A 72089-nucleotide genomic window follows, 5' to 3' on the forward strand; every position below is an offset into this window, starting at 1 on the left:
ATATCTAAAATATCATCGCAATTTAATATTGGCAGCTTTTCAATATACAATATATAGTTTTTCAAAACATCAAGCCAAAATTTATTTTTCAAGTGTAAACATATTTTTTCGGCATACATTTTACCAGTATTGAATAATATTTTAAAATCTATTAACGATTTAGCCAGTGAATAACAATTTCCTTCGCCTGACACTATTCTTTTAAGCCATGTTATTTTCATGTAATTTTCAAAAGAACATATATCTACCATATTTAATCCACCTTCGTTATAATCCTTAACAATTACTGTTTTTTTAATTTTGCTCGGTCCTGCCCAAATGAAGTCATAAAAGTATTGATTTATTGTTTTCATGGTGTCTACGCTTGGTGTTGGTAGTGATACAAATAAATGAGTAAGTAAAGGTAGGAACAATGATTTAACAATGGTTATCTTTCCTAGAGGAGTAATATTTCTGCGATTCCAATGACTTATTGTTCTTTTAATACTTTCGATTTTGTTTTCAAAATTTGTCATTACCATTTTGTCTAAATTAATATCAAACATTATCCCAAGAACTTTAAAGGTAGTAGCTCCCCATGTCAGTTTGTATTTAGTTTTTATTGATCTAGTACTATATTTCATAGAGCCTATCCAAATTAAATTAGTTTTTTCATAGTTTATGTTAAGTCCAGAGTATATTGAAAATTCATGAAGCATATCTAATGTAGAATTAAGAGATGATTCTGATCCGTCCAGAAATAAAGATGTATCATCCGCAAATTGTGATATTTTATATTGTAGGTCATTTATAGTTATACCTTTAATTTCTTTGCTTTCCCTTATTTTAATAGCAAGAATTTCTGCACAAATAATAAAAATGTAAGCACTGATTGGGTCTCCTTGACGACATCCCCTTTCTATACAAAAAGTATCTGACAAGAATCCATTTATTTGTATGGAGGCCATGGTATTATACAAGAACATAAATATCCATTTTTGAAACATTGGTCCGAAATTAAAAAAACTAATAGTTGTTTCTATAAACTGGAAGGACAAAGTATCGAACGCTTTTTCAAAGTCGATTGTCATAAGTAACCCAGGTAAATTATTATCTTCAGCATACTTTAATATATCGTAAAGTAATCTGGTGTTTTCACCAATAAATCGACCTTTAATGAAACCTGTCTGATCTTTGGAGATTAAAATATCGAGTACTGTCTTTAATCTATTTGAAATGGAACCCGATGCTAGTTTGTAAACTACATTTAATAATGTCAATGGGCGTAAGTTTTTCAGGTAACATCTCGGTTTGTTTTCTTTCGGAATACAAGTAATAATTCCATGTTTTTGTGTTATGGACAAGGAATTTGTAATAAAAGCATAATTTAGACTTCTCACTATGAAGTGGCCCAACTTACTCCAAAAAACCTTAAAGAATTCCGCAGTGAATCCATCAGAACCTGGACTTTTATCATGTTTCATATTTTTAAGTGTTATTGATACTTCTTCAATATTCAGCAGTCCTTCTAATGAGTCAGATTGCACTTTATTCAATTTAGGTATATTAATATTACATAGATCAGCATTAATATCGTATTTTATTTCGTTGTCATTTTTATTGTATAATGTTTTATAAAATAAAACAGCTTCTTTTAAAATATCGTTTTGCTCTGTTAACTTAGCCCCGTTTTCTAATTCAATAAAAGGTATAGACTTATTTGTATAATGATTAGATTCGAGCGAGCAAAAGTATTTTGTGGGTTTTTCTCCATCTTCCATCCATTTAGCTCTAGAACGAATAAGAGACCCTTTAAGTTTACTTTCCCTCACATTTTCTAATTCATTTTGTAGCTCACGGAGTTGGTCAGAATTAGTTTCAGTTAATGATTTTTGAAGTATATCAATTTTCTTAATTAAATTTGATTCATGGTTTTTGTTCTGTTTAGCTTTATATGAGGAAAATGAAATAGTTTTCCCTCTTATTTCCATAAGTAATGTTTCAAGAAATAGTTAGTCGTTGATAACAAACTGTATAGTGCTATTGTGAATATGTTCTATGTTTGCTATGTTGTAGATAGGTATACAGTACTGTAGTTTTATATTTTCGATCAAAGAATTAATGCAGTTTAAATAGTCAATGTCCTTTAAGAGTGAATTGTTAAATTTCCATAGCCCTTTTCCATGTGCTACATCCTCAAAAACTATTTCTAGGTCGATGATGGAATGATCTGACTTATAAAATGCATCAATAGTAGATTTTCTAATTTTGGATGACAGATTATTTGAAGTTAGGAAAAAATCAAGTCTAGCCTGTTGTAATGGTGTTAACCGCCTCCATGTATATTGTTGGATAGTGCCATTTAGATATCTGAAAGTATCGATTACATTGTTATCTCTTATAATAGATTGCAGTGTTTTTCTTGCATTTTTATTATTGTTATTGGATGTATAATTTTGATAATCCAAGTTGACATCTAATACACAATTAAAGTCTCCACATATTATATATTTATCATTATTAAAATCTGTTATTTTTTTAAAGAGATCTGTGAAAAAAGTGGGTGTATCTTTATTGGGCCCGTATAATGTACATAAGGTAAAACTGTTTGTCATATATGTCAAATCTAAAAGTAAGTAGTTTCCAAGAGAGTCATTTTCAATTTTATTTACTGTGATGGGTAAGTTTTTTTTTAACAAAACGCAAATACCTCTTGAATTTGATTGCCCAAAACTAAAATAACAGTCTCCATCCCATTCTGAATATATTCTATATTTCATATCAGGGGTAAAATGACAGTCTTGGAGACAATAAATGTGTGCTTGTTTTGTTTTTAAAAAATCAAAGACATCTCTACGTTTTTTAGTGTTATTTAGGCCCCTACAGTTGTATGAGATTAATTTAAGATTATCCATTTTTATACAGATGACAAAAGTGTTTTAACATATGAATCATAAAACAGGTATCTTGGTATAATATATAAAATACAATAATCATAACCTTTAACTTCTGCATCTTAAAACACAAACAATTCAGCAAATTCAACACAAACATACAATATATAAACAAAAGAACAAAATGTACAAAAGGAGACCTAATGTATAACGAATGATTGTGGTTACAATCAAACATATGGACTTATTTACATCAAAATACATAATTTTACAACATATGTAGATTTTTTAACATTTTATTGTTTTGGTGGTGTATCCCTTGTGGTGAACATAATAAGGAAATAGTGACAAAAAAAAATCTTCAGGATTCACACACAACAAAAACACCAGAATGCAACAGAATTTGATGGTCAATTAATTCTGCATGCTTTTCAAAAGTTTATTATTTTAAAATTTAATACATTATGCAATAATTTTTTTAAATGAAAGCTCAATTTATCTTTATATTTTTTTTTTAAATCTACATCTACACATACTCATTACAACAAAAATATATGTGTTTAACATATGATTAGAACATGGTACAAAAACATTCCTGATAAAATAAGAATTTTCATTAACGTTCATATTTAATCGATTACTAAAACGTTTTTGACAAGGAAAGTTTAATTTATCTAAACATTTTTTTTTACAAAATCTAGACATGCTAATTACAAACAAAAAACATAATAATTATGTGTTTAACATATAATTAAAGCTAGGTACAAAAACATCCCTGATAAATAAAGGATTGTCATCAACATACATGTGTTGCAGATATCAATTATATAGTTATATTCATTTATATATAGATGTAACTAAATTACAAAAGCGTTTTTAAGCAGGCTAATGTTCGCGCATATTCAGAAGACATTCATGTACAAGAACAATATGCAAATAATTTTTTACAATAAAAATTGTATCGCTGTGATTTATTTTCGATAATAAAAGATACTGAAAGCGTGACAGCAAAAATGTAGATTGCAACCATAGTGGGCAATAAGATAAATTTTGCAAGAACACTAGCGTCCTATTTATTGACCTACATAGGTCTATACTGGAAAATCAATTATTTAGTCTATATGAACTGAGTTGTAGAATAGCAATACACTGGGTATAGGTGTATTATACTACTGTGTTGATTTTAAGATATATTTCAAACAGTAACCGATTAACTGTTATTACATTATGTGATAGATTATTTAAATGGTCAAATATTGAAGCCTCTTTAGTGATGATAATGTAATTCATATAAACATTCATGCAACTGAAAACTTGTCAAGCATATATATAGGGCATATACAAATGTTTTGAGTTGATAAATTGTTAGAATAAAAGTTTTGTCAATATTATTTTTTTTCCAATACTGCAATGACAGTTGCACGATAATGTATATACATGTACCACATATTATGCAACAACAGTTTATTTCCAACAGTTGACCTATTATGTACCTGTAGGAAAAAACCAAATATTCATCCGGAATATACGATAGTTCATTCATAGTAATTCATATAAACAGTCATGCAGCTTAACAACTTGTCAAGCATATATAGAGGGCATATACAAATGTTTTGAGTTTATAAATTATTAGAATAATAGTATTGTCAATATTTGTTTTCAATACTGCAATGACAGCTGCATGATAATGTATCTTAATGTACCACACATAATGCAACAACAAATTCCTTGAGTAACTGCATACTATCTTGGTGAAATGTTCTACAAACTTTTAATGCATATAGACAGTACACACAATGTATTCACAAAACTATTTGTTTACACTGTTAATCTGTAAATTAAGTTTGTCAGTATATAGTTATCTAAGTCAATAATTTCAAATTGTATAGATTGCTTGATTGATAAAGACTATATACTTGTTTATATTTGGGGTATCCATTCGAATATTTGTACAGACTATAATCACAGCTACAAGTAGGTCAATTACCGGAAAGAGTGTATAGTCTGTTTCATAAATTTATATACATGCATACATGTGATGATTCCATATAGTTCCCTTCATTTATTGTGATTTTTAAAGGTCAATTACATATTAAAGAACAGTGGATAAACTTGATTGGTGCTCCCCATTGTTTGTAAATTATATTCTTGAAAATAATGTTTACATGTTTACATTAGTTAGATTTGGGAATTGTTTTAGTAAGTAAACAAATGGTGAAAATGTTTTAAGACGTTCTTATATATTAAATTCTCAAAAGCAAACTTTTATAAAAAATTGAATAATATAATACCACAAAAACAACAACATAAGACTAGTTATGAATGTCCATGTAATCTGTAGATAGTCTAACTGTTATTTCTCCATAGTAAACAACATACCATGACTGTTTGTAATGTTTTAGTGTCTTCTAGCGACTTTGCATGCCATTACGTCTGTACTGCCTGAATTCTTCTAATACTCCAGTCACATTGTCATAGATGTCAAATTTAATTCGTTCATCCTTGACAGTTTGCCCGTACACCGCACCATTAAAATACCAGGCACTTTGGATATCTGGATGTAAGTGGAGCCTGCTGATAAGCCCCTGGTTGGGCTTAGTGACGTCATCAACAAGTTTGTATCCGCCATTCTTCATTGGTGCCCGTTTCTTCATTATTGTAGATTTAATTGAGTTATTTCTCAGTTTGATGAGCACTGGGCGGGTCTGTCCCTGTTTTGTGGGAATACGATGCATAGCTACTATATCAATAGGCTGCAAGTCTACCTCGGCATGAGTTTTCAGGATCCCGGTTACCGTTTTGGTCAGTGATTCCTCATTTTCATCTGTGTTCTCTGGTATATTTTGTATTTTTATGTTGTTCTTCCTGGAAAATTGTTCATTATAGTTGGCTTTCTTACTGGCCATTCTGCTAATTTCATCTGTCCTGTCTATTTGTTCCTGAAGTGACTTAAGATTACTTTTGTTATTGTTTTCCAATTTCTGCAATGTGTCTTTCAGACCTTTATTCTCAAAGTCTAAGGAATCTATTCGTTCTTGCATTTCTTTGCATTTTTCATTAACTATTTTATCGATGTTTTTATTCATATTTTGTTCCATCTTATGTATTAAGCTAGTGACTGCGTTGGTGATCAGTTGTTCGATTTCATCTTTACGAAGCATACTCTTGAGATCTTCCCTCAAGCTTGATATGCCATCAGTCATTGCTTGAAGTTGCACATGTATTGAATTGAGCTCATCCATGCTCGAATTGCTATTGTCACTAGTATCTGGCCTATATTTTTTGACAGCCGGCTTTGTTTGCGGTTTTGTTCCTGTAAAGTTAAGCTTAGGCTGGTTTTTTGTTGTATTACTGCTCATTGTGTTTATGAACAACTACAGTTATTTTTCCAGTGTTCTTAAGACAACACATCTAATATTTAATATCTAATATTTAACACTCAGAGCTGTCACAGTTATAATCTCTTTAATCCGCATGGAAAGTTCGTGCACAGGGGTTTTCTCAAAAGCATGTGTTTTACAAGTCAAAACACATATCACACACAAATTGTAAAATCCTTTGTGAAATCCTTTGTTATAATCACTTCCAAACTGCTTTTTATCACACTACAATTTCCTGGATGTAACTTTGTCACAGCATTCAAAGCACAATTATGAACATGTTGTACTATAATTCCTCATTTTTTTGTCACTATAAACATGTATTTTAATGTAAATTTTGGAGAACAAAATTTATGCACACATCATCTCCAGTGATGACCTTGACCTTCTGATATACTTTTAACCCAATGAACTTTATTGCATAAATTTTTATAAATGACAGCCCGGATTCACAGTTTTTCGTCTGTTGTAGAGATAATGCACTAAACGTTTTTAAGATGACAATTCTGATCATGTTGTATTAAGATTGAGTCATCAATGTGGCGTTTAAAAGCGCCCGTTGTGCTCCTGCGGCTCTTTGCATGTCTCTATTGGCAACGATTGCATCCACTTTGACCTTGACAGCAACAGGAAAGACCCGTCTTAGCACCAGTTCACCCACGGAATATAAGATAAGCTTCATTTTGTCTTAATAAAAACAACATACTTGAAACAAGAGTTCTATACATTAGTAGAACGCACTATTAATATCAGGGTTCTTTCCCACTCACTTTTAGATCTGGACAGATACCTGACACATATTACCATATCCCCAACGGTAATTTAGGTAAAGGTTTATGAATAAAAACGATTGACCTAAATGTTGAGTAGACGTTTAATTAAAAAAACAACATAATCCCTTATTTGTAACGGAGGTTGTGTTATGGCCTTAAATGAAACAATATGTATGTCTGTGGTATCTTTAAGAATCCTTCCCTCCCAATAGCGATTCCATTACTATAGCATTGACATGCGCTTCCGAAGAATGCAATTATTGGGAAAAACACACTTGGTTGACAAGGGTCAAAGTATAACTCCACACAAATGCCAATTATTCCAATTTAAATTCAGTGCACGTTTAACGAAGTTTACTTTTTCTGATTAAATTTTCTTGACTTCGCTGTGAGTATGTTTCTTATGTTCAAATCTTTATCAACTTCATTTTCTTTTGAAAGGGGAATTTAGACGGTGTTGTCCTTTTAAACACAAACATGTATCGCTCAGTGACGATGTTATAGTGATGAAATCATTGAGAACCAACCATGCCTATTTTTCAAACGTGCTTTCAGTCGCCTTGAACTCACACCTGCAAAACATGCTTCTGCTCTACAGTCCATCTCTTGATAGAACGCATTTGAATTGAGACGTGTGCCTTATCTCTTCCTTGACTACTGTGATTTTGTTGAACCCATTTAAAGGGACTTGCTCACGGATGTTGGCATGATTTGAAGTTTGTCATTAACATTGATAAATGTAAACATCGGAACTAAAAAGCTCCAGTATAAAACAATAATAAAATTTCAAAAAGAAAGAAAAGTAATCCACATCGGTTCTTTAATCACCGACCCCCGGAGTAAAAGTGTAACGATTAAACCACTCGGCCATCTGTGCTGAGTGGGTGTATATCAGAAGTTTCTTTAAATGTCGTCGCTGAGTCTTCACGACTACTTTATGTACAGGGAAGTCCCTTTAAGGTTCGTGCCACATTTAACTATCGTTCATATATTGACATATGTAAATCTGTCTTACTTTGTATACGTCAACTGATTCAACATTTGACGTTAATAAAACGTTAAAATAAGTAAATAAATATAAATGTAAAAATCAGTATCTGCTTGCGGTTGGTGGGTTGCCTTGACACGAAAACGTCCTTAAGTAATGAGTGATAAACATTTCTAAAACTCATGCAGAGTTTCAAAGTTTATTGTCTAATCCATATCATGTGCAATAAAATACATAAAATAACACAATTTACAAACATGCATTGCCAATCTTATAGATTTGTAATAGATATTTTAAATGTGTGATATTACGATTAAAACTATTGCCTTTTTTACAGGTACATGTTTAATTGACGTACATCATTAAAACCAGATTGCCCCTGTTAACCTTTTGTTAAACACCTGTAATAAAATATTGAAGTTGATTAAACACTGGTGATTGTAAAACAGGGCACTAACGCGCAAAGTGAAAAATGAAATAAAAGAGTGACTACCAGATAGGATCAGATCATTAGTGGACTGGTTAACAGTGGCCTTCTGTAATTCAATATAACAGTGATTTCAAATGATAAAATAATAGGAGACATTTGAATAATTAACAACTTATTTCATTAAAACCTAAAGAACTATAGTTCAGCGTTACACAAATGTATCACCTTTAATCCTATATAATAGAATTACATGTATATGTACATGTAATTCAGAATGTTCTGGATTTGAGTTTAGCCTACCTCAAGATCACTAGCCACTCGTCTGCAACTGTGTCCTTTACCTAACAAACTAATGACCTTAACGCGTTCTTCCAACGTCAAGAACTTACGCTTGGAAGCCATGATGATTAACTTGAACTGACAATTTACTTATCTATAATCTATGCACGTCTTATCACGGAGAAATTTAAGAAGGGAATGACTATCATAATGTTTGTATTTAAGGCATCGTAATTGATATGAAACCGTTAATTTCCTTAATGAGTTGATGAAAGCCCCAAACTTGTCTTTAATATTTTCGGCAATTAGTACATTAATCGCGAGTCACTTAAATACAAAGGCAAATTTTTACACTTTTGACAAACTGTCAAATGCATAAAAGAAGCAGGCAACTTCCAATTAGCAATGCGTGTTAAATAAACACGACTGCTATCGAGTGCAATAAATTGTCACTTGCCAATATCTCCATAGCGACCGACGAGTTCACTGGTAAGATGTGTATCAGGTGTCTACACAGCGTCATGGCGGCCATTTTGTTTTTTGAAAGTTGCGAAATCGTTGATTTTTATGATTGCAGTGGTCGTTGTAAACTATCAAAATGGACTTTTGAGAATGTAAAAAGGCGGTCTTAGGTCTTTGTTCGCAGGTGGGCTTTATTCGCAGGTTCAATATATAGTGAAATCGTTCGGGAGGAAATCGGTGTGGTCGTTATTGACATTTGGTCGCTATTAACAGGCGGTCGCTCGGGCAGGTTGGACTGTAGATTCTATACACAAAGACACTCAATACACTATCAACTTATGACTAGAATTTCTTACTATACACAAGTACATTATATATCAAAGATAATAAATATACTATCGCTGCTATTTACATAAAACATGCAACACTACTATTTATTTACATATGTAAAACTTTCTTCTTTGTAAAATTAAAAAGCAGGTTTTGGCTAAGATTCTTGTTAATCCTTCATTGATAAAAAGGGATTTCAGCTTATCGCTATTCGACATGTTAATAAAATTTGGATTAGAAATCAACAGCTTTTTCAACAAGATTATATCTTATATCATTATACATGCTACATTCTAATAATACATGACATTCATTTTCAATTGTATTATCTCTACAAAATGGACAAAATCGTCTGTCAGCAGGCAGACCTTCATACCTTCCTGTCTCAAGACGAATCGGAGCAACGCCACACCTAAATTTACACAGGACCGATCTATGACTCTTAGGGATTATTAATTTGCAATATTTCTCAACACCAAAGTTCTGCTTAAATGTACAGTAGCTTCTAAGCTTATTACCACCTCTAACTGATACACCATTTCTAGAGTTAATTTTATGTAGCCAATCTACTTTATATTCATTAAACATTAACTGTTCAATGTCCTTAACAATAACACCTTTGGAAATAGGTCTAGAAACATCGTAATAATGTCTAAGATTGCAGTTAGATAGATGCTTTCGCACAAAGAAAAACCAATTTTTACATCTTTCTGATTTGGTGCTAGCCCAGAGTGCTATGCGCTTTTTTAATATAGAGGAATTGAACATGTCAACATCAGTGGGAATGAGCAGGCCGACAGGGGGCGAAGGAGGGCCTCTTCAGGGGGCCGTAGATGCTGGGAATCCCCTGGCACCTACTGAGATCTACTCCCTGACTAAGAAATTTGTCGTGGATCAGTGGAATCTCCGGACCGACAATTTGGCTTCCCGTCAACATACTTTTACCAGACCCGTGAAAATCCTCAGGCCGCCTGACAGATACTCAGCAAGCATTGTGCATGACAGAGCCATCACGCGCCTGAGGTGGCGCGGGAAAGAATGTCCTCGGTGTATACCCTGCATGTCATAGGTGCCAGGAACCCCTCACTGCGCCCCACATGCTACTGCACTGCCAAAACCATAAGGCGCAGAGAGACCACCTCGAAGCTGCATTGCACTCCCATGGACTAGTTTTAAACCTTTCCAACGTGCTAGACCCCAAGGGAGCAACTAGGGGCCCGGTCTTTTCTGCCCTCGCCAAATATTTTCTAGACTGTCAGATAACTGACAAGATCTAGGTCATTGGGGGAGGGAGAGCAGCCAACAACCACCCAATTATTCAGTCATGTGACTGATTTGTTTTTAAACCGTGTATTTTACACAAATCTGACGTAGTCATTGTAATTGTGTTGGATTTGTGTCATTTCGACACAACTTTGTTTTAGTTTTTAGCGGGACTATTGTTCCACCTTGCCCTTTCTAAATCAGGCCAATGGTGTTGATCTGGTATTCCTTATTTTAAAACATTTCTTATAAGAGTATGACGTTAGTCCACCATTTACATTCTTCAGTTTCTTAATAAATTCATATTTTATAATAGTTTTTATTTAAAAGAAAGGACGAGGCTGTCCAGTAACCTGCATTGCACCCCCTCCCTTCCCCTCTGACACCCCCTTCTCCTTCAAAGTCGAAGAGCCATGTCAAACAGGAGTGCACGGTGCAGGGTCCTACACCTTGCAAAACCCATTTTAGCCCTTTCAAGGGCATTACCAACTCTTTGGTATTAAAATTATTTTTATTTTTAAATTGCTATATTAAGTGTTATAGTATATAATGTACACATGTACATTTATTTGTTTGTTTGTTTTCCTTAACTGCTATTAAAATTGTTACTTTGCGTATATAGCAAATGAGGTACTTTTGTACCATTTTTACCCTGTTTCATCCCCTATATATTTAGTATTATAGGTTAGGTTAAGGCATCTTGTGGGTTTTTTCCTACATCTTATTATGACTTGGTAGCTCTTCAACCAATTCCTTTTTACTTGATTATTTCAGTATAACAACATCATATTGTCTTAAATTTTTATCCATCATTCTGCATTTGTAATTTCCATTTACCGTGCACTCCCTCTGGTCTAGGGGACACAACCATCAAAAACTTCACCTCCACAATTACCTCCCTTGTACCCATCCCAGTAGTACTACCCCTGCTGGCTCCCCCCATCCACACCAGCCTACACTTCCAAAACTCTCCTTCCTTTAAACCCCTCAGGGTGGCATCATGTATTTTACATATTAATAAATGCTTCCTGCTTTGTACATAATGTACATACATGTAATCTACTTTTATACAGAAACTTCTTTGTTTTGTTTAAGTTTTAACTGTAAAATACATTGTTTTACCTTATAATTCTTACTTGGCCCTATAGAGGTAACCGTTTTTGGCGACAAGTAAGTAATTAACTGTAATATATAAATATAACTATTGACTTTTTTTTTAAATATTGTCTTAACGCCAATTTGGGGGACGTTTCTTCTTCATAGCCCAATATTCCTTAAGTTCCATACAGACAGGGTCTTATGTTGGAGCATTACGGCTGTATTCCCTGTCTGCAAGTGTTCAACATTGTGCCACATATACGATTACATACCAATTACAATACAAACTATAATTAAAAACTAAATTACAATTACCAAATACAATTTTGTGTTATATTTCCATATAATTGCATGTTACATGCAAATCCCCTTTTCTTATTAGTTGCAATAATTCAACTCTCAGCTTTATAGCTTAATGGGCTGCTGAGAGTTGCAATGCGCTCTCTCTTGTCCATGGGTGCAAAATGTTATCAACAATGCAAGGGTTAAGCAACACTGAAACTGCAAGAACTTATTAAAGTTTACCTGTCTAAACCACAAACTCATCAAAATGGTACCATTACAGCAAGAAATAATTGTTTTTTATTGACTTAGTTTTTCTTTCGTACGCTGTTTCCGCCATATTGGAAAATTGACCCAATATTGGTTAGGTCGCAGTACACCAATATTTAGCACGTCGGGTTATGTGTTGGAGCCTATTAAAGTCGATAACGATGTGGTATTCGATACAGAATACACTGATTCAAATTTAAACATAAACATGTCAGCGAGAAAAGTGTGTTGAAACATCGTCGTGTTTTTATAGGGTGCATGCAAAGGATAACATCCGTAGGTTGCTATTCGGGTAAATTTAACATGTTTATGAAGTTTATTCATTATTTTCCTCAATTTGTCTCGAACGACGTCTGTTTAGTTATGCGCACGAAATTTGTGCGCAGATTTGCTCTTGTCTTTATGAACGAGTGAATATGGACTCCCAGAGCCGCCATAGCAAAATTTTCAAAGGCTCTTGGAGTCCGTTTATATGGACTATTTTCTTATTTGAGCTATTAAATCAGGCTCTTCCTTCCCTATTAATTAATGTTTATAAATCTTTATATCTTCCCATCGCTAAGAGTTCTTTGTAGAACATATAACTCTAACAACAAATTCCCATCTATCCATAGATTTAAAACATAGTGGCAATGTGAAACCACTTTGTGATCTGTAAAATCCTAAAATATTAATAATGTTTGCTTATTTCAAATATATTACACTTCCATGTATTTCTTTTCTTTCATAGAAACATAAAATTAAAGTAATCCTATATTAATTTTAATATTTCAAACACAGATCACAAACTCTATAGACTCCAACAAACCCATTGCAGTATATACTGAACAGTGGGTCTAGTAATGATGATGCCACATACAACAGTATGTGTTTTCACCATCTTTACTTATAAACATTGGGCTATTCTCTCTCTTTCTCTTTCCTTTTAAAACATCCAACAACAATATCTTAATAATAATAATCAGAATAAGAATAACAATATAACATCAACATAGCAATGTATAAATATAAAACAATTCATGTATTTAATTAAAATTAAAGTTCTTTTGGATGTAATTATCCTTTTTTCTTTCATTTCATATATTTCCTGCACAGAAATTCTTATTGTTTACATTCTGTAAAGTGAACTCAATGTCAAGCTCGTCCGCTGGGCAATTTTTCTATTTTAAAACGGATTGACCTACTTGTAATTTTTAATAAGAAATTTCGGCCAATCATCGCCATTGTTATATAAGCCTATTAACCAATAGAAACACCGCTTTTTAACAGCATTAGGCTCAGTCACTATGTTGTTTATATTGAGTATATGTTAATGGATTTTTAACCGAAGTCTCGAGGGTAAACAACCCTATTAGTTAGTTAGACATTCAGTTAATACTGGCAGCTGGTCGAGTTGTCAGATATCGACACCTTTGTCATACTTTATTCCCACTAAAATATTGCTTCGAATGTCGTTCTATGTTCTTATCGAGACCTTGTACCATGCCAAGTACTTGATCGTTAAGGACGGCAACTATCCGGCTCATATGACGTCATGACCCATGGATGATGCGGACAAAGAGTGATTAATATTATATTCCTAGTGTTGTTATGTAACGAAAGTCTTAATATAAATTAGTTATATATAAAACAAAACTCGTGATACGTATCCTTAACTGTTTACTAATTACACGATTTATGTATAAACACATTGTGGTATTACCAAAACGTACACAAAATCAATTGTATTGATGAATTACCGTCATATTTTTTAATTATGAATCTTTCCTGTTTGAATATATCACGTCAACATTCGTGACGCATTCGTTACCTCAATCAGTTTCACGAGCGTTGATAATGTTGTTGACGAAGTATACAAGAATACACCTAGAGACAAATAAATCAATTTATGACTGATTAAAAAAACGCACAGCGCCTAAGAGATTTGTTTACCAGGGTATTACCATGCAACAAAATCTGGATATTTATTTTCGTTATATTTTCAGCTGATATTTGATTGGTCGTCGTTTTATTTGAATATTGTTCCTATTATGCACGTGATGATTAATTAATATTTTATGTGTATCCTTGAAGCCAACGTACATTTCGACAATCATGGAAAAAAATACAAATCTAAAAATAAAAGAAAGATATTCACGTACTACAAATCATCGCCATGACACAATACCTACGCTAATGCAAGTCTCTCCTTCTCAGTTTTATATCAATTTCAGTTTTTAAGATGAATTAATAAACGGTGCATTTAATTAGCTTTAATTGAAAACGCATCGACGTATAAGAATTATATTGTGTAATCAAAAACTAAAGCCCAGATCCACCAAGCAACATCAAGAGTTAGCTGTACGTTCCACATAATACGTATGATATGAACAATGGATACATTAGCAACACATTCATAAAGGTATGATCTTTTCAGATTTCAGTTGCATTCCAATTCTGCTTCCAGATTAATTCCAAATGATTGCAAATATGATGGTTGTTCGCAGGTGTTCAAACCGTAGTTCTGTATCACCCAATGAGTTTAATCAATAACCCCAACGTAATAAACCATATACTCATCTCCGCTTAATGAATCAAAGAGGTAGATTTTACTTTAAAAAATATTTCATTGTGCAAAGTAGTAGAATTGTTTGCAACATCTATAAATACTTGACCAATCTCGACATACAAATATAGACACACTTTCAGGATTTGAATAATAATAATAATGTATTTACATAAATGCTGACAAATACATAGGTCGACAATAAAACGTTATATACGTATATGCTAGTGTATGCATTCATCCTTTATGTAATTATTTCATGACATATAAATAAGCAACAGATGCAGTGTTGAATTTTTTTTGGGGAAAAAGTTGTTTAAAATATTTTTCAACTCGTTTCCCTAAATGTTGTTGAAAATTTTACCTTTTTAAATATTATTATCACCTGTATTAGAAACTTTAATATGGTGACGAATGTAGGGGAAAGAAGCATCTTTTTATTATTAGTATCGAATTAGCTTAACTACTCACCACACAATACCAATGTCAAAGACAACATAATCAATGAATTCTTAATTATCTTTTATATTTTTTACAAAGGATATTTGTTCCAGCTTCTTTTTTGCAAACATACAAAAATATTCATTTCCTGGGTAGATGTAAATAAAAAGAAACACACACCAGCATAAGAAACCAAGAACTTCATGTATTTATATGCAATAAAAATTCTCCTTACAGCATATATATTTCACTTATGACAGAGAAATCAATTTACCAATAAATAATACGCTCCTCGCTGTCGGACCTTCGGAACAAGAAATTTGTTACTTTCTTTCTCCCACTGGGCGCACAAAAGACTGTTAACATGTCTGTAAAATGTAATTTACCGTAGGACGGAGCAATAATTAATATTGCTAGAACTGCGATACCCTCACTTGTGCAAGTTTCTTAACGGCGTATTGTTTTTGCACCTCGTGCCACATAATATAATTGGATGATCCCGACTGCAGTCGTTTCGAATAGTATCGTATTCCATCGGCGCTAATAATTCAATTATTTAACAAATGGCTCTGTTGCAATAAGTTACTGTAATAAACATTTGGATACTTGTATATAAATGCATCAACGGACAAGTATTTGGCAACACATTGTTTTTCCATTGTTGCTGACATTTAAAGTTTGTGCCATGCACGGAATTTTAAAGAACAAGAATGTTTAAATTTAGTTGTTATTTACATTCCTTTTACAGATATAAAAGCCATATAAGAATTCTTTAAACTGATTTCGATAAGTTTTTATGAGTTGTAAATATCAACTTAGTTTTATATGTCCTACTGCTGAATGAAAGTTATTTATATAAATTTAATATCAGCTACTATAACATAACAATTATATTAACGGAATAATATGAATTTCGGATGTTTTTTTAACAATCGTCAATGGCGACTTATATGTGGTTTTATAAGTCCATAAATAAAATAGCCTGTTTAATACATGCTCGTACATATACTAATATAATTTCTTTTGAAAACGCTAAAAAACGAAATTTGACGCTAAAGAAAGAGGTTTATTTCTATATTATTGTTAAAAAAATATTGTTACTTCACAAACAAAAAACGATTGTGTATGAAAAATACACCTTTGCCTCTGCTATTGTCACACGGATTTTATTTTTGGTATTACACATTACCACAATACATGTGAATAAACAGTTTAATTCGTTAATTAAAACACAGCACATTGTTTATTAAACTAAAAACACCTGGCATATTAATTTACTTACACTTCTAGTGGAAGTCGACTGTATTCCGCCATGTAAAGACTTATCTCGGAAGAACTACACTGGTGACATGATATATATATATATATATATATATATATATATTTCTGTTTTTATTCGCTCACTGTATATGCCTGAGTACGGATCAAGTACTAGTACATTCCATTGAGCAACAATCCATACGTCAAAGCTACCAGACAGTTTATACGTCTTCAATAACACATTAAATTCAACCTTTCACGATCTGTGTAGACCATTCACAATCAACGTTGTATTTAAAAGCAAAAATAAAATATATGCAGGCATACACTTTTACTATATGTACACAAATGACTGTTGTTTAGTATCAAACTGCTCTTGTACAGCGCAATATGAATCTGATAATTACATAATTCTAGTAAAATAACGAAGAAAGCTTCTTCGAGTTTAAACAATACAAAGGCTGTGGACGAAAGATTTTCCAGATGGTGTATTCTTCATTCTTGCATATGATTTCAAATGACTTCAAATCTCGGGTTTCCGATACAATTTCTCATTTATTCATTAATGCACGGCTTCTCTTGAGAATGAAAACACTTAATTTCAATGAAAATTTAGATACATCTTGATTTATTCCAAAATAATCCCTTCTTTCCACTTTCTGATTCAATACATCCACTATGAAGACCTAAATGTCAATAATAATAAAACAGAACTATTTTATAAAATGTTTTGTTGTATTCTCCAAATAAGACTGCAATTATGTTTGTTACCAATGGAATGTTTCAGCAGCTTTTTCTCTCATTCTCTTCAAGCCTTGGGAGACGCTGTAAAAAGATGATTTCCAAATTATTTTTCCAATATCGCAACCTTTCTACGAACAGTAGGGAAACTTCTGTTAAAACAATCGCCAAACGTTCTGCCTAATTAAATAGCTTTTCGTTCATAACCAATTAAATAGCTATACACTTCTGCTTTATGCATCGCATACGGTTAGGTAATACTTGCACGAAACTGAAACTATGGCTGTTTGTATTTGCAGTAATTGCAAGATGTAAAGCATTTAAGTTGTTTGTTTATTGTTTCAAATTATAATTTTTTAATATAAACTCTGTGCAAAAATATTCTTTTTATCGTCGATTTAATGCATAAGGACATACATCTACTTAAGGTGTCGCTTGAATAACAATTTTCAAAAGTGAAATTGTTTTTCATTTACGACGTCCCCTACATGATATTATAAGCAAAACGTTTACGTTTATATTTAAACGCCTAAAATTAAAAAAAAAGTTCGAACGTGTTGTTTCATATATTTGAAATGATGCTTAAAAACAAGAGCTGTCTCCAGAGGATGACATATGCCCCCGAAAACGCTTTGAAAGAATTTATGAGCATTTTTCGAAACCTTAACGCACATTTCGAAACCTAAACGCGGACCCTACGTTCAAGGTCAAGGTCACAGAGGTCAAACTTTGTGTGCGTATGGAAAGGCCTTGTCCATGTATACATGCACACAAAATATTAAGGTTACATCTGAAGTTATGAGCATTTTTCGAAACCTACACGCAAAGTGTGACGAAAAGACAGACGGACAGACAGACGGACAGACATACGGACAGACAGACGGACAGTGCGATCACTATATGTCCTCCTTTGGGGACATAACAATCCAGAGATTAATCATTAACGAATTGAGATTTAAAAAAAAAGTTTAATAACTGCGGAATTAATCGAATAAGACCAATACAGATTATTGGTTCAGGTTTGTTTTAATTACATGTATGTTATACAGGTGAGTTTATCTTGTTTTGAGCAAAGAGCTCATGGGCGGGATGTGTTTAGCATACCTCATTCAATGTTAATTAAAGGTGACACGGGCACATTTTTTAAGATGTTAATCGGAAGATTTGAAAAAAACATTTATTATAATGCGCTACATTCATTGTTTTTATTGTGCATTTGAAAAGTTATATATTGCCTCTGATTCATTAAAACATCATGTCCACACAACGAAGTTGTTATTCGCGTGTCAACTTAATATAAAATACGCGCCGTTCCTAAGATGTAACATTGCTCAATAATTGCGTCATGGCATGCGATACTTGTCTCTCTAACGATTCCTTTGATAATCGAGATAATTAAGCGATTTCGCAGGAACGTTGTTACGCTTACGCAGTAGATAAATGTATCCATGTGTATCCTCCAAAGACAATGGTGTTGCTATTGATTGGAGAAAAGGTTACATTCTCTAAACATTTAAAAAAAATATTATCCTTACAATGCAATGGTATACAAACTTTATATTATTGTGCGTATTTTATTTTTTTTTGCTTAATGTTTCCCGACCTATCCTAAGGAGTGTCAGATAATTTTGGTACAGTGTTCAATACTTATTTTTGGTTTACATAAGTTGTATGGTTTGATATCGTTCACACCTCGACATTTTTTGATTATTTTTTTTATTTAAATAATTAGTCATATTTTAAAGCTGGCTAATTATTGAATTACTATTTAAACTTTGCTACCAATCATGGTTTATTTTGCTGTTAAAAAGACATTATCATTTTTAACGCAAGCTGCAGTTTTACTCATATATCATTCCATTCTAATCGTCGTCCGACCAATTTGGGAAGTGTGTATACAAAACAATATAGACCGCGGAAGAGCGGTATCATGAAATGATTTCTAAACAAGAATAATGTCTTGTCTATACAAACCAATGGTATAACATGATGACGTTTCCTTTGTTTTACAAAATTACAAACACTGTGTGTATGCATGAATGTGCAATAAAAATGCGTATTCTTGCGATGTAATACCGCATCTACTTTCACGATCGTATACGTACACACATACAAGTCGATACAGTTGATATTAAAACATATGTTTATTTATCAAATGCGATGAATAAGCGTGCTAAATTTCATGTTAAAGATGCACACATGGAGTGCATGCAAATAGGCCTACTGACAATATGTTTGCGGTTGCAAACCGTGAGTGAAAAAGGCTCATGCACATTATGTCGGAACACAGTAATGCCTCGGTCACACTGCAACGAATCAGAGCTACGAATGAGCTACGATTCAATCGGCTACGAATGACTACGAAATTGTCAAAAGTCGTAGGCCGCTACGATTTCAGTACTGAGCATAACGAATCTACCATCAAAATGTTGGAAAACGAACAAGGAAAGGTACGGACTGCTACTGATCGACGCGATATAGTACGGAGCGCCACGAATCGGTACGATCAAACTACGAATCCGCAACGGTTTGGTACGATTAAGAACGATGCTATGCGAATCAGTATGTTCTTACTACGGATCCGCTACGGTCTAGTACAGGTAAGTACGTACTAGAACGGTCCGCTTCGAAGCAGAGTGAATTGCGACGAACTGGTACAGACAGGTAGGAACGAACTATGATTGAACATTGTGCCCACAGCCTCTTGTATTGTCATACATAGAATGCCTCCCAAAAAGACAACATGCAAGCGTCAGGAACAGCGCGTAACATAAATAATCGAATGAGCCGTGTCTGGGGAAGAGTCTATTTCTCCATTCAAAACCAAGAACCGGGTCGTCTTATAAGCCAATCTCCTATCCACCACCTCCTTTTTATTCTGATCTGATAAAGTATGTAATAGTTGATGTACAATATAGAATATGCTTAGGAAAGTATGATTAATTTTGTATTTTATTATGTCGGCTATTAATTTAACAATTATTAAATCACGTAAAAGTAAGAGCAAGATTCAAAAGGCATATGAGGCAAACACTTACCTGCAAATTAAAAAAAATGTATTACTAGTAAGTTCAAATTCTAATATTTTCAAAATACGTAACCTTTAGCGCAAAGCTATGTCGGACCGTATTTGGTACAAAAACGAATATGGTACATTTGTACCATATTCGGCCGAATATGGTACAAATGTACCATACTCGGACCGAAGATGGTACAATTTTCGACCGAATATGGTACAAACATTGTACCATATTCGGTTGGAATAAGTTTTTCTATGCTCGCCAAAACGTATTTGGTACATACCAAAAAAACTCATAAAAATGAAAATGGCCTACGTATATGGTACATAAATTATGTATTTCTTAATAAATGAAATAGTCTGCCGATGTGTAAACTTTTTTTCAAACTCAAATACATTGTATTAACCTAATATTGGAAGTGACAAAAGTATCATCATCATCATCATCATCATCATCATCATCATCATCATCATCATCATCATCATCATCATCATCGTCGTCGTCGTCGTCGTCGTCGTCGTCGTCGTAACTAGCAGTAACAGAAACAGCTAACCTAACCACACTTTACATGGATTTTGCTGGTCGTGTAACTGTTTCGCCGGCTAGCTCAGTCGGTTGCGCGTCAGATTGGCACGCAGGCGGCCTGGGTTCGATTCCCGGGCGGGCCAGATACTTTCGTGGAGATCATTAATAGCAATTTTCAAATTTTTAAAACTTTTTTTTTCGAAAGTGTATTTTCACCAAAATCCGATTTAAGAGATTTTGAGCTCTTTTAAATGAATATATCTCTCCAAAAATAAGGATGTTTGACTGGCTGCTTTAGACAGGTGTGACTGTATTCCTAAACATTACTTTGTAAAGTTGATTTGTCGTTCCGACGTCATATTGCTGAGAAGCCGACAAAGCTTTGAAGTTTCCGATTTTTTCTTTGATAACGTGCCGCTTTAAAAAGGCGGGAATTTTGCACACGAGTCTTACTCAGAAGTCAGTAACCATATTTGACTTGGCGGTCGGCAAGAAAAGTTGTGATTTTCGACTAGAAAGAATTGAAATCCAAACTTTCTTCAAACTTCAAAAGAATTCTTGACAGTAAGTACTGTACATAATTTTAATTTTCAGTTGTCTTAATATGCATTGATGTTTTAACATGCATTGATTTTTATGTTTTATGCCCCCCCCCCCCCCCCTCAGAGTGCATTTGCAGTTGTCCGTCCGTCTATCCAATTGTCCGTGGCATTCCTTCCGGGTGCGTAACTCCTAAACTGCTAAAATATTTAAGCTACAGTCATTTTTTCGAAAGTGTATTTTCCACCAAAATCAGATCGAGCTCCTGTAATCTGTAGATTTGAACATTTTAAATTTTATGGAGTTTATAGGTCTTTGACCTTCGAACCCTGCCTAGTCGTGACTTCTGGTGAGCGACCTAGGCCCCCAGGGCCCCATCTTTATATCCCTTCCATCCACGTAGCATTGGTTTCTACAGACCGTTTGTCCGTTGACCGCCATAAGTTTGCCCGCTATTTTTCCCCTGAATTTGAATTCGGTTGGATTTCAATGAAACTTTACATGAAGTACTTGCTACTTTCATTGCGCATATTGCCCGGAAGTTCGGATTGTAAATTTTAGCGGAGCTATCAGACGAGTGATTTTAGCTCAGCTCATGTCGTGAGACATTCGTTTTCGACACGCGGTGTTCAATACAAGCTCTATTAACTAATGAAGTATAAATGTATAATAACTTATTATATTATTTCAGATGAAGGAAGCAATTAGGAGAAAAAGGAAGCAATTAGGGTGCTTGCCCAGGTCGAAGTACGACATTATTGTCAGATGTTTAAACGGATCGTTCGATGTCCCTGTGAAGAAACGGACACCTGAAGAGAATAATTGTTTGGCCATGATTAGAAAACGTAAGGACTTCGAGCTTGGTGACCGGGGTTCTTTATTGTGTGGCGGAAAGCAAGTCCTTGTGAAAGAAGATCTTCCTAGATTTGTTGAGAAGATGTTCATGGAAAACAAAGGATGTGGAGCAAGGGTTATTTACAACAAACTGAAAGTAAATTACACGGGGTTCTCGGAACAAGCTATCCTTGAAATACTGTACAATAGCAAGTATTACCATGAGAAGTATCCGAGATTTACAAACAAGCCAAAGCCAAAGACAATTACAGAAGAGGAACCAGGCAAAAGATGGCAGATTGACATAATTAACATGAAAAATCAAAGTGTTAGCTACAAGGGGTCCACATACAGTTATATTCTACAAGTCGTGGACGTTTATTCTAGGTACGTTATGCCAAAACCCCTGAAAACGAAGAGTTCGCGTGAAGTTGCAAAGGCATTAGAGGACGTGTTGATGGTTAACCTTGCCCCTGACATCATCCAATGTGACAACGGACTGGAATTTAAAGGCCCTAGTATGAAACTTTTGTTGAACAAGTACAACATCAAAATGATCAATAGTAGGCCGTATCATCCTCAATCACAGGGCAAGTGTGAAAGGTCAAACAGTGTTATAAAGGCCAAGATTCTATTTGCAACAAAAAGTAAACGTGGATTTAACTGGGTCGAAGGGCTTCAAGATTTAGCCTATGCCATAAACACAAGTTTCAAACGAGTTCTTGGGGGTCTCACGCCCTTTGAAGCCTACTACGGAAGAAGTCATGTTTTTACCAAAGAACGTCATAGTTCTCGTGAAATAAAGAAAACCATACGGCGAGCAAATAAAAAGGCTTACAGGTCGTTGTTGAAAAACGCAACTTCCCCAAGCAAGTACAAAGTAGGAGAGACAGTATTAATTCGCTATCCCTTTCGAAAATCCAGGGTGCCAACCAAAAGATATGTTATCGAAGGCAAGGTAGAAAAAGTAAAACGAAATGGTGTTTATATCGTGTCATTTCAAGTACCGAACAAACCCGAACTTGGATTCGTAAGCAAATCGGTTGGGGTCGAAAACATGACTAGCCTAACTGTTGCGTTAGAGAAACAACGAAAAATTAAAAAACATTCATTAAAACAGAACCGCTCAGAGAAACAAAATCACAGAACTAAGTACTATCATGTTTTAACACACCATGAAAATCTGCAGTTGTTGGATGGGGTGAATATTGCCATGGACCCAAATCCGGATGGAAATTGTCAATTTGCTGCTATATCGCATCAACTTGGTAAAATTGGTATATACAAAGACGTAGATGCTTTACGTAAGGAAGCAGTCCATCACATTGTAGAAAACAGATATTTCTATGAAACTTTTGTCTATGATGAAACATTTGATGAATACGTTAAGAATATGTCTAAGAATGGGACATACGGCGACAACCTCACGCTCATTGCACTTATGAGAGAATATAATTTGCAGTGCCTGGTAGTTTCTACCCGAGGACTAGAACACTCATCAATTGTGTCAGCAGATGGAAAGTTCGATGGTGATGTTGGAACAATTGCATTGGGGTATTTCCCAGAAGGATTTGGCATGCATTACGTTAGTATCCGTATCAATCAACGCGTGTACAAGGACATAATATCACGCTTAGAACAGTCGTATGACAACGGTGACTCTGGCGACAGCGCTGCGTCTGGCGACAACGCTGCGTCAGGCGACAACGCTGCGTCTGGCGACAACGGTGACTCTGGCGACAACGGTGACTCCGGCGACACCGCTGCGTCTGGCGACAACACTGCATCTGGCGACAACGCTGCGTCTGGCGACAACGGTGACTCTTGCGACAACGGTGACTCCGGCGACAACGGTGACTCCAGCGACAACGGTGACTCTGGCGACAACGGTGACTCCGGCGACACCGCTGCGTCTGGCGACAACACTGCATCTGGCGACAACGCTGCGTCTGGCGACAACGGTGACTCTTGCGACAACGGTGACTCCGGCGACAACGGTGACTCCAGCGACAACGGTGACTCCGGCGACAACGGTGACTCCGGCGACAACGCTGCGTCTGGCGACAACGGTGACTCCGGCGACAACGCTGCGTCTGGCGACAACACTGCATCTGGCGACAACGCTGCGTCTGGCGACAACGGTGACTCTTGCGACAACGGTGACTCCGGCGACAACGGTGACTCCAGCGACAACGGTGACTCCGGCGACAACGGTGACTCCGGCGACAACGCTGCGTCTGGCGACAACGGTGACTCCGGCGACAACGGTGACTCTGGCGACAACGGTGACGTCTCTGTGTGTTCAGCCCTGTAAGAGCTTCAAGATATGATAAACAATAGGAGGGCACAGAAGCGAACGACTTTTCCATTTCTGATGTTACCACTTCACATTCAAGTTGAAATTTTTAAGTTCTGCATACAATCAAACCCGTCAATCCAGTTTGTGTTGGCGAAGGTCGGCAAACCCTTTAGAGATTTAATAAGGTCAATGAGTTTGCAAACACCTAGAATTTACATTCGGCCGGATATTGGACTAGATACTAGTAACAGAAATCCTGTTAGCGTTCGTTTCCTATTAACAAGTGCGGGCAGAAACAGCGGTCTTATTTCGGCAATAAAAGAAATCATCAAGGGGCCAAAATGGGCAAACGCATGGCTGCGTTTGCGTGTTAGTGGAATCGGTTGGTATGATATCATAGATGTCATGTACAGACATTACAGGTGAAATATACATGTATATCGGTGTTTGGAAACCTGTTATGTTATTTTTGTGATTGATGATTATGTTCTTCTACCGGAAATTTGTTGTCATTTGATCATTTACTGGTAACTTTTTACGAAGCACATTTGGGATATTTTGGCTGCTACTAAAATGAATGTATATATGTATATTATGTCTTGTCAAAATGCTACAGTTGGATTAAAATTTAAATGCTGTTCTATGTTCTTCAATATTACTTTGAAAAATCCTGTCAGTATTGTATCAATAAATGAAAAAAGTACAAGTTTGTTGAATCTCTTGAATGAAACAAATTATAAAATACAAAATGTAAAATGAATATGTGATGATGATGATGACAAAACATTTGTGATGATGATGATGGTAAAAAAATTGTGATGATGATGGTGGTGGTGATGATGATGACAGTGGTTATGATGATTGGGGTTTGATGATTGTGGTGATGATGATGATGATGATGATAATGATGATGATGATGATGATAACAAACGTTTTGGGATGATGATGACAGCGATGTTTATCGGACGATGATGATGGTTATAATGATGATGATAAGTTTTTAGATGATGATGACGGCGATGTTTATCGGCCGACGATGATGATAATGATGATGATGATAACAAAATATTTGTGATGATGATGATGGCGATGTTTATTGGCCGATGATGATGATGATATTCTCATCGTCGTCATCATCATCACAACATCCTCATTATCGACCGAAAACATCGCTGTCATTATCATCACAAAAAAAACTTTTGTGATCACCATTACGATCATGATAATGGATATGATGATGTTGGTTTTGATGGTGATGATGATGGTGGTGTTGGTAAAGATAACAACGATGATGATCATTGGGGTGTTGATAATTGATGTGATGATGATGATGATGATGATGATGATGATGATGATGATGATGATGATGAGATAACGATGATGATGATGATGATGATGATGATGAGATAACGATGATGATGATGATGATGATTACGATGATGAGTGTGTATCATATTCGGAACGAATGTGGTACATTTTTCATCCGAATATGGTACAAGTTTGTACCATATTCGGTCAGGCATTTTACCCCAAAACTGCAGATACGTATATGGTACAATTAGACAGTTGTACCATATTCGGCCGAATATGGTACAAACTTGTACATATTCGTTTTTGTACCAAATACGGTCCGACAAAGCTATACTAGTTATACGAAATTGAATCACTATTACCTCTATGCATATTGTCAAGCAGCTCGACTACGGCCTCTGCATTTTGTGCCATATCAATATCCAAGTGTAACACTTTTATCGTAAACGCAATTTGCTGGCGGTTCATGATTGTGAACTCAACAAATGCAAGTACGGTTGCTTTATAATTTCAATGATGTATTTCAGTAGCAATTTATTGTAGTGGACCGTACATGTCCGTACTGTTTCGTGCTGAAATGTAGTACATCGTACAAGATCGTGCAATTTCCTGCCTATACGTAGTACAACGTACTAGAACCGTGGCTTTCCGTTGTATTTCCGTGAAATAATCGTAGCTAATACGTAACGTAACCGTTCCGCAACGTAGTCATTCGTATCAATCCGTAGAAGTCCTTGAAAATCGAAAAAGTGCGGACGACTACGGTGTCGTTACGAACTAGTACGGATCAGTACGGTTTAGTACGGACTGCTACGGATACGCTACGGTCGATAAATTCGTAGCAACTTTTTGAACATGTTCAAAATTTGTCAAGAGTCGCTACGGACATCCAAAAACTACTACGACTGATCACGGATCAAGTACGGAGAGCCATGGTCCAGTAAGGATAGCTACGAACTGTGCCGAAAAGTATTCGTAGCTCGTTCGTAGCTCTGATGCGTGACACTGTGACCGAGGCATTATTCCCATCATACTACTCGTATAAGCACACGGGCTATTTGAGAAGCGACACCTGGGGACACCATGACTCATTTATCACAGAGTGAGTAATGGGTGTACAAGACGGAAAAGGTTAAGGAAAGTAGACATCGCTCTTTTTATTCACTGGTCTATTTTTCTTTAAAACGTAGATCGTTTTACTCACGGAAATGATTCCCTTTGAATTTGAAGAAAATTGCTGGTTTTATTCAACAAATAGTGTTCTTTGAGTTGATGCAACAATAATAAACGCATGTTTACAGATACTATATTTAAGAATTCAAAATAAATACATTCTCATATGTATATTTACATCCTTTATATATTTATCCTTTAACAAATCTATTGAATATTCAATGCATTACTTATGTTTTATCGAGAGACTCTGACACCTTACACGGGCACCAGGTGTTTGTTGGAAAATAAAATTGATATACGTGTGCTGTGTTCTTTCGAATGGTGAGATTGATGCCTTAGTTACACACACAGTGATTTTTTTCTTTAGGTAAATATTTGAGGTGGACAGTGTCTGCCCTGAGTAAATCTTTCGCTGTGCTTAGCCTAATATACAGGGAGCGGTTTTTATTTGATTTTGGAGAAAGGGCCGGGCCTTTTTTGAGGGGAAAAAAATCGCGCGAAACGCCGGAGTTTGAGGCAAATGAGGAAAGTCATAAATAATCAATTTAACATATTTACTGTTTATAAAACACATTCAAGGCAACCGATAATTTAATTATGCAATATTTTTTCTATTGTGTACACTGTATCAGGTTAACTAGTATAATTAAAGGTAAAAACAATCTTTTTTTTTGCTATCATTGTTTTTTTTTAGAAAATCTCCTAAGGGGGAAAAATTCGTCTAGGGGAGAGCACCGAATTTTGGCGGGTCTCAAAGAAGGAAAAAACTAATCTGGAACGACAATTTTCGCAAATTTTATGCATTAAGACCTGTTTCTCACAGAGCGATGCTTTTATGTTTTTGCAGCTCGAGCTTTAAGCTTTATTTTGCATATATTATTGTATGTATATAAAACCAAGATCAGTTTCTAAATAATAATACATACGTAAATATAAGTACTTGCATGTGTTGAAAAACAAGGGATAGTAAAGTAGATATGTAATTCAAAACAAGGTACAAGACAAATATTTTTGATAGCATGTGATTGTCAACTTTGAGTTTTCGATCCGATATGACCCATTCGTCATAATTTAAAACATATAAAACCTATTTGTAATTTCAAGGATTATTAAATTTGTTAGTTGTTTACGTTAATGCATACTTTATTTATGATTATAATTTCAGTTTAAGTAGTTATACATGCATGTCTTTATGTTCAAATAGCAAGAATATCTATATGGTCATGATTTCCTAGACCCAGAAATATTCACATGGGCATAAAGAAAAACACAATGGCAGAGAGAGAAAAAACAAGGCAAAAAATGGGGGGCACATGTTTCAACATTGTTACATAAAGATAAACACAATGGCAAAAAAAGTCCATTCCACAGAGAAAAACACAATCGAATATAAAAACACAATGGCGCAATAATAACACATCGGCAAAGAGAAAACACATTTGCACGGAATAAAAATAAAATGGCATAGTAAAACACAAATAGAAATGACGCGACAGAAGCCGACGCGTATCCCCACGCCGCATGTTTGACAAAGGGGCGCCCAAGGTTGGTAATGGGGCCATGCATAGACCGTATTGTCATAAAAGATGTACAGTATCAATTTGAAGTAAATCGGTGTAGAAATGAAGAAGTTGATGCAAAATAACCTAAAACAATGAGTGAAAATCTCTGACCCGGCCCCACTCCAATCCCCATAACTTTTGAACCAGGGGTCAGATCAAAATTCCCAAAAGTGCACTTTCGCACATATGCTCATAGCTACCGTGTGCTAATAGTGTAGGAGATAGTGGCCAGGACGGACAGACGGCGGAGATAAACACATAATAGATTTCAAAATCTAAACGAGGACCTTAAGTTCAAAGTCAATGTCACAGGGATCAAACATTATATGCGCATAGAAAGGTCTTGTCCAGATATACATGCGAACCAAATATGAAAGCAATATCTGAAGGGACACAGTCGTTATGAGCTTTTTTTAATCTCGGTCGCTGATTTCGAAACCTGAACGCGGACCCCAAGTCCAAAAATTGCATGCGCATGGAAAGGTGATGTCCAGATACACATGCGTACCAAATATGAAAGCAATATCTGAAGGGACACAGTAGGTATGAGCCTTTTTCGAATCGCGGTCGCAGATTTCAAAACCTGAACGCTGACCTCAAGTTCAAGATCAAGGTCACAGGGGTAAAAAATTGTATGCGCATGGAAAACTGTTTTCCAGATATACATGCATACCAAATATGAAAGCAATATCTAAATGGACACAGTAGTTATGAGCCTTTTTTCGAATCGCAGTCGGAGATTTCGAAACCTGAACGCTGACCTGAAGTTCAAGGTCAAGGTCACATGGGTAAAAAATTGTATGCGCATGGAAAGGTCTTGTCCATATACACATGCATACCAAATATGAAAGCAATATCTGAAGGGACACAGTATTAATGAGCCATTTTCGAATCTCGGTCGCAGGAAAATCTCTGACCCGGCCCCACCCCAACCCCAATAACTTTTGACCCAGGGGTCAGATCAAAATCCCGTCGCTGTCACCGTCGCACATGTGCTCATAGCTACCATGTGTGTAGGTTTCAAGGTTCTAGTGCTAATTGTGTAGGAGGAGATAGTGGGCAGGACGGACGGACGGCGGAGATAACCACATAATCTCCACTTTTTCTCCGAGAAGCGTGGGGATTAAAAAGGGAAAAAACGATTGAATAGAGATTTACATAAGTGATAGAGGAAAACTAAGTAAGAACTTTTTATTGAGAGCAACAAGCTGTTTAATTATTGTCAAAGTCCGGCGTTGCATACACACGAGCTTTCCGAATGTAGAGACAACACCTAGGCTGGAAGGCCATTGAATAACTTCCTTGTTATACACGTGTTACATCGGACTAGTGTTCTAAATGCGTCCTTAAGACGACCCTAGACCTTCGATGAAAGTTTGTTGTTGGCCTTTTCATTGCAGAAAATTGAAAAACAAAACGAATGTGAACATATCTTACTCGATTTTACAGTGTTATTATATTCTCAAGAAATATATAATTTGATAATTTAATTATTTCTCGTGGTTATATTTTTGAAATAAAACAAAAGATATGTATGCCATTTAGAAATCAGGATCAAATATCTGCATTCTAAAATCAACTATTCAATCACCACGCCGTCGTTTTGACTGTAATTAAAACTGTTAAAGAATCATCATTAGATGTTAAAGAAATAGAAAATCTAAAATGCCTTTTACTACATTTTATTTACTCGCTTATTGCTCAAACCTGTTTCCACAGCTATTTTATATATCTTACTATACATCACAGGAATAATCTGCAATAGAACTAAAGATTGTCTTTATTACTACAATGACAAAGAGGGTAATCAAGTGATAGTCAAAATGGTGACGTCCATGCAGAGACATGCATTTTCGCAGTTTTATACCCTTTATTAATTTTATTATTGTTGTTGATCCTGCTCAGTTTTCAGCCATATCAGCAAATAGTGCTGCAAACAGGCACACATAAGTCGCTTATTTAGGGGAGTTACTGGTTACTGATCATAAACAAAGAGTTTTATATACAGAAATGTTCGTCTGGGTCTGTAGATTATGGTATGAGATTTCATTTGTTCGAAAAGTGCTGGAGGGCTTCAAAATCCAAGATTGCGTCCAAGATGGCCACCCAAAGTGTCCTACTCACTGTATACATTACAACTTTTATTTTATGTGGGGAAAATTGCTATCCTCCTTCTAAATCAACATTAAATGAAAGGGGTGTGTATCTTAAATGCTTTATTTACCTATTACCATGTAATGGAATGCATTTTTATGCATATTTTACTGAAAATCAGCAAAAAATGCTCCAATTTTAGGAGCAAAGTCTAATATCTTTATGTATAACTATCAAGTATTTGATTAAAATGTACTTAAAATCAGGTAAAATTAATAAGTGTATAAATATCCTTTAAAACAAATGAAAAAGACAACTTTATGGTCAAGAATACGATCCAGATATCATTAAATAATATTTTAATTGATGAAGTGATTTGTAACTGTACTTTCATTTGATGCATTGTGTTAATTCATAGCTTAAAACTTAAATTATGATTTTATACCAGTAATATGTTATCCATTTAAATGAAATTATACACCATTTTTATGAACTGAGTCAACTTTAAACTCTGAAAGCTATGACAACTATAATAATATAAAGAATTATTTGATTTTAGATACTTAACATTTGTTGAGTTACTCCCCTTTGATACAAATTTACCATATACACAAAAGTTAGCAGACACCAATGTCAAACTTGTCTTGTCATTTTCACAGTTTTCATTTCCATGTACATCCAATATGGTAAGTATTTAACATGTTTATTCATTGTTCGTTTCATAACTACATGCTTTGTTTATAAATTTTAATTGATAAAACATTTTCTCAAACATCATCACAATGAAATTTGTCTGCAATGTCATTGATGGTATTCATCACATATATTTACTAAAATCCGTTTGAATACATGCAAAAGTAGTGTGCGTGAAAATGTGAAACCCTAACATGAAACCTACACTGTCTTTTGTATTTAATAAGAGGTGCTAATATTTGTTTTTCCAAAATTTGAGTAGTACTCGGATAGGTATTAGTAAGCGGACATTGTTTTCACTCATTAATGAACTTATTTGAGTTTAAAAAAAATCTGTTGATGAATTATTGTGTATGCCTAATATATGTTATTTTCTGCCTATTCTAAACTATTGTTTGGAATATATTAATAGGTTCGACAAAAGAACTTCATCAGCCAAGGGAATGCCACAGTCTTCGGGGAAGAAAACATGGCTACATCTGGAGAGAGCTTAAAGATCTACTATGACTGCAAAGTAAGAAAGTATGTTTTGTTAATTGTAATTCTGTTGATCCATTATTACAGTCATTTATTAAAGAGGTTTGTGTATACTAAATAGTTCGATATAAAGGTACTTACAATGAGAACACAGGCAAGTTATAAATATTATTAAATCAAAGATTATTTTTGTTTGCTTCAAAAAAATGAAGCAGAGGAGTGTACTGAAGACATATATGACAACCATGTGGTGATCCTGGTCTGGTATGACAATGATAATGATATTCATAAATATCATAGTTTGATTTTTCTCAAACATGATCATTGTGAGTAGAACATTAATGTCATTTCAAATTCTCTATTTTTCTGCAAAGGATTTTATATGTATTTCTGTTTTCAGGCCCAGATGGTCAACAATGGATGATAAGGAAAACACAAGAACACCTTTTTAAGACCAGGTCCGCTTTTGAGTACTTTGACTGGAAATCATAGTGCTTCATTTGTGGCGAAAAGTGCAGCCGTCATAGAGACAATATATTAAGAGGTTTTAGCAGAAGTTGGTCCCTAGGGCCAAACAAAAAAATGTGTGTTTCGGAAAACGGCTGAAAAAAAAATTAGGTAGGGTAGGTATTTTTTCTGGTCTTTGCGATGGCTCACATGCTTTTGCAATAGGAATATCCGGGAAAAAAACATCGTACCGAAGTATGCGCGTCCTAGAAATTGGACCATATTCCGTTACTTGTTGAATTCTCAAATGCACATAATTAAATTTGTAATCCGAAACACTCTTCCCTATTTAATTTTTACTCGACGTTATCACATTCTTCAAACAAACTGTAAACGTACAGTGTGTTTTAATCTTTTCTCTCGAGAAAAGCGCGCGCAAATTATTCCCTACATGAACAACGTCACGTCAAACGCATGGAAAGCGTCCGTGCATTAAATTTCCGTTTAATGTTCCGTGGTAAATTTTAAAAGAATGATATAGCAAATGATTTGGAATTTGACATTTCCTCAAAATTAATTGCAAATCAAACACACTGTATATTTATCGTTACGGACGTTTACACAGGTCACTATTGAAACAGTTATTGTACTGTATACTGGTGCAACAGAAAATCCAGACGAAACTGGATTAAGTGTTGGGTGTTGTCAAAACGAATCCCGGAATAAACCCCCTTCGGAAGAAACACCCTTCCCTAAAAACAGCATAGCGGAAGAAACTCCCTTTTACATTTTGCATAAACGGAAGAAACACCCTTCCATAGCGGAACGAACCCCCTTCCAGTTTTCAGACAGGCGGAATAAACCCCCTTCATAACTGTTATTCAAACTGTTCGAAAAACATTGACACTTAATTCGATTCACAATTTTCCTGTTTGAAGCAATAATAAACATTTTGTATATTACATGCTCACATTAGTATCACTACATTATATATATATATATATCAAACATATATTATAAATAAATAATAATATAATAAAATTATTGTTTATATATATATATATATATATATATATATATATATATATATATATATATATATATATATATATATATATATATATATATATATATATATATATATATATACAAAATATAAACTGTGCAGTGACAATCTTGTGTCAAGCTCGTATGTACCAATAGGGGTCGTCGTCAACCGGGTTTCATGTTTTAGTTGTATACGTATACCAGGCCACTTTTATCTACTGAAAAGCATTTAGAAAAACAAAATTATGAAAAAAATAGTGGTTGATGTATAACAACACAAACACAAAAAACACTATTAAAAAGTCTTATAAGCGGTACGTTGACCATATCTTGTGTCAATTTCATAGATCTATATGTGGGCTTTTAATTGCTAATTATATATAAAAAAAACAACAGATTGACATAATTATACACCGAAATTTGACAGGGAGTTATGTAGGAGTCACGCTGTTGGGCGGTCGGTCGATTGGTTGGTCGGTTGATTGGTTTGTTTGTTTGTCCGAATCAAATGTTTAAAGTTTGTTGAGCGACTTCATTTGTCAAGCTATTGAATCGAAACTTGGAATATGTAATCCCCTTTAAAGTGAAGATGTGCAAGACACTTTTTCATGCGCAGTGATCCACACGTTATTGAGTTATTTAGCCTTGATAGTAAACCTATTATGGCAAACGTATACAATTTTCTCCGTTTGTGAAGTGATCTTTTTCCATATTTCTCAAGCGATAGAATTGAAACTTGAAATATGGCAATTACATGAAGTGTATGATGTTCAAGACACAATTTTGTTTGCTGTTTCAAAATGTTGAGAGGGTATGTTAAGTCATGTTTGTGACAAAGCTGTAGTTTATGTACGTAAAATGCATCACGTATAACGATCATGAAGTTTAAACTTAATTAGTTTTAACCCAATTCCAAATCATGGAACAATTGTTAAGAATTTAATGGGCAGATATATTGACTTTAATTTAACATAAGATATATTGACTTTAATTTAACATAAATGAAATAATGCATATTGCCACTTTTAACCTGAACGTATTTTTAAATAAACCTTGTAAAATTCTACTTGCAAATTATCTGATAACCTGTGTACTTATTATATTATGCTTGCAAAAACTGTGCATATTTATTTTAAATGAGACACTCCATACATATATATCAGCACATGTAATTTAATCATGAATAAGGCAGAATTCTAATATTAGGAGATTAATCTCCAAGTATAAACATGCTTGACATTGATGTCAATAGATGCTACAAAGTGGTTCACTTCTGCAAGATTCTACACATCCATGTTCTCAACGAGATATTGTTCCCAAACAGTCGATACTTACCGATAATTCTTACTCACTTTAAGATCAAAACCGTCGGTGGATACCGAAATCCTGACAAGTAAACAAAGATGAGAAGCTATTTATCATACGTGATATGGAGAGTCCTCAGTTAATCTGCACTAACCGGAGCAAATTATCAGCTACATTTGTCCGAGTGAACAGAATCCAACGCGTTTATCTTGTAATCTAAAAGTGCTCAGTTTAAAAATTATTATAGGGCGGTTAACTGTTTATAAAAACAGTTATTAGGATTTCTTTCGTATAACCAAAATTTATTCACTCTATATCTCGACTTTACTCGCAACGAAATTTCTTAGCAGGATTACAAAATTACAGCTCCCACTGAGAACGCTAATCACTTTCTTAATATATGACTAAAAAGTGAGCGGCATTTAAAAATAAAACATAAGAAATAAAGGGTACAAAATGGCGCAAAGTACCGTTTTGCGCATATCCAATCTTACTTAAAGGGGCTCTTTCACAGATGTTGGCATGAATTGAAGTTTGTCATTCAATGCTTTATATTGTTTAATGTAAAAAATGGATATGAAAAAAAAACGAAACAAAACACAATAATAACATTAAAGAAAGAAAAAAAGTAGTCCATAACTGGGCTCGAACCACTACCTCTGGGGTAAAAGTCTAGCGCTTAGACCACTAAGCGATCCGTGCTCATACAATCAATGGGTGATGTATTTTATACATTATGTAAGCAATCCTCGTAGCATCCCAAAATATAACGACAACAACAGAACTCTCCAAATTATACAATCGTTTCACGTTGCAAGGCTTTATAATTTTCAGGTTTTTAAATCGTCAAAAGATGAATATGATGGATATTGTAGAGCACGGTAAATGTTCAGTATTACTGTTTCCTCAAAAATATAACTTCAACGAAAATTTGAGAATCTGAAACATTTTTAAAAAATTTGTCAATTTACCAAAACGTGAAAAGGCACCTATAAAGGGAATTTGAAACATTTTTTACTTGTGTCAATTTATCAAAACATCAAAAAAGGCCTTTAACAGCGTCGTAGCCACGCTGAGGCACACCGAAACAGTTGCCTCGGCTAAAATTTGCAGAGCAATGTTGAGATTACAAGGAGAAAAAGGAAAATTTATGTCAAAGAATAAAAACTATATAAGAAATTGAGGCAATTTAATGAATTTTAGGCAGTATGATATTCACAAACAAATATTAGCATTGAGTACAATTGGTTCATGTTGAGGCAGATAATTATTTCCATTTAATAACTTCAATTGATGCAAAAATTGCTCAGCAAAATGATTTGGAAAATCCGTATATTAAACAAAGCGTCGCACTGTACAATTCGATGCTATAATAATGGTGGACATAGGAACGTACCGAGATAGAATCGGGTGTTTTACGACCAGGTAGGTTTATTTTGGACCTAGACACACTTCGGGTGGTTGGCGTTTTCGGCTTTATTGGTATTCTCCTCTTTATAGCCGGCGTCGAGTTAAATCCTGGACCGTTTCAGGTGGTAAGAATCTTTGTTTGCATTAGAATTTCAAATTATCTCGCGTATCAAACTTTTTTGATATAAAGACGTTCAAGTCTTATCTTTTTTTATAGTCAATGTAGTTGATGATGGAACTGACAGAAAATGATGACGCAGTTTCTAAAACAAAATTTTATACAAGAAATTGGAAAAAATGGCCAGAAACTTTACTGAAGTTGTAGCAGATTTTTTTTGTTAACTTTATTGATACTAAACGGTCATATGTAACGTCCGCGATTCCGATAATTCAGGTATAAAATGTGATTTAAATGGCCTTTAAAACGCACCCAGAGACGTTCTAGGTATAAAACAGGGGCAGCATGCCCCCGGACCACCCCCCCCCCCCTTGAATGACCTAAGATACTGCCTCGGCTAAAATTTGGGTTTGGCTACGCCGCTGTTTAACACGAGACAGAGCTGGGCCGGACGTCTATAATTGGGCCGCTGCAAATATTACGGCCCGAGGAACTTCAGTTTTATTATATAAAAATACGAGAAGCTGGCTTAGTAACTAATTTTAGTGAAGGTAAATACTAGGATATGTTTTATAAACGATAACGATAACATACACCAGAGCTGGGCCGGACGTCTGTAATCGGCCTTTGCCGCATAATGGTCATCGAGTCGTTATATCGGCAGCCCAGGACAAGCCCAGAGCTCTGCCGTATTTTAATGTCTAACTCAACTTCCAGGGTCCACGTTTTAAACATGTACATGCTTGTTTTAGCGCACGTTTAAACGTAAGTTAAGTAATGCGGAAAATAGCTGACATGAAAGATTAATTCATACATCAAATCATACTTATGTACAATGCCATCCATAAAAACATCTTACGTAAACATATCTTAGCCGTATAACGTGCGGTTCATGCTGACGAACATCCTGTTACGTATTAAAATGTGTGTTTGTAATACCTGGTAACTGTACTCGTGGTTTACATTTAAGTTCACGCTGTTGAGACAGGACGTGATTGTGAATGGCGTTATAGAGACCATTCACGTTACTGAGACGGGACATATTGCATCGTTAGGAGTGTTCAATATAAGCACCAACGGTCATGGATTTCGTATTATTTGTAGCCGTGTATTTGAGTGTAGCAGTTGTCAGTTCCAGTCAAGCTCAGATATACGGTAAGCATATGAAACATATGTTGTCATATTTGTCACAAATCGCCGTTTTGTCATGAGTGAGAAATAAGATGTTAGTTGACACACGTTGCTCGTTTTTTGCACGTTAGTTAAATGTAAGATATCATCATCATCATCATCATCATCACCACCACCACCACTATCATCATCATCAACAACAATGTACTATTATTTTTGATATTTTAACATTAAATTGTGTTTTAATATAAAACATTAATGGAAAGCATTGTAATTATTATTATTATTATTATTAGTCGTAGTAGTAGTAGTAGTAGTAGTAGTAATAATAGTAGTAGTAGTAGTAGTAGTAGTAGTAGTAGAAGTAGTAGTAGTAGTAGTAGTAGTAGTAGTAGTAGTAGTAGTAGTTGTAGTAGTATACAGTTTCCCAAGTTTGTCCGCGTATCGAAAGTCGGATAGATCTAGATCATACATGCACTTAAATATTAATATTTGTCTTCTTTTTCCAAAAAATTGTACATGTTTATATATCATACATTCAGTTTGTTGCAACATTCTCTAAATATGCACATATTTTGCAGCCCCTACGTTTGCGAATGGGACGGTCGTGGCCCGTCTCAGGAGCCGCATAATTGATGAAGCTTCCGGGATATGCGCCAGCCGGATACACAAGGACGTTTTGTACACGCACAATGATTCCGGGGACAAGGCGAGAATATATGCCATAAGGTATCTTGTTAACTTAAAAACCACGCGTGCCTTAAAAATGGGTAGATTTGGTCACCTGACATAAACATATGAGTCGTGTTCTGAGCAATCCGCACAGGCTAATCAGGGACGACACTTTCCGCTTTGATGATATTTTTTGTTTAAATGAAGTTTCTTCTTAGCAAAAATCCAATTGAGGAGTAAAGTGTCGTACCTTATAAGCCTATGCGAACTGCACAGGCTAATCTGGGACGACACTTTACGCACATGCATTAAGCCCAGTTTTCTCAGAACGCGGCTCATATGTTTACGTTCTACAAGTCAATGTGGTTTCCAACCATGGCATAGAAGGTCAACATGTAATAGTATTTCGTTACTCAAACTAAATAGCAGACGAAACTCAAATGAAGTGTTTGTTTTATAAGAATCTTAAGAATCATCTGCACATAAGAAAGCAGAGGTACAATTTTATGTTTAAAATTTTCGCCTATTTACTTCACAGTTTGTTGTTCACCATTCATATATGATCAATTAAACAAAACATAATGTCATAATAAACATGTGCACCAAGGTGTCCATAATCAGAATCATGGTCTCAGTTTGAAGTTTATTGAAAAAGAAGCAAAAAGCAAAGCAACTAAGACTCTCGCTGTTTTCTGAGAATTATGAATTTAAATTATACGCTTTTAGTACAAAAACCGGACAACGGCTTATGACGATTGAAATCGACGGCGCAAGCGCAGTGGACTATGAGGACATATCATGCGGACCTTGTTACAGCACATCAGGTCATTGCATCTACGTGGCAGACGTCGGTGGAAATTCAGGCGCTGTCTCGAACACTGTCTACAAAATACGTGAGCCGGAAGTGGATTTGACTCGCGGCAAGGGTGGAACCTTTCACGTCCCCATTAAGTCGAAATTGGAATTCAGGTTGGACATCATTCGATTTTATTTGAAGGCCCTTTTTTACTGGCGATTGCTGGTTATTAATTCTCACATACACATACACGCTCTAACAAGATTCGACCTTCAGATCAGAATAATCATACAATCTATTTAAAATAGACAATAGCGCTGAAATTTATATAAAGATGTCATTTGAAATACGGTAATAGGAGCCCAGATGTTCGGTCCAATAAAGGGGCCACGTGGATATTTAGACACCCGAAGACAAATTTCGGACTTGAAATGAATGTCCTATGTATTTATTACTTATGAATACACGTGTTTGTGCCGAAATTATCAGATCATATTTCCGCCCAATGTTTCCATCAGTGGTTATAAAATGACATAAAGGTTAAAGTTTACTTAATTGATGCAGGTAATATTTAGACCAGTTAGCAATGTCAGGAAAGAATTGGTATATTGGACCAAACTAATTGTTTAGCAGACAAGTGTTGGTACAATAAAATAGATCGACATGAACAGATCTTGAGATTTTAAACATTCCGTAAATTGCATATCATCTACAAAATAAGCTGACGTAAAGCTTTAATTATAATTAATGATTGATTAACCGCAACCGCAACTCGGTATTAATTAACAATCACGATCGAATTGAAATATAATTTTCCCGTTTATGTGTACTGTGCTCCCTATGTGAAGCGATATCTTCGGTACTAAATGCATATGTATATCCTTATATTACTATATTTCCAAATATTTTATACCTATATTTCCCAAAAATGCATCTGGTATGTTTGTGTTTTTTTTAGAATAAAGCATCACTTGTGCTCTGGATGTCTTGCGATATTTTTTGATGCTGGAAAATTGAACGACAAATATAACACAGTGCATGGTTCGTTTTCTTAAATACAACTGTATGATAGTTAGGCAATAGATTACACAATGTATTGCATTAATTTCGCTACTTAAGGAAGCATTACCAAACATGTTCATACTTCTATTCAGCTGGGATCAACACGATTGCGAAACAATAATGGTGGATAACAAGGCCAATGTGTACATCGTGTCAAAGGTCAATGCCGGGCAATACCCAAAACTTGTGCGACTGCCGCACAGAGCGTGGGGGACCAAGTACCGGGTCAAGGTCGACGAGGGCGTGTATCTGTCATTGAAGGCGACAAGGCACGACCCTGTAGGCGGCGACATTTCACGTGACGGTCACGAGGTGAGTTTTTGGTTTTGGAAAACGGACCATTGGGAGGCAGACAGAAAGGGAACAAGGGACTGTGAATTTTGTGAATGTTCTACCGAGAAACAAATAAGCCGTACTCTATGAAAAGGGGCTTTATACATGTGAGTGAACTGCAAGGGCTAATCTGCGACGACACTTAACGCACATGCATTAAGCCTGCTTTTCACAGAGCACGGCCCAATTGTAATTTTTAATGGAATAAGTAATTTTAAAGGGCTCCAAAGGGGTTTCTCCTTATAAAATTAAATTTGACAAAAACAGTAATGGCACATACTAACGAATATAATTTGCTACGTTTGATTCAAAGAATAATTTATGAATTTTAGATTATTTTATGAGATTCCGTTTGTTTGGATCTGTTTGTGTTAGCATGTTGACACTTTTTGTGTGAGTATTGTTGTTAACTATATGTTGGAAAATTTTATAAATTAAGCTTGATGAAAGTCTTATTTATTGAAGGACCAACTTGGAAATTCCTTTTTTTCTCATTCTTTACTTTATGTTATATTTGATTAACTTCATGAAGTGGTTTAAGTTAAATACATTTATGTAAAAAATACAATTAATATTACATTAGTAGTCAGCGTTATTTCGTGTCATAAAGCACCTTTAATAAAATGTTAAGATACGTGTTAGAAGAAGGATGATGATGTTAGTCATGGTGAAATGAATAGAATGTTCAAATGCGAAAGAAATGCCTTAACACAAAGTGCTAGAATACGTCATGCAAAATTAAAATTACCACTATTCACTAATGTAAACCATGCACACTTAAACGCTGGAAGAAAGTGAAAACGGGACATGTATGATGGCGCCTGAAGTCAATTATGAAGTAAGTTTAGAGAAATTTAAATTTAATTCAGGTGTTGTTGAAGACGCACCATCACGTTTACTACTGGTACGTCCCTGACGGCGATTATTACAAGCACATGACGTCACAGCCGCTGCAGCTTCCGTACATACAGGAACCCCAGGGCGAGGCGGTGTGCTTCGACCCCCAGGCGACCGGATATTACACTACGAGCGAGGGGAGATACCAACCGCTGTATTACTACCGACGGATTAACCGTTCAACGAAGTCCCCATCCAGTTAGTGGAGCCTTCTTTCTCGGGCCGATATCAATTTGAAACAGAGAGTCAATGATATGTTCAATTTCAAAAACTAAATCAGGGTGAAATGCTGGTTTTAATATATTATTTTTATTACAAGGTATATATATATATATATATATATATATATATATATATATATATATATATATATATAGATATAGATATAGATATAGATAGATATATATATATATATATATATTTTTTTTTTAATATATATATATATATATATATATATATTATCTTTAAATATTCTCATCATACATATCATAAATAAGATATCATAAATGAAGATATTGATGTAAAATCTATAAGTATTTCGTTCTACTTTATCTGAAATAAATATATTTAAGAACACGTGCTCTATTTGGAGTTGTTGATCAACTTATCCATGATTTTGAGTTTTTTGTATTTTTATTACACTTTCGATTGAGACGTTTTGACCATGTTGCAGTGTTCTAAATGAGTTTAACCCATTTATGCCTAGCGTCTAGAAAAAAGGCCTTGGCAAACAGCGTAGACCCAGATGAGACGCCGCATGATGCTGTTTGCTTAAATTAAATTTGAATTTCTGTAAGAAATATTCTAAATATAGAAATAAATATACTCGACATCCCTAATTTTGGAAATAAATTGATCCAATATAGAAGGATGGGAGATCCACTAGGCATAAATGGGTTAAAGTCTCAGGGTCGCCCTCGTACCGGGTTATCTTCTTATATTACATTGACAACCGTTCAAACTAGCGAATCTTCTGTGGCGATTGTCCTATAGCACACTGCCACAAGACATACCACACACAATTAAACATGAACACGTATCTATACCTATATATATATATATATATATATATATATATATATATATATATATATATATATATATATATATATATATATATATCACAGACGACTGCTAAACATTTGTGTGCTTATCTGGTCTTATGTTGATATACTTTCTGTTAATGGAATACAATTTAATCCAATACAAAACTACATTTAATAGTCTAATTTAAAAAAAAAACACTTTAATATGTAAAGCGAGAATTCTCGGGATAAAACGTTTGATAACAACATTAAGTAGAAATGCTTTATTGTTAATTTATATATTAGAGTCACGTACATACTGCCATGGTTATAAGCTGTGATCTTACAAGAATGCGGATATATCTTTGAATGCAAGGTCCTTTATTATGTCCGTGATTGACAAAAACATTTATGGACAGCGTTGATGGACAGCATCTCATTTCAAATATGGATACAATTAAACGCTTAATTTAATGTGTTCTTAGTTACGTCAACATCAAAGACGTGTTGATGTATTGAAATGCAATTAAGGGGTAGTGTTGTTTTCTAGAAATTGCAGGCAAACATATATCGTCATAAGTTCACAAAAGCCTTTAAGAAAAAAGTAGTAATTTCTCGTATCATTTCAACAACGAAACATTGTTACTGGTATCTAATTTTATAATCAAAGTGAAGCTCCACTTTCTATAGCAGAAGATAAATCGTAATATTGGTTCGAGGTCTGTTATTCATGGTAAGTGACTCATTGCCCAACAATTAGATGTGGTACAAAAGTACACGATCAAAACAAACGCACTTATGTTTTATCGAGAGACTCTGACACCTTACACGGGCATCAGGTGTTTGTGGGAAAATAAAATTGATATACAACGTGTGCTGTGTTCTTTCGAATGGTGAGATTGATTCCTTAGTTACACGCACAGTGAATTTTTTCTTTAGGTAAATCCATTTGAGGTGGACAGAGTCTACCCTGAGTAAAGTTTGCGTTGTGCTTAGACTAATATACAGGGAGCGGTTTTTATCTGATTTTGGAGAAAGGGCCGGGCCTTTTTTGAGGGGAAAAAATCGCGCGAAACGCCGTAGTTTGAGGCAAATGAGGACAGTCATAAATAATCAGTCTAACATATTTTACTGTTTATAAAACACATTCAAGGCAACCGATAATTTAATTATGCAATATTTTTTCTATTGTGTACACCGTATCAGGTTTACTAGTATAATTAAAGGTTAAAAAAATCTTTTTTTTGCTATCATTGTTTTTTTTAGAAAATCTCCTAAGGGGGGGAAATTCGTCTCGGGGAAAGGGCCGAAATTTGGCGGGTCTCAAAGAAGGAAAAAACTAATCTGGAACGACAATTTACGCAAATTTTATGCATTAAGACCTGTTTCTCACAAAGCGATGCTTATATGTTTTTGCAGCTCGAGCTTTAAGCTTTATTTTGCATATATTATTGTATGTATATAAAACCAAGATCAGTTTCTAAATAATAATACATACGTAAATATAAGTACTTGCATGTGTTGAAAAACAAGGAATAGTAAAGTAGATATGTAATTAAAAACAAGGTACAAGACAAATATTTTTGATAGCATGTGATTGTCAACTTTGAGTTTTCGATCCGATATGACCCATTCGTCATAATTTAAAACATATAAAACCTATTTGTAATTTCAAGAATTATTACATTTGTTAGTTGTTTACGTTAACGCATACTTTATTTATGATTATAATTTCAGTTTAAGTAGTTATACATGCATGTCTTTATGTTCAAATAGCAAGAATATCTATATGGTCATGACTTCCTAGACCCAGAAATATTCACATGGGCATAAAGAAAAACACAATGGCAGAGAGAGAAAAAACATGCCAAAAAAATGGGGGCACATGTACTAACATTGTTACAGAAAGATAAACACAATGACAAAAAAAAGCCATTCCACAGAGAAAAAACACAATCGAATATAAAAACACAATTGCGCAATAATAACGGATCGGCATAGAGAAAACACATTTGCACGGAATAAAAATAAAATGGCATAGCAAAACACAAATAGAAATGGCGCGACAGAGGCCGACGCGTATTCCCACGCCGTATGTTTGACAAAGGGGCGCCCAAGGGTTGGTAATGTGGCCATGCATTGACCGTATTGTCGTAAAAGATGTTCAGTATCAATTTGAAGTAAATCGGTGTAGAAATGAAGAAGTTGATGTAAAATAACCTAAAACAATGAGTGAAAATCTGTGACCCGGCCCAACTCCAATCCCCATAACTTTTGAACCAGGGGTCAGATCAAAATTCCAAAAAGTGCACTTTCGCACATATGCTCATAGCTACCGTGTGCTAAAAGTGTAGGAGATAGTGGCCAGGACGGACGGACAGACGGCGGAGATAAACACATAATAGATTTCAAAATCTAAACGAGGACCTTAAGTTCAAAGTCAAGGTCACAGGAATCAAACATTGTATGCGCATGGAAAGGTCTTGTCCAGATACACATGCGAACCAAATATGAAAGCAATATCTGAAGGGACACAGACGTTATGAGCTTTTTTTAATCGCGGTCGCTGATTTCGAAACCTGAACGCGGACCCCAAGTTCAAAAATTTCATGCGCATGGAAAGGTGTTGTCCAGATACACATGCGTACCAAATATGAAAGCAATATCTGAAGGGACAGAGTAGGTATGAGCCTTTTTCGAATCGCGGTCGCAGATTTCAAAACCTGAACGCTGACCTCAAGTTCAAAATCAAGGTCACAGGGGTAAAAAATTGAATGCGCATGGAAAGGTGTTGTCCAGATATACATGCTTACTAAATATGAAAGCAATATCTGAATGGACACAGTAGTAATGAGCCTTTTTTCGAATCGCAGTCGCAGATTTCGAAACCTGAACGCTGACCTCAAGTTCAAGGTCAAGGTCACATGGGTAAAAAATTGTATGCGCATGGAAAGGTCTTGTCCAGATACACATGCATACCAAATATGAAAGCAATATCTGAAGGGACACAGTAGTCATGAGCCATTTTCGAATCTCGGTCGCAGGAAAATCTCTGACCCGGTCCCACCCCAACCCCCATAACTTTTGACCCAGGGGTCAGATCAAAATTCCGTCGCTGTAACCGTCGCACATATGCTCATAGCTACCATGGGTGTAGGTTTCAAGGGTCTAGTGCTAATTGTGTAGGAGGAGATAGCGGGCAGGACGGATGGACGGACGGCGGAGATAACCACATAATCTCCTCTTTTTCTCCGAAAAGCGTGGGGATAAAAAAGGGAAAAAACGATAGCATAGAGATTAACATAGTGGCACAGAAACAAACAGTAATAGAAGAAAACTAAGTACGAACTTTACATTGAGAGCAACAAGCTGTTTAATTATTGTCAAAGTCCGGCGTTGCATACACACGAGCTTTCCGGATGTAGAGACAACACCTAGGCTGGAAGGCCATTGAATTACTTTCTTGTTATACACGTGTTACACCTGACTGGTGATCTAAATGCGTCCTTACGACGACCATAGACCTTCGATGAAAGTTTGTTGTTGGCCTTTTCATTGTAGAAAATTGAAAAACAAAACGAATGTGAACATATCTTACTCGATTTTCCAGTGTTATTATATTCTCAAGAAATATATAATTTGATGATTTTATTATTTCTCGTGGTTATGTTCTTGAAATAAAACAAAAGATATGTATGCCATTTAGAAATCAGGATCAAATATCTGCATTCTAAAATCAACTATTCAATCACCACGCCGTCGTTTTGACTCTGTAATTAAAACTGTAAAAGAATCATCATTAGATGTTTAAGAAATAGAAAATCTAAAATGCCTTTTACTACATTTTATTTACTCGCTTATTGCTCAAACCTGTTTCCACAGCTATTTATTCACTCTATATCTCGACTTTACTCGCAACGAAATTTCTTAGCAGGATTACAAAATTACAGCTCCCACTGAGAACGCTAATCACTTTCTTAATATATGACTAAAAAGTGAGCGGCATTTAAAAATAAAACATAAGAAATAAAGGGTACAAAATGGCGCAAAGTACCGTTTCGCGCATATCCAATCTTACTTAAAGGGGCTTTTTCACAGATGTTGGCATGAATTGAAGTTTGTCATTCAATGCTTTATATTGTTTAATGTAAAAAATGGATCTGAAAAAAAAACGAAAAAAAACAAGAATAACATTAAAGAAAGAAAAAAAGAAGTCCATAACTGGGCTCGAACCACTGCCTCTGGGGTAAAAGTCTAGCGCTTAGACCACTAATCGATCCGTGCTCATACAATCAATGGGTGATGTATTTTATACATTATGTAAGCAATCCTCGTAGCATCCCAAAATATAACAACAACAGAATTCTCCAAATTATTCAATCGTTTCACGTTGCAACGCTTAATAATTTTCAGGTTTTTAAATCGTCAAAAGATGAATATGATGGATATTGTAGAGAACGGTAAATGTTCAGTATTACTGTTTCCTCAAAAATATAACTTCAACGAAAATTTGAGAATCTGAAACATTTGTAAAAATTTTCTCAATTTACCAAAACGTGAAAAGGCACCTATAAAGGGAATTTGAAACATTTTTTTAATTGTGTCAATTTATCAAAACATGAAAAAAGGCCTTTAACGGCGTCATAGCCACGCTGAGGCACACGAGACAGTTGCCTCGGCTAAAATTTGCAGAGCAATGTTGAGATCAATGTTGACAAGGAGAATCAAAGTACTGACAGTACTGGTGTGACGATGCTTTTAAGAGGATGGATATAAAAGCATCAATTAACGTATCTTCATCACCAAAATCACCACAATTGTATATGTTTTTACGAAAAAAAAATTTGGTACACAAATTTTGCGAAATATATTTGGGTATGAAAACAAATTTGGGTACGAAAAAATATTTGGGAACAAAAAAATTGGGACTGAAAAAAATTTGGTTACGAACAAAAAATTGGGGATGAAAAAAAATTGAGTACGAAAAAAAAATTGGTACGAAAAATTTTAGGTACGGGAAAAAAATTGGGGGAACGGGAAAGTAGTACCTGTGGGGAACTTGACCCACACTCGCACATTTTCGGCCCTTTCCGTCAAACATCAGATAAGTTCCTCGAAGGCAATAGTATGAATACACATTTCGGAAGCGGTAATGCGGTCCTACCTACGCACGTCAAACTGTAAGCGAAATATGTACACACATCTGTCAGGAATAATTGAATTAACGAAGAAAATCGTGTATTGATGTAAGTTTTTTTAAGAAATGTGCAGAAAATATATTAAACAAGAGCTGTGTTTGTGAAACACAATGCCCCCTACTGCGCAGCTTTGAAGCCATATATTTTACCTTTGACCTTGAAGGATGACCTTGACCTTTCACCACTCAAAATGTGCAGCTCCATGACATATACATGCATGCCGAATATGGAGTTGCTATCTTCAATATTGCAAAATTTGACGTTTGACCTTGACCTTGAAGGATGACCTTGACCTTTCACCAATCAATATGTGCAGCTCTATGAGATACGCATGCACGCCAATATTGAAAAAGTTATGGCCAATGTTAAAGTTTTCGGACAGACAGACCGACGCTTTATATTTGACATTTGACCTTGAAGGATGACCTTCACCTTCACCTTTCACAACTGAAAATGTGCAGCTCCATGAGATGCACATGTATGCCAAATATCAAGTTGCTATGTTCAATATTAAACAAGTTATGGCCATTAAAGTTTTCGGACGGACGGACAGACTGACACACTGACTGACTGACTGACTGACTGACTGACTGACTGACTGACTGACAGTTCAACTGATATAGGCCATCCTACCGGGGGCATAAAAAGCAATGGCAATATTTTTCTCAGCCACATAATTGTTAATAGTTTGATATCACAAAATGAAAGTGAAAGTAGAACTGTCAAAAATGACAACCTGTCAACGTGTTGTTTTTGCTGGCACGAGAGGGCGATTACACTCAATGTGTTCACATTTTGACCATAGGCTTTGTCAATGACCTTTATAGTATGGGTAGCTTTGATATTATTTATTGCTATCATGTAACTGCATGATTGTGTATATGTTAACAAAACACAAAGCATAAATAATGATATAAATATACTGATTGAGCTTATAATAATCTGAGAACTATAGCCAGGTCAATTAAGGACTTAAAATACAATTTAGTGTCCTGATTTCACGAAGAAATGACCATGCATGTCCTAGATTTCAAATTCAAGGCCCTGGTGTGACACATTGGTAGCATTACCGTTAAACTGTTACCAGGCTTATGAAATTAGTTTTTATTGAACTATCTAAGGAAATCTAAATCAGGCACTGATTTTTCTTGTTTTAATACAGTCATAGATCAGTTTTGGCCTCTAAGTAATGACCAATTTTTGCTTACTTGTCACAACCTTAAAACTTTCCACACGTCTATAATAGCAAATCTGGATTAAGGTGATCTTCAATGGTACATTTAAACTTTAGCTCTGCTGTTACAAGAGTGCTGGTAAAGTCCAGTCACATATTTAAATCTAGGCCATGTCAAAATCAAAGTGAAAGTCAAATGAAAGGTGCGTTCATTAATTATTGTCCAGTTGTTTACTACTGCTGTAAGTTTTTATATAATATGACTGATGAACATCATGTGAGAGAAAATTCACATTATCATTGTATATCAGGTTTAGCAGCCTTTTAGATAACAAAGTATGCTAGTTTTCAATGTCGCTTCTGGGGATCAAACCCGTAGGGCTTTTAGGAAGATTCTGAAATTTTCGATCCCTCGAGAGCAACCAAACCAAAAATTAAGTCAAATATTGCTGACTCCGTTTTTTGAGTCGGTTCATGAGGGATAATGGAGCTCGATTGGTCATTGTCGGCTCTGGTACTACTTACATGTACCCCGGGTACTCTTAAGTATACTTACATGTACCCTGGGTACTCTAAGTATACTTACATGTACCCCAGGTATGGTAAATAAACGTTATTGTACTCGGTCCATATTAGACTGTACCCGAGTTGTATTCGCGCCCAAAATCCGATGTCGTAAAACGCGCAACCGATTATCTTAAACACACTTCTCTTCAAAAAACACTGCATCAACATGCTTTTTGAGTATGTGTTCCGATAACATAGATGCCATTCTACAGAAAATTGACATAAATGTGCAGGGCTTAACACTAAGGCACGTCCGAACGACATTCACTGCCTGTACCTTGGTCCGGGCTAGCCAATGTCCCAGGAACATGCCCGACCGGTCGTGTGTATTTGGGCGGGATTATATGTTCTATATCAATAAACTGCGTTTTAAATAAGCTTTTCAAAGATGCAAAAATCTTAATACAGTACGATCAGATGACAATTAAATCCCAGAGTGAGTTCGGAGACAACAAACGGATCGTATCTCGAAATAGATTCGGAACCCCCTGATTGCAATCAAAAAGAGGCCGACAATTCAGAAAATCACCGGCGGTTTTCCTGGTAAAACACGTCAGTACCTATTTTTAAACGGAATGCCGCTAGACACGGTTTTTGATTGGTTTCCTCGAAGTGACGTGTTTTCTCAATGAAAATACGTTGAAAACTAAAAGCCGGGATAGCCCAGGATCGTCCGGAATGATGAAGGTATAAAACTCGACATTAACACAAAGTAACTATAAAATTAATAGTTATTTATCAATTTTAAATAATTTTAATTTGTTGTCATTATGGAAAAGTTATTCCATCCTTTAGACGATTAATAAATCCATTTAGAGGAAGATAGAGACTTTATTTAGATTAGAAGTGTTTTGACTATTTTTTTTTACGCAATTCAATTAGCAAAACTAATATTAATAGTCGATCCCGGCTTTTAGTAGAGAGTTAAACCTGTACAATTGTTACAACTACCGTAACACGTTATTTTGCTAAGATTCACTTACCATTTCTTGTAAGACGGTAACCCGGCAATCTATGTAAAAAAGGTTTTAACGTTCATGTCGTTGTTTAAGTTTGGCTTTACGGGTGGGCACGGGGGTTCCTTGGATACGAAAAGAAAAGGGAAGGAGGAAAGTGAGAGAAAGTATGAGGAAATAAAAAAACAAGAACATTTCTCCAGAAATGGCGTGAGGATTATAAATAGTTGTCTTAAATAGATGAATATTGAATTCAATAGCATTAGTAAGGCAAGCTAATAAGAATGATTTAATCATAATTGCGCATCTCCAAGCACAAGAAAATACAAGTTGAATGATAAATATAAAGGTTTTTATAATACTTGGGTCAGAGCACATGAAAGATTGGTCAGGGCTAGTAGGTTCTGCATTTACTAGCCCGAACGGGCTAGTTGAAAAAAAGTTAGTGTTAAGCCCTGATGTGTATATATAATTATTACAAAAAAATAGTCGACAACGACTGATTTAGGGTTAAATTTCCCGGGTACATTTTAGTATATTTACCGTACCAAGGATACATGTAAGTATACTTAAGAGTACCCGGGGTATATGTACGAAGTACCCGAGCTGACAATGAACAATCGAGCAATACTGGAAGGTGCAACATCTCTCACGCCCCCTAGCATCGCCTTTAGCAGTATTCAATTCTCAACAGGAAAGTGCTGGAGTCATTGATCCCGAGGGACAAGAAAACCAATTGATTAATGTTCGAAATAAATAATTTGATTAATGACAATTCTATTATTTGAGCCAGGTCACAGGAAAAGCGCAGTCAAATCAGTATCCAATTAAATTATTTGTTATTGTCAGAAAAACGCTTTTAAGCAAACAGCTTTCAAGCGACTGCAGGCTGATCTAGATCCAAACTGGCCACAATCGCCTTAATGTCTCTTTTACTGTGACACAGTTCATTTAACTTTAAAATGATAAAAAGTAGTAACACTAAGAAAGAGTATACAAACCAGTAGAGTTTGAAATCAATGTTGAATTTCAGGACATCTTGGTGATCTGCAAATCCCCTATGAAATGTTGATATCGGGTATCATAGTCATTCAATAAGTCGCAAAATGCTCGAATACAATATATAAAGCACAATGTGACTTATATTGATAACTAAAAATACCAGTATGCCAGTTTTGCCGTGTCAAGCTGTTACGATCCAGAAAGTCCTTCATTCACATCGAGTATGTATCCTTCGAATTCCAACTATTGTTGTCATAAGCGGAGATTTAGTGAATAAATAATTCATATATCCTAAATGACAGCTTCTAAATAGAAACAAGCCAATTTATGCAGTAAGAAAGTTTTGAATCGAGAGTCTCATGGGGGCGGCCATTGTTGAATGTTGAAACACGAACGACAACTCTTCTAGGAGAATGTTATCAATGACGAGCAATCTCCTACGCAGTGGTAAATGCAAAAGGGAAGTAACCTAAAAAATCGAGTTATCTCAATCGGACTGGCTCGGTCTTTTACATAGGTCGCAATTGTGAATTTTTTTTTGATGGTTATCAAACATTGGACGATGCTGTTCCAGCATCGTCAAAAAGGAAAATTTATGTCAAAGAAAATAAAATTTATATAAGAAATTGAGGCAATTTAATGAATTTTAGGCAGTATGATATTCACAAACAAATATTATCATTGAGTACAATTGGTTCATGTTGAGGAAGATAATTATTTCAATTTAATAACTTCAATTGATGCAAAAATGGCTCAGCAAAATTATTTGGAAAATCCGTATATTAAACAAAGCGTCGCGCTGTACACCTCGATGCTATAATAATGGTGGACATAGGAACGTACCGAGATAGAATCGGGTGTTTTACGATCAGGTAGGTTTATTTTGGACCTAGACACACTTCGGCTGGTTGGCGTTTTCGGCTTTATTGGTATTCTCCTCTTTATAGCCGGCGTCGAGTTAAATCCTGGACCGTTTCAGGTGGTAAGAATCTTTGTTTGCATAAGAATTTCAAATTATCTCGCGTATCAAACTTTTTTGATATAAAGAAGTTCAAGTCTTATCTTTTTTAATAGTCAATGTAGTTGATGATAGAACTGACAGAAAATGATGACGCAGTTTCTAAAACAAAATTTTATACAAGAAAATTGAAAAAATGGCCAGAAACTTTACTGAAGTTGTAGCAGATTTTTTTGTTAACTTTATTGATACTAAACGGTCATATGTAGCGTCCGCGATTCCGATAATTCAGGTATATAATGTGGTTTAAATGGCCTTTAAAACGCACCCAGAGACGTTCTAGGTATAAAACAAATCAGGGGGAGCATGCCCCCGGACACCCCCCGCCCCTAGAATGAACTAAGATACTGCCTCGGCTTAAATTTGGGTTTGGCCACGCCGCTGTTTAACAAGAGACAGAGCTGGGCCGGACGTCTATAATTGGCCCGCTGCAAATATAACGGCCTGAAGAACTTCAGTTTTATTATCTAAAAATACGAGAAGCTGGCTTAGTAACTAATTTTAGCGAAGGTAAATACTAGGATATGTTTTATTAAATATAACATACACCAGAGCTGGGTCGGACGTCTGTAATCGGCCTTTGCCGCATAATGGTCATCGAGTCGTTATATCGGCAGCCCAGGACCAGCCCAGCACTGTCGTATTTTAATGTCTAACTCTACTTCCAGAGTTCACGTTTTAAAAATGTACATGCTTATTTTAGCGCCCTTTCAAACGTAAGTTAAGTCATGCGGAAAATAGCTGACATGAAAGATCAATTCACACATTAAATTATACTTCTGTACAATGCCACCCATTAAAACATCTTACGTAAACATATCTTAGCCGTATAACGTGCGGTTCATGCTGACGAACATCCTGTTACGTATTAAAATGTGTGTTTGTAATACCTGGTAACTGTACTCGTGGTTTACATTTAAGTTCACGCTGTTGAGACAGGACGTGATTGTGAATGGCGTTATAGAGACCATTCACGTTACTGAGACGGGACATATTGCATCGTTAGGAGTGTTCAATATAAGCACCAACGGTCATGGATTTCGTATTATTTGTAGCCGTGTATTTTAGCGTAGCAGTTGTCAGTTCCAGTCAAGCTCAGATATACGGTAAGCATATGAAACATATGTTGTCATATTTTTCACAAATCGCCGTTTTTGTCATGAGTGAGAAATAAGATGTTAGTTGACACACGTTGCTCGTTTTTTTGCACGTTAGTTAAACGTAAGATATCATCATCATCATCATCATCACCACCACCACCACCACTACCATCATCATCAACAACAATGTACTATTATTTTAGAGATTTAAACATTAAATTGTGTTTTAATATAAAACATTAATGGAAAGCATTATTATTATTATTATTAGTAGTAGTAGTAGTAGTAGTAGTAGTAGTAGTAGTAGTATACAGTTTTCCAAGTTTGTCCGCGTATCGAAAGTCGGATAGATCTAGATCATACATGCACTTAAATATTAATATTTGTCTTCTTTTTCCAAATTTTTTTTACATGTTTACATATCATACATTTAGTTTGTTGCAACATTCTCTAAATATGCACATATTTTGCAGCCCCTACGTTTGCGAATGGGACGGTCGTGGCCCGTCTCAGAAGCCGCATAATTGATGAAGCTTCCGGGATATGCGCCAGCCGGATACACAAGGACGTTTTGTACACGCACAATGATTCCGGGGACAAGGCGAGAATATATGCCATAAGGTATCTTGTTAGCTTAGAAACCACACGTGCCTTAAAAATAGGTAGATTTGGTCACCTGACATAACATATGAGTCGTGTTCTGAGCAATCCGCACAGGCTAATTAGGGACGACACTTTCCGCTTTGATGATATTTTTTGTTTAAATGAAGTTTCTTCTTAGCAAAAATCCAATTTAGGAGTAAAGTGTCGTACCTTATTAGCCTATGCGAACTGCACAGGCTAATCTGGGACGACACTTTACGCACATGCATTAAGCCCAGTTTTCTAAGAACGCGGCTCATATGTTTACGTTCTACAAGTCAATGTGGTTTCCAATCATCGCATAGAAGGTCAACATGTCATAGTATTTCGTTACTCAAACTAAATAGCAGACGAAACTCAAATGAAGTGTTTGTTTTATAAGAATCTTAAGAATCATATGCTTTTAAGAAAGCAGAGGTACAATTTTATGTTTAACATTTTCGCCTATTTACTTCACAGTTTGTTGTTCACCATTCATATATGATCAATTAAACAAAACATAATGTCATAATAAACATGTGCACCAAGGTGTCCATAATCAGAATCATGGTCTCAGTTTGAAGTTTATTGAAAAAGAAGCAAAAAGCAAAGCAACTAAGACTCTCGCTGTTTTGGGAATTATGAATTTAAATTATACGCTTTAGTACAAAAACCGGACAACGGCTTATGACGATTGAAATCGACGGCGCAAGCGCAGTGGACTATGAGGACATATCATGCGGACCTTGTGATAGCACATCAGGTCATTGCATCTACGTGGCAGACGTCGGTGGAAATTCTGGCGCTGTCTCGAACACTGTCTACAAAATACGTGAGCCGGAAGTGGATTTGACTCGCGGCAAGTGTGGAACTTATCACGTTCCCATTAAGTCGAAATTGGAATTCAGGTTGGACATCATTCGATTTTATTTGTAGGCCCTTTTTTTACTGGCGATTGCTGGTTATTAATTCTCACATACACATACGTGCTCTAACAAGATTCGACCTTCAGATCAAAATAATCATATAATCTATTTAAAATAGACAATAGCGCTGAAATTTATATCAAGATGTCATTTGAAATACGGTAATAGGAGCCCAGATGTTCGGTCCAATAAAGGGGCCACGTGGATATTTAGACACCCGAAGACAAATTTCGGACTTAAAATGAATGTCCTATGTATTTATTACTTATGAATACACGTGTTTGTGCCGGAATTATAAGATCATATCTCCGCCCAATGTTTCCATCAGTGGTTATAAAATGACATAAAGGTTAATTTAAAGTTTACTTCATTGATGCAGGTAATGTTTAGACCAGTTAGCAATGTCAGGAAAGAATAGGTATATTGGACCAAACTAATTGTTTAGCAGACAAGTGTTGGTACAATAAAATAGATCGACATGAACAGATCTTGAGATTTTAAACATTCCGTAAATTGCATATCATCTACAAAATAAGCTGACTTAAAGCTTCAATTATAATTAATGATTGATTAACCGCAACCGCAACTCGGTATTAATTAACAATCACGATCGAATTGAAATATAATTTTCCCGTTTATGTGTACTGTGCTCCCTATGTGAAGCGATATCTTCGGTACTAAATGCATATGCATATCCTTATATTACTATATTTCCAAATATTATATACCTATATTTCCCAAAAATGCATCTGGTATGTTGTTTTTTGAGAATTAAGCATCACTTGTGCTCTGGATGTCTTGCGATATATTTTGCTGCGGGAAAATTGAACGACAAATATAACTCAGTGCATGGTTCGTTTTCTTAAATATAACTCTATGATAGTTAGGCAATAGATGACACAATGTATTGCATTAATTTCGCTACTTAAGGAAGCTTTACCAAACATGTTAATACTTCTATTCAGCTGGGATCAACACGATTGCGAAACAATAATGGTGGATAACAAGGCCAATGTGTACATCGTGTCAAAGGTCAATGCCGGGCAATACCCAAAACTTGTGCGACTGCCGCACAGAGCGTGGGGGACCAAGCACCGGGTCAAGGTCGACGAGGGCGTGTATCTGTCATTGAAGGCGACAAGGCTCGACCCTGTAGGCGGCGACATTTCACGTGACGGCCACGAGGTGAGTTTTTGGTTTCGGAAAACGGACCATTGGGAGGCATACAGAAAGGGTACAAGGGACTGTGAATTTTGTGAATGTTCAACCGAGAAACAAATAAGCCGTACTCTATAAAAAGGGGCTTTAATGCATGTGAGGGAACTGCAAGGGCTAATCTGCGACGACACTTAACGCACATGCATTAAGCCCCCTTTTCACAGAGCACGGCCCAATTGTAATTTTTAAGGGAATACGTAATTTTAAAGGGCTCCAAAGGGGTTTCTCCTTATAAAATTAAATTTGACAAAAACAGTAATGGCACAAAATAACGAATATAATTTGCTACGTTTGATTCAAAGAATAAATTATAAATTTTAGATTATTTTATGAAAAGGTTCCGTTTGTTTGGATCTGTTTGTGTTAGCATGTTGACACTTTTTGTGTGAGTATTGTTTTTAACTATATGTTGGACAATTTTATAAATTAAGCTTGATAGAAGTCTTAATTATTGAAGGACCAACTTGGGACTTCCTTTTTTCTCATTCTTTACTTTATGTTATATTAGATTAACTTCATGAAGTGGTTTAAGTTAAATACATTTATGTAAAAAATACAATTAATATTACATTAGTAGTCAGCGTTATTCCGTGTCATAAAGCACCTTTAATAAAATGTTAAGATACGTGTTAGAAGAAGGATGATGATGTTAGTCATGGTGAAATGAATAGAATGTTCAAATGCGAAAGAAATGCCTTAACACAAAGTGCTAGAATACATCATGCAAAATTAAAATTACCACTATTCACTAATGTAAACCATGCACACTTAAACGCTGGAAGAAAGTGAAAACGGGACATGTATGATGGCGCCTGAAGTCAATTATGAAGTAAGTTTAGAGACATTTAAATTTAATTCAGGTCTTGTTGAAGACGCACCATCACGTTTACTACTGGTACGTCCCTGACGGCGATTATTACAAGCACATGACGTCACAGCCGCTGCAGCTTCCGTACATACAGGAACCCCAGGGCGAGGCGGTGTGCTTCGATCCCCAGGCGACCGGATATTACACTACGAGCGAGGGGAGATACCAACCGCTGTATTACTACCGACGGATTAACCGTTCAACGAAGTCCCCATCCAGTTAGTGGAGCCTTCTTTCTCGGACCGATATCAATTTGAAACAGAGAGTCAATGATATGTTCAATTTCAAAAACAAAATCAGGGTGAAATGCTGGTTTTAATATATTATTTTTATTACAAGGTATATATATATATATATATATATATATATATATATATATATATATATATATATATATATATATATATAGTTTCAGATTGGGTAAAATGGTGGGTCAAACGTCCATTTTACGGCCGTATTGTTGGGTCTTTAGTCGATTGTCGGGTCCCAAAGTCGATTATCGGGCACTTGGACCCGACAGTTGAAGACCCACTTAAAAAAAGGCTGCTTAACATACTCATGACTATTTTTAAATTCAAATTTGCATATGTAATTTTACTCGAATTGTCGGGCCTATATCTCCCATTAGCAAACATTAGGTCAAACTCCACACAGCAGTTACATCCCTTGGGCATTCGCCAATCATTAATGTCTTTTTCTAGAATAAGGGAGGCCACTGCGTATGAGATTGACCAACCTCGGCGCAGTGATTTACCGGGAACCAGCATAGCAACGAACGACAACTCTGTAATAAAAATTGCCAATTTTCGCGGTTAAACTTAAAAAGGTAAGTGGCGATAATATTTATTAGGTTTATTTATATCTTTGGTTATTAAAATTATTCTGCAAATGACTGAATTTAAACTGAAACTGCAACCAATAATTAGGACACAGTTTCTGAAACGTTTGCTGACAATGAAAACATATTTCAAACATGTAAAGCCGTGGCACGAATTTAGGTGACAACCTTGTTACCGCAAACAAACAAATGTAACCTATAATCTGCATTTAATGCAGATATAGTGACATTCATGAAAGCAAGCATGATTGTAGCATCAGATCATTTCCATGCGATACAAGTTCAATATATGTTTTAGGCTGACTGCAATGGTTAGACTGGGGAAATAAATTATAAAAGAACAGAATCTTTAACCACACAAGACAGTTGGACTAGCTTTAGTGGTACAGTCATGTTACTATTACCGGATCAGTAGCGTAATAAAGTTGTTCTGGGGAAAAGCAATAAATGGTTTAAGACTTCTTTTACATCAGTTTGATAAGGTTTCCAGACAAACGCTCCCACAAACAATCGCTCCTACGCTAAATTAGTTCTGGCTTCAATAACTTTAAAATTCGCTTTCTATGAATTTTGAATGGCGCAACATTAAAGTTATGGACCAACCCCAGTAGGAAAGTCAACCAGGAATATACGAAAAGTTGACAGTTAACAAAGACCGCTCCAAAACAGCTTGTAAAAGCAGTTATTGGCCCAAATCAGCTACTTTATGTCTTTATTGGAAAGATTGACATTTTTCACATTTAACTGATATGTTTTTTTACAAAATACTATCTTAAACATTTAACATTTATCTTTTCTGCTCTAACATATAGACCAGTTGACGAGTGAAGTCACGCGCACCTGCAAATATTACACTCCGCCCACTGGTTGGCAAAAAGAGGTGAAATTCATATAAGCGCTTATAGAGAAAGTTGAAATAATAATCGTTTTTATTGATAATCATGCACTATATCAAATATAATTTTACTAACTATGTCTGAATTAAACATAAGCGTGCAAGGAAATGCATTTTTGGAACGATTATATTGTTGTTATTATTTGTTTTTACTATAAACGAAATCTGGAGTGGAACACAATATACGAGCACGGTATGCAGTTACCATAAAAATCTCTACTTGGCACATCTTCGCGACCATTTTTTAGATAAAAAATTCTCTGATATTGAAATTTTTTCAGAATAAAACAAATTTAATGAACGAACAAAAATAAGGATGTAAACAAACAGCAAATAGATCGACTTTATGTACGCAACATATAGTAACTGATTTGAACATGCCTGTAAAAACTTGCCTTGTTACACATTAAATAAATTCTCTTGATAAATGTAATTGTTTTTATTTAATTATTCACACCAATTTTGACACTCTTTGTTTCAGCGTTTTTAACCCGGTGTTTTATTGCACTTTTGTTCATCATAAAGCGATTATCTCGTTATGATCGGATACTGTCCAAACAATTACAAAGAACACATGGTGTGATAAATCCAGGGACCTATTCTTGGCCACTGCATAAACCACATGTGGCATACAAGTGTCTGGTCATTAAACATCATTTATGATACCTCCATGTCATCTCTTGGCATATTGAGCGATCATCTAAGCAAAATTGTAAAGCCAAAATACGAAACAGTTGCTTTAATAAAATATTTGAACATATTAAAAAATGAAGATATTTGTCCGAAATGGATTAACAGGAATTAGTGTATGTATATATTAGCCTGTTTAATCATAATAATAGAGTGTTAATAACTATAAATTAAAAATATTGTGCAATTTCATTGCTACACAATTAACGTATTTAACGAGTACCGGCAAATGTAAACTCGGCTATTCATGTTTAGATTGTACGTTTCTGTAGTGTATGAAATGACATGAAAACAAGCAAACAACAAAAGGGTAAAAAATACTTGCGTAAAATAAATTAATATATAGATATATTTATCATAAAATGCTAGATTGTTATCACTCCTTACCACCAGTAAAGAGAGTGCATGCAAAGACAGTTTAATTTGCTTAATATGCAGTTCTTGTTTTTCATATGTATGATGGAAACGAAACGGTAATTCATTCCATGTAAAATAAAATTACTACAATGTTTATTAAATGTAATGTATTCCGCTTTTAGGGCTTCGTTTTATAATTGATTAAATGCCCCTCTTGCACCTTCGTTCGCTTATGAACAATAACAATATCTGCACCACTTATAATTATAATCAAATTAATGTATGTGTTATTATCTTTGAAATATAATTTACCAAAATCTTACAATCACAAAAAATATGAAAGAATATTTATTGTTTTGTTTTGTTGGATTGCCAGTTTTTAGTCTGATGTATTAATATTATTAATATGTATTTTTATACAGAGGTAATTATATTTATGAAAATACATTTATTGGTACAAAATATTATATTTTTGCACTATTATTTAAGAGTTTTTATGTTTATTTCGGATTTTTGCATCGTTTTATTGACTAAACAAACGACATGTATACATGATTTACGTTACTGTAACCAGTGTTTTTTGCCAACCAGCCAGTGCGCATGCGCGGAAAATCCCGAATGTAAACAATAACATTCAACTGGTCTATCGAGAAAAACAGTGACGTGACACATATGATTGAAATGCGAATCTCCCGAGATTTCACGGTCATATGATGTTATTTCTATTTTTAGTAACAAACCATGTGCTCAATTGTTTACAAATTCAGAAAGACATTTCCCGTTTTTTTTATAATTATTCTTGCTTGTTTTGTAAACAAATTGTAGTGTAAATACAAAATCAATGTACAAAATATTCAAAATTACCAAATTCACTTTGAAATCAGTGTTTAAATCCACCAGACGTAACTTGTTAATCACAAATAATAGATTTCAGAAAACGAAAGTAATGTTTACAATTCCAGCAAAAAATGTCAAGGTCGATCCGAAAGTATCCAAATGAAAACTCGTCACATGACAAAGCGACAATGGTGCAAAATTATGACTTTCAGGCTGATGAGAGTTATTTTCATCTATTGTAAGATGCATTTGAAACATTTGAATCTTAAAATATGCCCCGATGCAGTAATTTATATTCATTCACCAATATATGAAGGAATGTATCCAAGAAAACATACTGTCTTTGATTTATAGCGTGACATAAATCTGTCACCACTCTGGTTGACTTTCGATACAGGGTTGACTTCAGCGTACAGATATGTCAATACTATATAAACTGTACGCTGAAGTTTCTTTAGCTAACGCTAAATTTGACAGGGCGGACATTCGCTCCTACAATGTTTTGATAGGGCGGACAGTAGCTCCTATATTATTTTGCCAACTCGGACAATCGCTTCTACATTATTTTGTCAACCCGGACAGTCGCTCCTACATTATTTTTATTCAACGGCAAAACGTTCTATATGCCTATCAAAGACTTACACCTATAATTAACCGACAATTAATTTTGCCAACTTGTTGACAGTTAGCCAATTCAAAACATTACATTTCCTACATTACATTTATTGGAATACATGTAAGTGCCATTTTGCGAATGGGATAAACATAAAAACCGCAAATATGTTGTTCTTAATTTCATTTGTTTTTATGATATGACATTTATATGACATTTATAAACATATATATACACAAAATACACAAACGAAAAAACATCCAAACAAAAGGTCTTTTGTGTCTGTCAGTGGCTCACCGTCTTCTTTCTTACGCGTTTTATCACCGATTATATTTATATAATAGCAAAGAATTAAATTGTTATATATTGATAGAATGTTATACCAGAAAAATTATACATTGAAGACGAAATTCATAAAATGCAACATGCAGGCAAATTCAACTGTACAGACATGTTCGATTTACTGCATAACCATCATATGGTTGACTTAGACATGTGCTTCTTTGAGTACGAGTGACCCTCTAAGCATAGCACAGACTGACTGCGTTTGTTTGTTAGAATGTTCCATGTTGGTAGTAAATTATTGGCGTAATATTGACATTACAATATATACATATTGTTTTCACAGATTGCTAAATTACATTTAAAGAATCGACCAACTGTAACATAGTTTCTTAATAAGTAAATTGATTTATTAAAATCACATTGATCCGCTCATGTTAAATTGGCTTTCTGTTAACAAGTTGGCAAATTTAATTGTCTGTTAATTATAGATGTTAGCCGGGTTGGCAAAATAATGTTGGAGCGACTGTCCGCCTTGTCAAATCCAAAATGTATTTGTGTTACCTTTTTTTCGCCGCAGAATTCATGCATTAACGGATCAGTTGTAGCTATAACGGATCACATGATCAAAACCACTCAAGGAGGGGGGCATTTAACATATTATTTAAACTGTCGAAACATGAACTTTGTTGTTTACAAGGACCAAGTTATATTGCCAGTTATAAATAATATTCATGTTTTTGTTATTGTTATTGATTGTTTTCTATATGTGATCTTGTATTCTTGTGTGAAATATCTGATGAAAATCCTAAATAGATCAGAAAGATATGGGCGTGTTAAAAACCATGAAATTATTTGAATCATATATAATCATCGATATTAAACATGGATCATAAATAAAACTATAAGATTGATGTCATTTATTGTAAGAATCAACAAGATTTTCATATATTTTAATATAATATATTAGCAATACGCATATTATCACGCTTGATCTGTTATTGTCCTTATTCTTTATTTCATTTAAGGTGCTGCAAAATCTTTAAACACGAATCAAAACTGAAATGGACTTTTGCAGGCAGGACTACTAAATGGCCTTAAAATTAATGCTTAAACTTCTTGCTTGCCAACATAGTTATACTAGCATGTGGCCGCGAACAATGTTTAACCTCGATTTGGAAACGAGACAGAAATCAACAAAATTGTATATAAATGTCAGCAAAACATACCGAAATGTTTGACAAAGAGTCTTTCCCATTACGACTCAATCAGTGCGTTTTAAAGAACAGACCTTGAAGATGCTATATATTAAATATCATCTAAAATATCAACTATTTATCGCAATGCGCAGTCTGTAATTTACTGATGTTTAGGAACCAAAAGTTAGGTAATGTCCGGTTATATGATCATATGCTAAAAATGAAGTATGCTTTCTGCTTTCTGTGCATTGATTTTTTTAATCCAAAATGTTTTGGGCCTGCCCAGCTAGCTGAGTTGATGGCTCAGTTGATAGAGCGCCAGACTGTCAATTTTTAGGTTTGAATCTGGGGGTAGGATAAAGTTTCTTCATAGAGATTGGTTCCCGAACATTGTAACATTGTATTTGTAGGTCATTCTTCCCCAACCTCTGAATCAAGTTGGGAAGAAGTGGGTCACTTGTGGTTGGCTAATACTGGTCACAAGAAGTAGGAAAGCTGGTTCATGTCCTGACCACTTGCAAAATGACCTTAATTTGGGTTCATGAAGGCATTAAACCTGATCAATTTAAATTCAACCAAATTCTTTTGCCCAAAGGTCAGAGTTTCAAATACATTCCAACACAACAGCTGTTGGCAGTCACCTCGATTATTGATTATAAAGCCCTGTCCAGTTCGATTGTCAGCGGCTAGCAGTCAATAGTATGGTCGTTTCAATAACATTGCCAACAACGATCATTTGTCTAAACTGTTTTCAATTTTCTAAAGATTGACTGTTTCCAAAACACAATTTAATATTAATCTTAAAGAACTGGACCAACGTTATTCCTTCTTCTGTTTGAGATTTTGCAGAACTTCTCCCTAAAGTGACTAGTCTTTATGACATTAAGTGAGTAATAAGGCCTTTCAAAATTTCATTCTCTACAGTTATTTGATTAATTATTAAATATTATGAAAATTTAAATATCATTTATGTTAGATATAGAGCCATGTATTAATCTTGCATGATTTTCATGTCTGATAGATGTTTCACTCAACAGTTTGTTTATGCAGAAATAAAACAAGTAACTGATTTTTATGCCCCCCTTCAAAGAAGAGGGGGTATATTGCTTTGCACATGTTGGTCTGTCGGTCCGTCCACCAGGTGGTTTCCGGATGATAACTCAAGAACGCTTGGGCCTAGGATCTGTGCAAGTGGAAGTCAAGTTCTTAAACCTTTGCATGCTGGGAAATTTGTCGTCTGCTAAAATGTTGTCTGCTGAATTTCTCAAATTAGCGTTTTCTTTGAATTTTTTCAAAGAATACTATAAGAATAGCAAACAGTTTGGATCCTGATGAGACGCCACATTCTGTGGCGTCTCATCTGGATCCAAACTGTTTGCAAAGGCCTTCAAAATTCGGTTCCAGCACTGAAAGAGTTAAGAAAATCCCTGGAGTTGGTACTGTGCATCATTTAAGATTCCTCTTTGTAGCCTTGACCTTAAGTCATTTAATCTTGTTTGTTAATTTCAATTTCAGCTGGCACTACATGTTTTTGCCTTTATATGTTTGAACAAATAAAATGGGCATCAAATCCTTTAAGCAAACAAACAATTGACTCTGGGATACGGCCTTACCTTTCAAAAGGGGAAAATACCATGTGACGGGCACTTTTGGGGAAAAATTGCAATAAATTGTCATAAACCGAAGGTTAATTACATGTAATAACCATTATTTGCTCCACTTAAAAGCTGTAGCTTTTTATATGGCTTTCCCCTACCACAAGTGATTGGAGCTATACTGCAATCACTGTGTCTGTCTGTCCCACATGGGTTTATGAATAAAATAAAACATTTCAAGTTTCAAATGCTTAACTGTTCCCTGGAATTGTTCAGGAAAAATGCCTTGTAATTTGTTTAGCAGTCACATAAACAACCAAGCTATGTAAAATGGAATTTTTACACCCATTATTGCTGCTTCTTCCTGTATTTGCGCGATGATTATCTGAGATATTAACTCTATGATTCTGTATTCTCAAATCTTTTCTATAAAGAAGGAATGTAGTTGACAATTGTTAATAGTTTTATTTGATCGTTCGTCAAAAAGTTGTAATTCTGTTACTCTTGTATCTTCAATGCAATTGAGTAATTAAATAGCAATTAAATTGAATGCGTTTTAATTCCCTTTTATTATTGTTTAACTTGAGTAACAATGCTATGACGTTAAATTTTATTTACACTTAAATGTATTATGAATATTGCTGGGCCAAGTGTGAGGTTGAGCGCTCTATAACCAGGTTTAAACCCCCAATGCTTTGCATTGACCGCTCCAAGGCGGTGACCCCAGCTTTATTCATATTTTGTGTTTATGTTGGTTTGTATTGTGCTGTATTGTGCTGTTTTGTACTGTTTGGGCAATCGGTCACTTGCCTTAAATAAAGGACCTACTAATTGTTTTTAATGAAAATTCAATACTGCTCCAGCAGCTGGAGTTTCACTTCTTTATATTGTATTATTTTTTAACCGATTTTTTTTCAAAACTTTCCCTCTGTGTCATCTGTAAAAGACTAAGATTAATATTTCTTTGCCAAAATACAGAGGAAATTTTTAATGGAATATTGATTGTTGCTTTAAAGCTTTTATGATAATCAGTAACAGAAGCAGTAACATTCAGCCATAATTATGTATCCACACGGCTATAAACTAATACCAAGCTTCCCATTCCCCTTCTCTTCAGATACTTCCTTTCTTTCAAAGGGAAACAGTGGTGGTAAACAGATGATATTGCAATATTGCAATACTTCTTCCTCTGCCAAAATACATGTTATAAACATTGTTGGGCCTCTTATCAGTTATAAAAATTGTAGGGTCCCATATAAGAAATAAACATGTTGACACTAATTTTCAGATTTCATATAAGTCATATTGTTGAGTCTCATATATGAAATACTGTTGGGTCCCATATAAGTAATATTGTGGGGTCCCATATAAGGTATATTGTCAGGTACCATATAAGAAATATTGCTGGGTCCTATATAAGAAGTATTGTTGGGTCCCGTATAAGAAACATTGTTGGGTCCCATATTTAAGAAATTTTGCAAGAAATATTGTCAGGTACCATATTATATAAGAAATATTGTTGGGTCCTATATAAGAAGTATTGTTGGGTCCCATATAAGAAACATTGTTGGGTCCCATATATAAAAAGTATTGTAAGAAATATTGTTTGATCTCATATAAGAAACATTGTTGGGTCCCATATACGTAAAAAGCATCGTTGGGTCCAACATAAAAGATACAAGTTGACATTCTAGGGTCCCTTATAATTTAATTAACATTAAATGTATAATTAACACTTTAGGTATCCATATAAGTAATGAAAATTGTTGGGCCTGGCCCTTTATTAGAAGTAGACATGTTTACACTTAATGACTAATGTTGAGACCCATATAATTAAAATGTATTGCTAGTAGACTGAACTGCAATTTTCTAACACTGGTTTCAGTGACACACATTCACTGTGCAGATTTCTACTAAATATGTGTTGTTTTAATCTCAAAATTAGTCTTGAGGGTTAATTGACACACCCATTAAATTATTTCCTTATAACCATATGGTATCCGTTGTTAATTCGAATGTTATTTATCATTTTGCCGTTCATCGTAATTTCTTTTCTGCTTGCCACCATCTTGGACGATGACGTAAATACAGGCATGCTCAATCACTATACATTGACCACTGCCAGTATCCTCCGCAATATAGACAATCCCAGAATCGATAATAAGGGCGCCGCCATATTGGCTATTACGTATTTTTGAGTAGTGACTTAATGGACTTTCCTACATTAATAGATAGTGACATCTACAATTATTTTGTGCTGAAAATGAACACACAAAAACCATACCTATGCTTATTTGCTCAAAGAGACATTCAGACAGGAGAGGAGCTTCTTTATGACTATAGTGTGTCTGATCTACCATGGAAGGTTAGTTATATCATATACATCATATTTAATAAATAGATGATGCCATTATCATGAAGAAGCACACATGAATGGATGTCAAACTACTAACATTACTTTTGTCATCAAACAGCTTATGGCTTTTCGCTAACATAATTGTATCCTCAAAAACAGCTGTTAACCCTTTGCATGCTGGGAAATGTGTCTCCTGCTCTAATTCATCTGCTGAATTTCAAAAATTAGCATTTTCTTCGAGTTTTTTTCATAGAATATTATTAGAATAGCAAACAGTTTGGATCCTGATGAGACGCCACATTCTTATTTTTTCCCTGTAACAAAAAGGAAAGAGCATTTATACATTTGTATTTGGTATCTAGCGTCTCTAATTGGTCCACTATCAGGATTGTTTAAATAATGACCCTTTGGTTAAAATTTGCTCCTTCCTTGGAGATCACATCTTTTACAAAAATTAATGAGCTATCAGATTCATCTTATGTTCCAAGTTAATCAACCCCACAAATCAATAAGAGTTCAGCAATCTTTATTATAGCTGTTGAGCAATATTGGGCTTTTTTATGTCCCCCACTATAGTAGTGGGGGACATATTGTTTTTGCCCTGTCTGTTGGTCTGTTGGTTGGTTGGTTGGTCTGCTGGTTGGTTTGCGCCAACTTTAACATTTTGCAATAACTTTTGCTATATTGAAGATAGCAACTTCATATTTGGCATGCATGTGTATCTCATGAAGCTGCACATTTTGAGTGGTGAAGGGTCAAGGTCATCCTTCAAGGTCAAACGTCATATAGGGGGACATTGTGTTTCACAAACACATCTTGTTGGACCTTTTGTTTAGTCTTGTGTTATCTGGTACCTTTTATAAAATCAATATTAAGTTACTTTTGCAATAATTTGTAGGAAAAGAAAGCCAATGGTATGTTTAGTTCACAGTTTTTAATGGATGTAATGATACTTTGAATGGTAATATTGGGAAGTAAGTAGGTAAATATTCTTGTTTAAATTGTCTAATTATTGAGTAAGCCAATCTTGTGAAATACAATTTAGCAGAACGTTCAAAGAAAATAAGTTTTTATGGCCAACTTCGCATCATGGTTGTCAGTTTTTTTCAAGGCTGATAAATAGTTATGATAATTTCAATACTGTCAAAAGTATGCAAATGATAGTTGGCACACATATTCATGTACATCTCTTAGGAAAAAAGCAACATAACTTTAAGCGGGTATATTCGATTTTTAAATGCGTTAAATTGTAATATATTGAAACAAATATGCTATAATAACACGCAATATGCAAGAAAAATGATACATTTAAGACGAATTTCATAAAATGCAGCAAATGCAAACTTGCGCACCAAGCTGATTGTGACGAAGATAATTCGTACATATTTTCCTACAATAACCGATGCATTCGTCTTTTAAGTAAGTGTTCGTGTGTCGTATGAATCAATATCGCTGCAGGAATTGAAAATGAACCGTTAAACTTAATTTAGATTCACATCTTACATGCATGATATACATGCTGGCGAATTCGGCTGTACAGGCTTTTTCGATTTCAATTTTCAATATTCTGCTTATTTCGCATTTTCCGACAAATGTTCTTCTTTACTTGTATTTTAGTTTATTTTGAAATATATGTATAATACGTTTTTTGCACATTTTATATTAATTAATAAATATTTGACAAGATCGTATAAACCCGCTTTAAATGGTCTGCCACCTAGGGCAAACATGTATATGATACTTGAATTATCCAGTGAATGGCAAAATCTAATTCAAAGGTATCATTACAGCCTGCTTGTTAAGATTTAATTTTCATGTTTGTTTGCATCTTTTCATTTTTAGCTCATCTATTTTTTGAAAAAAAATTATGAGCTATTGTCATCACCTTGGCGTAGGCGTCCGATTAAGTTTTGCATTTACAGGGGTTTTTCTGTCTATTTTGGGAAAAGGAGTCTGACCAAATTGGGAATTTTTTATCGACACAATTGGCCATTTTGGGAAATTTTGCTTCGATTAAACAGCTCATTTGGGAAAAAATAGTGAATATATCATGCTTAAATAATTCAGTAGTTTAACAAATAAATTTGTTTTTATTTGTTATTTTGTCTTCTTTATATAAACAGATGCAATATTGGGCGTGTTCAACGTTTATTCAAGTACTGCATTTTTGTTTATTAGTTACAGTTACACTCTGAGATAAGAACTGAACAGTCAAAACCTTATAGCAGATATTTTTTACCAAAACAAACACTGGTTAGTCACACAAGTTATAAGACACTTCATTCTTTAAAGAAAAAAAAATATTTTTTTTTTGGAAGTTGGGACTTTTTTTAAATATTTTGGTTTGGGATCAGGTCCGTTTGCTTTGGGAGTGCCTCCGTTTTCCGGAGGCGCAGACAGTGCTGAAAACCCCCTGATTTAGGTCCACTTTACTCATTAAGTATCAATGCTTTTGCATTCAAACTTGGTACACTTACTAACTATCAAGAGGGGACTGGGCAGGCAAAGTTAGATAACTCTGGCGTGCATTTTGACAGAATTATGTGCCCTTTTTATACTTAGAAAATTGAAAATTTGGTTAAGTTTTGTGTTTAGGTCCACTTATTCCGTAAGTATCAAAGCTATTGCTTTCATACTTGCAACACTTATTAACTATCATAAGGGGACTGTGCAGGCAAAGTCATGCAACTCTGACTGGCATTCTGACGGAATTATGGGCCCTTTATACTTAGAAAATTGAAGATTTGGTTATGTGAATTTTGTGTTTAGATCCATTTTACTTCTAAAGTATCAAGGTTATTGATTCTAAACTTCAAATACTTTCATGCTATCATGAGGGTACTGTACCTGGCAAGTTGAATTTTACCTTGACCTTTGAATGACCTTGACTCTCAAGGTCAAATTATTTAATTTTGCTAAAATTGCCATAACTTCTTTATTTATGATTAGATTTGACTGATAATTTGACAAAACAACTCTTAACTGACATACCACAATAGACTCCCCCCACCTTATAAATGACCACCACACCCTTACACTATACCCCCCCTCCCCCCCCCCCACCACCACCCAGCCCATTTTATTTTTTATGTTCCCATTCACTATAGTGGGGGACATATGGATTTTCCCCTGTTGTGTCTGTTTCTGCCAACTTTAACATTTTGCATCACTTTTGCTATATTGAAGAAAGCTACTTCATATTTGGCATGTATGTGTTTTTTCATGGAGCTGCACATTTTGAGTGGTACTTTCTGATAATGGGTTTAAAATGAAAGTGAATATCTGTTAACAGTTTGCACTGCATAAGCATGAAACAAATTGCCTGGATTATTTCATTTATTTTTCTTACACATACTGCTCTGATAGGGAATACATCTTATAAACATGACTTGCGAGTTTTTTCACACCTTTATTGACATTACACAACAGATTAACACCAATGAGCTGTCGAAAGTCGTTTAACCTCTATGCCATTAAAATCTGTTAAATGGACGAATAAAGCAATTAAGCTGTGATCTTCGCCATCTTTGTACCAGATTGCAGAATTTCCAATTTCAGATTTCCAGTTTGCGAAGTCATTTTTGCCAATTCCCAATGGGCAGAATATTTATTTATTAGGTTGTTTACGATGTATCCTTGTTTGAAGCTTTATTATTGCAATATTTCTGCCTAAATACATGTAATAAGAATTGTTGGGCCTCTTACAAGTAATAAACATCGTAGGGTCCCATATAAGAAATAAACATGTTTACACTAATTTTCGGGTCTCATATAAGTAATATTGTTGGGTCCCATATAAGAAATACTGTTGAGTCCCATATAAGAAGTATTATAAGAAATATTGTTGGGTCCTATATTAGAAGTATTGTTGGGTCCCATATACGAAACATGTTGGGTCCCATGTATAATAAGCATTGTAAGAAATATTGTCAGGTACCATATAAGAAATATTGTTGGGTCCTATAAGAAGTATTGCTGGGTCCCATTTTAGAAACGGGTTTTTTACCTTCTATAACAGACGCCGAACTAGGCTGTTTGTTTTCCCCTTTCTGGTCAAAAAAATTCCACCTAAAAAAAATATATATTTATTTTTAGCTCCATCTGGCCAGCGGGGCTTATGTCATGGTCCTGTGTCCGTCGTGTGTCCATGCGTGCGTTAACTTTTTCTTTAAACATCTTCTTCTTCTTCTTTTTACAGTTTTGAGCACGAACAGTCCGTTTTTCACGATTTAAAACGGCCGTTTTTGTAAATATTCACGGACATGAAAGGATTGTGAATTGGCCGTGTCAAAATTGTGAAATGTCCGTCCATGGCCAATCGCAAAGAAGGAAAAAAAGCCCTGAATCCACACGAATACAATGACACAATACAACATAAAGCTAATTATGGCATGTTCACAGACATTCAAATATTTTGCAGAAATGCATTTGCCGTTGTTATACATTTTTATACACGTATAATATGTACGTAAAAACGACACCCTTCTATTACTCATCATATTAAGGGTTGCGGCATGTGGATATTGTCTTTAACATCTTGAATGGCAAAAGGATTTTTGTCCGTTAAATGAAGGATTTTTTGGCTGTTTTAAAGAATTTGAAGTATTATAAAATTGTTTATAAGTTTTTGTCACAGTGTATATGGGTTCCTCTACCCCTCCAGTGCACATATTACTCCTCGTCAAATTTTTCTTGGTCATACGTGCACTGTTTGGGTAGAGGAACCAATATACACTGTAAACAAAAAACTATAACTTATGATATACATACAGCAAAACTTCAGTTGTAATGTCCCAATATACTTTTCTGTAGATTTCAGTAAGACCCACCAATGGATAATAATATCAAGGCCCAACTGTTGACTATATACTTATATATATGTGGCGCGTTTCTGAAAAAGGCCCCTTTTGTGGAACGTCAAATAACGGAGGAAATGACGTTGTGAAGATATGCATTATTTTCCGACGTTTAAAAATTTATTTTAGACCAACATCACACAAATTTAATCACTATGCTAATTCATTTAATTAAAACGTGTTAACAATACAAATTGGCCATATACATGTATAGTAGTAAACAACGGACAAAACTTCTTGCAAAATTATATCGTCAAATAGTGCATTGATATAAAAACATTTCTTAGAGTTCACATAGCATCTCTTCAAAATTATAGGTTTGAACAAGTTTCATTTGATCATATAAAACGTGTACATTAATCTGAATAGGAAAAGAACGAACTTTAAGAACATTTTAAAAACTCAATTTATTTTTGTCACATTCTATATGGCCTTTTTTCTGAACCATGTCACGTAAACATAATAGCAAAACCTTCTGTTATCCAGCCCATATATATTTCTATAGATTCATCAAGACCCACCCAATGGATAATAGACATACAGACCCCCACTGTTGACATTATATGTTTACAGTCATTGAGGCAACTGTTGAAGACACCCACAGTCTAGAATCTATACAGGAGTCAGAGCCGCTCATGATACAACATGCCAGTATTGACTGTGCTGATCATATGCAATCTACAGGTTTCACTTTGGTTCTTTCAGAGTCCATGTCAACTGCTGACAGTGAAGAG

The 72089-nt window shown here is 34.9% G+C and overlaps 1 protein-coding gene across 4 annotated transcripts; it reads left to right on the forward strand.

Annotated features, from left to right (window-relative positions):
• The first annotated feature begins 37076 nt into the window (after positions 1-37076).
• LOC127871045 (uncharacterized) lies at positions 37077-57165 on the forward strand. Of its 4 annotated transcripts, none has more exons than XM_052413664.1 (5): positions 37077-37428; positions 53678-53825; positions 54491-54733; positions 55717-55936; positions 56830-57165. In XM_052413664.1, exons 1-5 carry the CDS (start codon positions 37356-37358, stop codon positions 57058-57060), a joined length of 915 nt encoding a protein of 304 aa, XP_052269624.1. In that variant the 5' UTR covers positions 37077-37355; the 3' UTR covers positions 57061-57165. The 4 variants fall into 4 exon arrangements, with proteins under 4 accessions (XP_052269624.1, XP_052269623.1, XP_052269621.1 ...); XM_052413663.1 differs by lacking the exons at positions 53678-53825; positions 54491-54733; positions 55717-55936 and adding exons at positions 37986-38133; positions 38803-39045; positions 40027-40246 and having other exon boundaries at positions 37094-37428; positions 56830-57156; XM_052413661.1 differs by lacking the exons at positions 53678-53825; positions 54491-54733; positions 55717-55936; positions 56830-57165 and adding exons at positions 37986-38133; positions 38803-39045; positions 40027-40246; positions 41137-41503 and having other exon boundaries at positions 37101-37428.
• The last annotated feature ends 14924 nt before the right edge of the window (positions 57166-72089 follow it).

The sequence above is a fragment of the Dreissena polymorpha genome, chromosome 3 (genome assembly GCF_020536995.1).
Source record: "Dreissena polymorpha isolate Duluth1 chromosome 3, UMN_Dpol_1.0, whole genome shotgun sequence".
In the NCBI taxonomy this organism is placed as follows: Eukaryota; Metazoa; Mollusca; class Bivalvia; order Myida; family Dreissenidae; genus Dreissena; species Dreissena polymorpha.

Excerpts from the sequence above, each read along its gene's own strand:
- LOC127871045 (XM_052413664.1), top strand. The coding sequence starts at position 37,356 with ATGGATTTCGTATTATTTGTAGCCGTGTATTTGAGTGTAGCAGTTGTC. Across the intron at positions 53,826-54,490 it reads GCGAGAATATATGCCATAAG|TACAAAAACCGGACAACGGC; the intron begins GTATCTTGTTAG and ends TATACGCTTTAG. Across the intron at positions 55,937-56,829 it reads TTTCACGTGACGGCCACGAG|GTCTTGTTGAAGACGCACCA; the intron begins GTGAGTTTTTGG and ends AATTTAATTCAG.